The sequence below is a fragment of the Schistocerca gregaria genome, chromosome 3 (genome assembly GCF_023897955.1).
Source record: "Schistocerca gregaria isolate iqSchGreg1 chromosome 3, iqSchGreg1.2, whole genome shotgun sequence".
Lineage (NCBI taxonomy): Eukaryota > Metazoa > Arthropoda > Insecta > Orthoptera > Acrididae > Schistocerca > Schistocerca gregaria.
The window spans coordinates 499,518,027-499,590,115 of NC_064922.1; positions in this window are offsets into that span (position 1 = coordinate 499,518,027).

Here is a 72,089-nt window from a genome sequence, read left to right on the forward strand (position 1 = left end):
TGCTGTACAGTACTACACTTCTGAAAAATATCTTCACAGAGGACTTCTTATCGTTTATATTAGATGTAAACCAATATCTTCCTTTCAGGAATGTTTTGGTTGATATTGCGATTCTGCAAAATCTACCCTACTTAGTTAGGCCACCATTTGTTATTTTACTACTCAAATAGCAAACCTCATTTACTACTTTTTGTGTTTAATTCCGCATCGCCTGATTTAATTCTATCACATTCAATTACCTTTGTTTTACTTTCGCTGATGTCCTTCACATAATCTCTTTAAAAGTTGGTATTCATTCATCTGCTCGTCGAAGTCCTTTGTCCTCTCTGTCAGAATTACACTGTCATGGAGTAAGCTCAATTTTTTGTTGCGTTTACCTGAACTTAACTTTCTATTCCTAATTCCTCCAAAGTTTCCTTCACATCTTCTTCGTTATATATGGGGGACAAGCTACAACCCTGTCTTCCTTCCTTTCGCACTACTCTCTCCCTTTCGTTCCCTTTGACTTTTATAACTGCAGTCTGATTTCTGCACAGGTTTGTTCTTGCTACTTCTAAAATTTTAGAGTGTTCGCCGGACAACATTGTCAGACACCTTCTCTAAATCTACAAATACTACGGACATAGATTTGCTTCCTTCAACCTACATTCTAAGATAAAGCTTACAGTCAGTACTGCCTCACATATTACGACATTTTGCTCAAACTCAACCCGATCTTTCCCGCTGTCGGTTTCTACCAGTTTTTCCATGCTTTTGTAAATAGTTTGAACTTACGATACATGAAACGTACGGTTCGATACTGTTCTCTCTCCATCAGTCCCTACCATGTTTGGAAATGGAATTATTACACAAATCAAAAAACGTTTTTCATCACCCCAGTTCCCAGAACTGCTGAAGACAGACGTTGGTTGTGGATACGGTATCACAGACACAGCCGCTTTGACTATTCAGAGATGTCATTAAACCCTCCAAGAGATATAAATAACCATGCATGAGCAGCGCCTATTAGACTGACGCGGTCCGACAGCCGGTCAGTTCCAGTCATTCCACCAGGAAAGAGGTACACGGCTAGTGTTGTCTGTAGTTCAACCATGCCTACACGTTCAATACCGCGGTTCGATAGCAGCCGCATTGTCACTTTGTACCGGGACAGGCTCTCGACAAGAGAAGTGTTCAGGCGTCTCGGAGTGAAGCAAAGCGATGTTGTCCGGACATGGTGGATATACAGAGAGACAGGAACTGTCGATGACGTGCCTCGCTCAGCCCTCCCAAGGGCTACTACTGCAGTGCATGATCGCTACCTAGGGATTATGGCTTGGAGGAACCCTGACAGCAACGCCAACATGTTGAATAATGCTTTTCGTGCCGCCACAGGACGTCGTGCTACAACTAAAACTCTGCGCAATAGGCTGCATGATGCGCAACTTCACTCCCGGCGTCCATGGCGAAGTCCATCTTGCAGTCACGACACAATGCAGCGCAGTACAGATGAACCGCTCAGGATTGGCATGATGTTCTCCTCACCGATGAGCGTCACACATGCCTTCAACCAGACATTCGTCGGAGACGTGTTTGGAGGCAACCCGGTGTAACAAACCCAGAAACTCGAAAACCCAAATAAGAATGCCATGATTATTTAAAGTAGGGAACAGTGTTATCCTGAGAAGTATAACTTTCACAATAATATAATATCTTAAAGTTTTGATGAACACCAGTTTCAATAATTACGGAGTATGTCATGATATAAAGGTAGAAAGAAATTGAACTGTGTGATAGTTGATGATCAAAATTGATTAACTGTGAACATTTTAATTGAAAGTGTGACTTGATGAACATTGAGCATTGAAAGAAGTATTTTGCCGAAATAATATCACGACGCACGAAAGCAAGATAGCATTATAGATTATCTCTGGATTTGCATCGTGCCTTAGTGAACAATTCTGCCAGGCAACGTAACAACTATTGATACTAAACGTCACATGAATTTTTCCTCGCTTTAGTGATGTGAAACGACGCCGGTGATGAATGATTCACTCAATACTCCAATAACTAGCTAACCGGGCATAGCAAATCATCATAAAACCATAACAGACAATTAAAATCAGCAGTTCGCATCGCTGAGAAGGCTGTGCCGACTCGCAAACGGACTTTCATACATTACGTGAGGAACAATATTCTTTAGAGATTTTCAGGTGCTGTTCCACGTTATCCGACGGGGACAACCATCAGTGTGCGTCTCGCCTCCATTCCACCGACCGAGCTGTAGCAGCAGCGGCTCAACATCAACAGCGACAACAAAAAGGAGAGTGGGGACGTCACACCGGTCAGGCTGAAAGCCGTAAACACACAGTCCTGCAAGTGCAGCAAGACGCCGGCCGCGGTGGTCTCGCGGTTCTAGGCGCGCAGTCCGGAACCGCGGGACTGCTACGGTCGCAGGTTCGAATCCTGCCTCGGGCATGGATGTGTGTGATGTCCTTATGTTAGTTAGGTTTAAGTAGTTCTAAGTTCTAGGGGACTGATGACCACAGCAGTTGAGTCCCATAGTGCTCAGAGTCATTTGAACCATTTTTTTTGAGCAGCAAGGTGGAGGTTCACTGATATTTTGGGGTGGCATTATGTGGGGGCAACGTACGCCGCTGGTGGTCATGGAAGGCGCCGTAACGGCTGTTCGATACGTGAATGCCATTCTCCGACCGATAGTGCAACCTTGTCGGCAGAATATTGGCGAAGGATTCTTCTTCGTGGAGGAAAATTCACGCGCCCATCGTGCACATCTTGTGAATGATTTTCTTCAGGATAACGTCATCGCTCGTCTAGAGTGGCCAGCTTATTCTCCAGACATGAACCCTATCGAACACGCCTGGGATGGATTGAAAGGGCTGTTTATAGACGACGTGACCCACCAACCACTCTCATGGATCTACGCCTGATAGCCGTTGCGGAGTGGGACAATCTATACCAAAAGTGCCTTGATGAACTTATGGACAGTGCGTCACGATGAATACAGGCATGCACAAATACAAGAGGACGAGGTACTGGATATTAGAGGTACCGGGGTTTACAGCAGTCTGGACCACCACTTCTGAAGGTCTCGATGTATGGTGGTACAACATGCAATGTGTGGTTTTCATGAGCAACAAAAAGGGCTGAAATGATGTTTATGTCGATCTCTATTCAAATTATCTGTACAGGTTCCGGAACCCTCGAAACCGAGGTTATGGAAAACTGTTTTTGATACGTGTATATTCAGCTGCAAAATACTACTACTGGTCTATATATCTTGCAGACGGAGTGAAGCAAGGCTGTCTCTTCCAATGGTCAACTCTGAGGGAATTTCGTCTTTCAATGCCATGTCAAGTTCTCACGGTATCATGTCTCCTATCTCCTCTTCATCTACTTCCTCTTTTCTTTTTATAATATCGTCCTGAAGACTATTTCCCCTTGATCCCCCCTCTATACAGCTATTCCGCCTTTCAACTTTCCCTTCTTTTCTTAGTACCGGTTTGTCGTCTGAGCTTTTGATAATCGTACCAGTAGTTCTCTTATCCCAAAAGCCGTCTCTGCTGCCCACATATGTGGCATTTGTTTTTCTCATACTCATGCAGATTTCTACAGCCTTGCACTTACCGTTGACAATTGCTGTTCAGTTATTTTGCATTTTCTGTGATTTTCATTTTTCGGTGCCGCTTTTCACTTTAACCTGCTTTATTTTCTGTATTTTTATGTTTTCTCCTTTCGTCAGTTATGTTCAGTATCTTCTTTATTATCCTAGGCAACCTACCAGGTTTCGTCTTTTTATCTGTGTGATCCTCTGCTACCTTCACTATTTCATGTCTTAAAGCTAACCAATTGTCTTCTATTGCATTCGTTTCTCCTATTTCAGCACAACGTTCTATAACACTCGATTTGAAACTCTCAGGCAGCTCTGATTCTTTCGATTTATTTGGGCCTCATCTCTTTACAATCCTACTTTTTGTAGTTTTTATCATCAGCCCCAGGAAACGTCATATAATCGTCGTCAATGTTGTTTTGTTTAGGAATCCTGCCTACTCGGTTCGCTAGACAAACAATAAAGCAACTCGTATAGACCAATTTTATTACAGTTAGACAAGGTACAATATTTAACTTTGAAAGATGTCTCAAGGGCGAAATAAAAAATAATCAGTCTCCTGCAGAATAGATAAACACAAAAAATAATCCGTCTTCTTCAGAATAGATAAACACAAGTGTGTGCTTGATAGAGATTCCTAACGAAGTGACTATCATTGACGCTGCTATCGAAGTCGCTAACGTTGACTCTGTTATCGAAGTGGTTAATCTTGAAGTTGTTATTGAAGTGGGCCGCCAGCTGCTGGGCGCGGTGCTTACCTGGGGTCCTCTGCTGTAGAGATGTTGTCCTGGAAGGAAGTTCACTTGGCGTGCGGTTGGCTGACTTCTCACAGCCTTCTCTTCCCTTTCGATCGCGACCGACTTGCCGGCGCTTGACTTTACGCTGTAACAATTGTTCTCTTCCTATTCCTACTATCGAACAGCAGTCACCCATCGCAGTTACATTTTTGTCTCCCTCAACCATCTGAATAATTTCCTTTATCTCGTCATACTTTCTTTCAATCTCTCCATCATCTGCAAAGTGGGTGTTAGCTTCCTGTCTGTCTTGAATACGATTACGTATTCGCTATGATGTTCATTGTAAGCTACCCAAACTTGTGTTTTCTTACTCATTACAAGCTCTGCTCTTGCCCTGTCTCTATTTCATTTTGTGTTGATAACCCTATACTGACCAAACCAGTAGACATTCCTGCCACAGCATTCAATAATTTACTCTGCATCTAACTTCGTCCTTTCCATTTCCCCATTTAAATTTTCTAACTCATCTACCCCATTAACGGACCTGGCACTCCTTGCTCCAATTCATAAAATGCAAGATTTGAAAGACGACAGGAGACTCCTCTGTTGTCCCTGACCAAATGTCCGGAATACTTTACCGAACAGAATGCCGCCATCATTAAATTATACTGTAGAACTCATGTCCTCGGAAAATATAAAAGTTGTACTTTCCTCTTAGTTTCAACCTTTCGAACTACCAGCACAGCAGGGCCATGTTGTTTGAAGTAAGTCAGTCATCTAGACTATTCCTCCTGAAAATACGGAGCCCCTCTTCAGGTTAGTCTAGTCTCTCCAGGACACCCTCCATTGAGGTGCACAAGCCATCTCACCTCGTCATGTTTCTTGTGCATTGGTTATTGGTGACGGGAGAGAGAGGGGGGGTGGGGGGGAGGAGGAGGAGGAAAGTGTATATGACGTAAATACAACTGAAAAAGCAGCCTGTCATCACTGAAATACTATTTTACAGGTTATTCAAAACCTGGACGTACAGTACATGCGTGTCTTATTAACTGATACAAATTCGCTTGAATATGGAAAAGCAATCTTTCGTTGTAGAAACTGTAATAAATTTAGCTGCAATCGGTGTTACCCAAGTTTTTATTGATTGCACCAATTCGGGAAAATAGTTGCAGTGTCATCACATGGTAAAGACGAAGATACATTTGAGAAAGAGAAATTAGGGAGTTCTTAGTCCGTAGAGAGATGTCACTGATATCGACGCAGTTTAGTTTGGCTTATTTTTGGAGACGTTGTACATTGGCATTAACTAACAAGTTAGTCTGACAAGAGGGCCATCACACTTGTCATTCACAAACTTTGATGAGTCATAGATATGCTGTTGAGGGATCCGTCCTGAGTACCTGACTAAAGGCTTTTCATGCAGCGGCCCCTAGTTTAAGAGAAAGTCGATGCTGTCCTGTCTGTAGTGTAGTCATTTTAGGACCAAAGGAGCGTAGCTACTAAGCTGGCTGTAGGTATTCAAATCCGGTCAAGCTTCTTGCATTAAATAGCTTGTGTCATGCAAAATTGTTTAAAAATAGTAATCTTCGCAACAGTAATTTAATGAATATATCAATCCCTACATCAAACTTTTTTCAACCTTATATTCCGTTTATTACAGATTGGATTACAGAATCACCTTACGCTATTGTCTGTTATGCTACAGTAGAATCCAGGTGATAGTAGTCGCAGAAGCAACCGAATCACAAAATCGTAGAGCACCGCACACATTTAATTAAAGCCAATGGCTTGCAGGCACACGGATTTTTCAGAATCGATGCCGGAAGACGCAGTTCGTTGAAATTCAAGAAGATTGTTCTTTCGCTGATAAACTTCAAAGCGAATCAAACGTATTTGATCGTTTCTGTAAAAGCAGATGTACTAAATTTATGCAGAGTTAAGTAATGCGCTGTTATGGAATCTTCCCTAGAAGCGATGACATTGCAGAAAAACGGGTAACGGGCTGTATCGGCAGTGTTTGTACCCGTGTCGCCGGCTTATCAATCGTGAACCTTCGCCGCTGACTAAGCTCACTTGCTCGAAACACGATTAACTTAACTGTGTGTTAGATACGCCTAAAACTTCACCATCGATTCTCTCCTGAACTAAACACTAGCACTCCATCTTCAGGCCACAAGTGGCCCATCGAGACCATCTGACCGCCGTGTCATCCTCAGCTGAGGATGCGGATAAGAAGGGTGTGTGGTCAGCACACCGCTCTCCCGGCCGTTATTATGGTTTTCTTTCAAATCAAATGTTTCAAATGGCTCTGAGCACTATAGGACTTAACATCTGAGCCCATCACTCCCCTAGAACTTAGAAGTACTTAAACCTAACTAACCTAAGGACATCACACACATCCATGCCCGAGGCAGGATTGGAACCTGCGACCGTAGCAGTCGCGCGGTTCCGGACTGAAGCTCCTAGAACCACTCTGTCACCACGGCCGGAATTGTTTTCTTTGACCGGAGCCGGTCGAGTAGCTCCTCAGTTGGCATCACGAGGCTAAGTTCACCCCGAGAAATGGTAACAGCGCATGGCGGCCCGGATGGTCACCCATCCAGGTGCCGGCCACGCCCGACAGCTCTTAACTTCACTGATCAGACGAGAACCGGTGAATTCACTGCGGCAAAGCCGTTGCCACCTTCCTAAACTAAGGGTCGTCGCATGAAAATCCGCTAACCAGGTAGTCAGGATAGGTCCCTCTACAACATACACTAAGACTCACCAAACTCCGTAATTGTCTCATGGTCCCCTTTACAGTATTCATTGCGAGGTTGTTTCATTCACATATATTAGTTGGCAAACCTTATCCGCACACAATTCTATATCGACTTCACACATTCGTCTTGAACTCAATAACAGTTAAGACATGGATGAGTGAATTGAATGTGCTGCTTTTCCCATCCCCAACCCCACCGCCTCAGCGCCTTTTTGTGTCGAAGATTAACTGCGTTAAGCACGTCTCAACACAGAAACCACATCGAGAAGGAGCTCAAAAAGATATTAGACGATCGGTGATCAGAAGTGGAGCAAGTAACTGGCGCCTTAAGCACAGCAATAGAAGGGACACAGCTAATCAATGAACCTAGAAATTTCGTTACTCATTCGAGGAAAAGGAAACCAAGAAATGATTCACGTTAGTGCTCTACGTGAAGTCATCGAACTTTCGGAGGAATACCAGCCATACCTCCCACAAGCTAGCAAGAGCAGATAAACAGAATTGTCGCATACTCAGCTTACAGCCCATATATTTAAATTTCTGGCCAGAACAGTATACATAAGAATGGGAAATAAAATTATCCGTTAGATGATGATCAACTTGGCTTTATTAATAATAAAAGCAGCAGAGGGACTGTTCCGACTTGCCTTTGGTTGACGCCGCTTGCGAGCATTTTTTTGTGTTACATTCTAACATGAGAGTCCTTGTAGAAGTAAAAATTAGACAAATGCTTTATGGAATAATTTATTCGAAATTGTCTACTGTACCACCTTCTCACATACTAGCTTCTGAAACTCCCTGTATACAAGCACCCTCCAACTTTGCTATTTCCTGGTTTGGTGTAGATAACATGTTCAAGGTGCCATCCGGTTTGGCGACTGATGTTCGGATAAGATACCACAGCCAATGTTCGAACATCATTTGCTTTACAGTAGATTACTGCCGAAACCTAATTACAAGGCAAAAAAAAAAAATCGATTTCAACCAATACCTGAAATGTTGTGAGCTTGATATGGCAAACGTGAAATAATTTCTTATCCACCGTATGGAGCGTGTTGATGGAGGTTCCGGCAACTGTGGTATTGATTTTGAACTAAATACCAGCAACAGTTGCGCGCTTCTTTTTATTTTAAAAACAACGACTGGTTTTAGCATCTAAAACTGTTATCCAAGTGTATCAACGTAGCGTGAGACAACAAAGTACAACTGAATTAGTCAAATACAGAAGGACATAGCAGTAGGCATCGTCATCAATAAGGGAAACACATAAATGTCGCAAGAAAACTCGTCCAAGTACTTCTTGAAAGGAACAAACTGACGGAAATGTTAGAATTCGTCTACTGTTAAGAAATGAATGTATAATACATAAACTAAATAATGTTGGAAACCAGCTTGTCAACAAACGTGATAAAAACATCTCAATAACAAAAATATTCCATAAACTCATTTGTGCCATAATAAATCATACAACATGAACTTACATGTCAGATGCCGTGAGAGAGCACAGAACGACAGAAGAGATGTGCAGGAGACACTTAAAAAGGGGAGAGGCAAGTTACAGCAAGGGCCTATGAAGGCAATGAGGTAAGCACGGAGAAGCAAGCGATGAAACAAAAGTTGATAAAATGCTTTAAAGGTAAAATAAAAAACGTATGGTATTTAAAAGTATGCCGTAGACTCATAAAAAAATAGATGTAAAAAGAATTATAACGAAAAGAGAAAGGACAACGTAGGACGCTCACACACCCTAAGATGAACTAAAAGTCGATCTAGAAAACCAGCGATGTCAAACGAGTGCAAGCAGAAAAGGATTACATAGGAACACGATGTTTATACTACGTGCACCTGTGACGAACTGTGCTTGGTGTGCTGTTTACAACAATTAGGACTACCATATTATGTATCGAAACGTCACGGCTCTAATGTATGTTCACAAGTTCTTTTTCAACGTTATTTAATTTATATAAAACATACCTACTCGTATTTTTAATAGTAAACGAGTTCACACAAGATTACCCTGTACTGCGCTGTTTATATGAAGCACCCTGACGTATTGTTTTGTAATATTTATGTGTTACGGTTGTTGTTGATAATGCCTTTTACTATGTTCTTCTTGATTTGATTAATTATATTTCACTTTGTTGTTAGATAGTGTGTAGATGTAACTGTCTAATGGCCTTGAGGCCGAAAACGGTCGTGGTATTCAAAATAAAGAAAAGTTTAGCTACTGCCCCCGTTAGAATAATACAAAAACAACTCCCCCGTTTCGACTCCGCTAGTTGATAAGTCTAAGAAACAAAGTTGGACCTGGTTGTAATTTCAAAAATGCTCTAACCAAACAATTATTTATAAAAACCCATTACATGTCAGTTGTCTTGCTATTCGATTGCTACTCACACACTATATGAAAACGGAATCACTGGCAGTAGTCTTTAATCTGAAGTAAAGAGAAAGAGGACGGGTCACAAAAGCTGTTGCGCACACAGATAGGTCTTTAAGTCACTAAGGAGAGTCAGACATGAGAGAATATATGAGACAGCAGAAACATGGGTCCTAACGACGAACGAGGAACAACTGTTAGAGATAGAAAAGGAAAGCACTGCGACAAATATATAGACGCTAAATTTAAGTGCGCAAGGCACATGCCAAGTATACCAATGGAAAGAATAGTGAAGGAGATATTCCAGGGAGCAAGACCTCGAAAACAATGGATATAAGAGGCAGCAGAAGATTTACAGCCAACAGGGATCCTAAAATGGATAGCTGAGATTAGAAGACAATGGAAGAATATTTTATTGGACGTCCAAGTACCTCATGGGCTGTAGCATGGAGAACAGTCCAGTCCAATATATGATTTTCTAAGTTAGTTTTAAATATTGTTGAACTGGTTCAAATGAAAAAAATGTCATGGTGTGACTATGTTGTTTGTCCTAGTGTAATTAGTCGTTCTCTTCTTATGAGACTGATGTCAGAGATTGAATTCTACTTAAAACAACATTTCCTCAAACGGAACATAGTGCTGCAACATAAAAACTGATCTGGCAACTGAAACAGGCACAGGTTGAAGAAACAGTACGCTGAAGGCATGGAATCAATTTCATTTACCGCTAAATAGTGCTGTACGCACATTCATTGCCCACAAGAGCTATAAACTCAGACAAGAGTAACACCAGTACATCGCTATCAAGAAGAGCCGTTAAAACAGGTCGTTGTTCGATGCAATGCATGCTGAAATGAGATTCCGTGTATTGCCTAATGGAAAACTTCTATCTCTATTAAGAGTCATAGTTAAGTTAGTAACAACAGAGTCGTTCAGTAACAGAGAAGGGAATCAGGTGACTGTATCGACAGACACAAAGCAACTCCATGGTGGAATGAGAGAAATTCAGGAGCAATCAATAAGAAGAAGAAGAAGAAGACGAATAAGAAGAAGAAGAAGAATAACGCAAGGAGTGAATGGTTCAAAAACATAACCCAACATTATAGAGATAAATGGAAGCGGGCAAGCACAGCAGCAAGGATATCAATGACTATGTCTTGGGAGAAGTTCACAAAAGAAATAACAGATAATTTTAAAGGTATTATTACACCGCATATTATGTAGCATTGAAGAAGAAGTCTTGAACGTATGGAAAGAATACTTTCAAAAACTACATGAATGACACGATAAAAAAATTGACGTGATGAGACAGAGGGAGACAAATGAAATAACACCATCATAGAGAAAACTGAAAGAGAAGGCCTTCAGATGCTAAACGTCCAGAAAGTTATATTAGAAATGAAAAATGGCAATTCCCTTGGAGTAGAGAGAATCACAATGGAAACGATTAAAGCCGCAGGACTTATCGATTCCTGATGATTTGAACATTGCCATTATTTTATCCATTTTTAAAATGGGTAACAAGGAGCTCTTTGAATATTACTGAGGATCAGCAATACTGTGCTACTCCATGAATATCTATGAAAAGATTGTTTTACAGAAAACCAGGAATAAGATACATCACAATTAAGAGAAGAACAACAAGGATTTCGACCGGTGAGATCAGCTATAGAGACTATATTTACAGCCAGACATGTTACAGAAAAGAAATGGAAATTTGGGAAATGTATAAACTGATTATAACACTGGTAGAAGGAAAGAAATATGACAAGGTCTGAATAAACTGCAATTGTCAAAAAGAATGCAACTATGAATTAGAAACATACACAAAAAGTGCCTGAATTAAGTTATAATTCACGGCAAAAAATCAGACTGATTTGGAACGGACAGAGGGAGTGTGCAAGGAAGTGTACTCTCATCAGTCCTCCTTAACACACTCATGGACAACATCATACACAAAATTCGACAAGGATAAACTGCAGTCGATATGAAAATCATAGCATATGTAGACGATGTGATGGTTCTGGAAGAAAATGAACAGATATTGTAAAACAACAAAATACGCGGCGGAGAGTGATTGAAAAAGTATACATTGAGGTAAACTTAAAAAAAAGTGAAGTAGTGAAAACCAGCAGGAAAAATGAAAAGATGAATTATGTAAGTTGAAATGCAAAAATTATTGTAGAAATAGATGTTTTCATGTGTCTAGGAAGTAAAGAAAGCTAGAAAGGGAACGTCAGGGATGGAATTTCGGAGAGAATTTAAAATTGGTCAGAATTTTATTATTGTATATCTGCTGTAACAAGTAACTGGAAAATACCTAGAAAAGCAAAGGTCTTATGGTCTGCCAGTTTTGACCTGTGGATTAGAATGTTAGACTTGGACAAGAAAGATCTAGCGGATTCGCTTTCTACAACGGATCCTGGGTAAGACGAAATGGGACAAGATAAGGAATGAAACAATATGAAACATCCTTTAGATCAGTCCTTCAGATCAGTTCACTACTCTTTGTGGTACCAATATAAACCTGTCCACAATTACAAGGAATTGTTCCCCCCTCCCCCGTCCCGGCGAGTGATGGTCAGCGGTGCCCTCTGTTCTGCCTATATAATCAGCGCTTCCTCGAGTTCTCTTTGCAGTTCGCCACGTTACCTCGGAGGATGTCTCCCACAATCGGAGACGAAAAGCCAGGGGAGAGCTTCACATGTCGACCACGTCCTATCACCCCGAAAGTTTTAAGTGAAACCGTGTCTCTGTGTTATACGTAACTTACTTGTATCCTAAAATTGAGAACGTATGGTAATACTAGAGAATTACGCTCCTAATCGCACCACCATAAGAAATACTGAGACAAATTAGGAAATTAATATTTCATTAAGAACGTTGTAAGTGCCATACCAAGAAAATAATGGGTTCTTGGTGCCAACAGGAAAGTTTTTGCAAGTTGCCTCTTCAAAAGAAGAAAACAGCAAAAAGTCATAGTTAATAATTCTATTATCGCGCAGAGTGGCCGCATGGTTTGAAGCGTCCTGTCACGGGCTGCGAGGACACTCCCCCGGAGGTTCGAGTCCTCCCTCGGGCATGGGTGTGTGCGTTGTTCTTAGCATAAGTTAGTTTAAGTAGTATGTAAGTCTAGGGACCGATGACCTCAGCAGTTTGGTCACACACATTTGAACAATAAATCTATTTATTTACACAAGTAGCGCCGTTATCCGTTTAGAACCGACAGGTTCATTTCCAGACGATTGTTCACGTTTGTATTACATTTATTGATCTTTACTTCAGTTGTTGACTGGCTTTTCTAAGAACTAATATAAACATTACGAAATTTAATATGTTTTTACTGTAAAGAAATTCCTCAAAATAATATTAAAGAATCCCTTAATTTTTTAAAAATAAATGTAATATAAACATGGACATCCGTCTGCAGAAGAACCTGTCGGTTCGAAACTAGTAACTGCGCAATATGAGTAAGTAAACAGCATTATTAACAGTTCTGATTACGGTTTCTTCTTTGCAACGCGACTCAGTATTTTAATTGACATTTTTATGCAATTAAAATAAATGTAACTTTTCCTTGGCATTAAGAAGATTCGAACCAGCAACTGCACCCTTACAATCGGCATTCAGCTACCTATAAATTGTAAGAATGTATTGTGCTCAATGGCCTTGGAAAACGTTTGACCTTCAAAGACAATTTTTGAGTTTGTTGGAAAACTACGCCGTACTGCTTTAGAAATCTGACGTACTGGCACTGAGCTTCAAGATGAATGCACATAGTGTGAAAATCGAAGATTAACAGATAGGCAAGGCACTTCCAAAATAGGACAAGGACGACTGTTGTAATGGCTTCCTCAGCTTCCTTAGGATCAGGTATACCCTATTGTCCTGGTAATATATTTTTTTAAATTCATTTGTTTATTTATAGACGTAATCACATTTACAGACACAGTCATAAGCGGTTTCGGCCATACAATGACAATCTTGACATCGCATGAAACTGTGTTCAGTGTATGCCGCCTTTAGAACCTGAAGATGGTCATTGTATGGCCGAAACCGTTTATGACTGTGTCATAAGAATGTCACTGCGTCTATAAATAAACAAAACAAAACTTACAAAAGAATCAGTCACCCACTCCATGGACAAAATATTTTTTCCGAAGTCCTGGTAATAGCTAGTGCATATTCAGTAATACAATGTTCTTGACCCTAGTGGGCCGCAGCTGTGTGGAGAACTACATAGAGGTCATTTGTAGCGACGTGCCTCAGGGAAACCTGCACGGGTTTCGCAAGTGCGGTTGCGGGCTGCAGTTGGCAGCGGCGCGGCGTGAGGCCTACATGGAAGCGATGACGCGTACCTCCGTCGCTGTCAGCGCAGTGACCGCTTTCCGCTCTTCCCAGAGGCCGGGTCGCACAAAGACGCGAGCCAGCACACCACACCCGCGACCTGCACCGCGGTCTCCTCGCACTTCGCCAATAAACCTGTCGTGGTGCCGCGTAACGCGGCCTTAACAAGCACCGAGAATACGTGGAATTCTCAGAATAGTGTGCTATGCACTGAGACAACGAGCTTCGTTAAGACGTTTGCGAGTCGCCATATAGAGGATTATCTGCTCTTTTTATAACGGGATTAGTTTTCTGTTCAGCGTCTTGCTCTAACGTTAATCTGGAGCTTCAAAGGAAAATAAAAACACGTTTACCTAAACGAGCTATTGGCGCAGTCTATCATTCTGTTCCTGTGAAACGTGGCTGTAACGTTTCATTAGTTCAAGTATATACAGCAAGCTTGTAATAACAGTGCAGCTATTTACAGAGGTCCGATGTGAGCTGTTATTATCGTATGGCAGCGAATCTTGGTAAATATTAAAGTGCGTTTTATGCAGAACCGATTTACACTGGAAAAAAATAGTTCAGCTTTTGGCCACCATGTGCGAAACTGGCGCTGTGGATGCAATAAAGATGTACCTATACACGGCGGAGGTTCGAGTCCTCCCTCGGGCATGGGTGTGGGTGTTTGTCCTTGGGATAATTTAGTTTAAGTAGTGTGTAAGCTTAGGGACTGATGACCTTAGCAATTAAGTCCCAGAAGATTTCACACACATTTGAACATTTCTGTACCTATAGAAATGTTTCCGCATGGTATGGTTTAGGAACGAGACGTGGGTAGAAAATACCAAACAAGTGAGAAAGGCATAATACTGAATTTGCACTGAAGCTAGGGACCGATGACCTCAGCAGTTTGGTCTCATAAGACCTTACCACAAATTTTCAAATTACACTGAAGCGCCAAAAAAACTGGCATGCGCACTCAATCACAGAGATATATAAACACGCAGAATACGGCGCTGCGGTCGGGAACGCCTATGTAAGACAACAAGTGTCTGGGGCAACTTTTGGATCGGCTGCTACAATGGCAGGTTATCAGGATTTAAGTGAATTTGAACGTGGTGTTATGGTCGGGGCACGAACGATGGGATACAGCATCTCCGAGGTAGCGATGAAGTGGGGATCTTCCTGTACGACTATTTCACAAGTCTACCGCGAGTATCGGAATCCGGTAAAAACCCTTATCTCCCACATCGCTGTGGCCGGAAAAAGATACTGCAAGATCAGGACCATTGACGACTGAAAAGAATTCCTCACCGTGACAGAAGCGCAGCCGGCTGAAGTGGCCGTGCGGTTGTAGGCGCTACAGTCTGGATCCGAGCGACCGCTACGGTCGCAGCTTTGATTCCTGCCTCGGGCATGGATGTGTGTGATGTCCTTAGGTTAGTTATGTTTAATTATTTCTAACTTCTAGGTGACTGATGACCTCAGAAGTTAAGTCGCATAGTGCTCAGAGCCATTTGAAGCAACAGAAGTGCAAGCATTCCGCAAAATTGCTGCAGACTTCAGTGCTGGGCCATCAATAAGTAACAGTGTGCCGACCATTCAACGAAACATCGTCGATATGGGCTTTCGGAGCCGAAGGATCACTCGTGTATCCTGGTGAATGCACGGCACAAAGCTTTACCCCTTGCCTGGGCCCCTCAATACTGACAATGGACTGTTGATGAATAACATGTTGCCTGGTCGGAGGAGTCTCGTTTCAAATTGTATCGAGTGGATGGGCGTGTACGGATATGGAGATAACCTCATTAATCCATGGACCCTGCACGTCAGCTGGGGACTGTCAAGCTGCTCGAGTCTCTGTAACGGTGTGGGGCGTGTGCAGTTAGAGTGATATGGGTCCCCTCATCCGTCTAAATACGACTCTGACAGCTGACACGTATGTAAGCATCCTGTCTGATCACCAGCATCCATTCATGTCCATTGTGAATTCCGAAGTGTTAGGGCAATTCCTGCAGGACAATGCGACACCCCACACGTCCAGAATTGCTCCAGGAACACACTTCTGAGTTTAAACACTTCCGCTGGCCACTAAACTACCCAGACATGAACACTATTGAACATGTCTGGGGTGCCTTGCAACGTGCTGTTCAGAAGAGATCTCCAGCCTCTCGTACTCTTACAGATTTATGGACTGCCCTGCAGCATTTGAGGTGTCAGTTCCATCCAGCACTACTTCAGACATTAACTGCTCGAGCGATATGAGGTCCCATCTTGCATGAAAACAATAGTTTCCACGCTGTTGCGCTCCTTCAGAGCATGAATCACATGCTGTACGAGAAGATTTCGATAACGTGAAGATGTCACAGTATACATGACAGGCCCTCTGTGTGTATTCTCTTCAAAGAAAACTCACTGAAAGGAAAAGAGCTTATGACTGCACACCACAGAGTCACATACAGCGAGTGCAATTTTTCCTCATGCAGAATCTACGGTTTAACAGCACCACAATTCGGCAGTTTCGTGTATTCACTGAAAAAAATGTGTCTCGTCAGTCCACAGAATATTGCTTAGTTACATTTCATTAACTTCGAAAAGTGCCATAAACCAAAGACTAAATTCAGTAGATTTCTGGGGAACATGAAGTTTCAGTTGCCGCATCGTCTTCGATTTTCTACGGGTAACAGTGTAAAACTGACAGCAAAACCTTCCGTATCTTATACTATAGTATGGACAATTCTCGTTACACTGCACGAGCATTAATACGACCTGGGGCTCGCGGTCAGTTACAGCAACAGCAACCTCGCCAAAAGCTTCCCTGGGATAGGACGCCTGCCTCTTCCAGGTGTCACGCCAAGCTCACCCGGGTTTCGAATTTATCATCTTCTTCAATTTAATGACACCGGGCCTCTCCTCAGCGCAGCAATGCAGTTGCCACCATTCACTTGAAACTGTCTTATTAACAGTGACCGGTCTCTCTTCTCAATAACCAAACTGTTCACTCACACTATGGATGCAGTGCCGCCATGCAAGCAGTGTACAGCGCCACATTTGCACCTGCTGGCCACAATTGGAACTAATTTGCTTTCCAGCGTAAATCGGGCCACATTAACGCATTAGCATATCTACCAAGTTTCAATGTCATACGACAATTACGGTACACAGTGGACTTCGGTGAGTAGATTGCACGCGGAATAACGTGGCTAGTAGATGCGCAGTCGGCATGGCATGCGTTGGTGTAGAGTGGTGGTGGTGGCGGTCCAGGCAGGAGCTGTAGGGGTAATGCTGAGCGCTGGAGGTGAAGTGCCTTACTAAACTGAAGCCAACACTCAATTTTTTTTTCAGATATTAAGTGGGGACCTTCCACACCCACACTTGCGTGGTGATTATTCAAAAAGATCTGTCATCTCTGCTTTGCTTAGCTGAAAATGCAACAAAAGCACGATTTATTTTTGTCTGTCTTGTTAACCATTTGTATATTGCAGAGGACATCATGACTCTTGTATTTGGAAATTTGGAGCAAGATCTACACTTTTAAATTGTTGCTACCTCAAAATTTGCTTTTTTCACCAAAACGCAGTAGTGTTTACACAGTGTCACCTATCTAACATGTTATTCAGACACAGCTGCGAGAGAATTCTGAAGTTTATTGAGGAACTGAAAAAAGTCAAGTCAATTGCTTAGAAAAAGCATATCCTCGATACAAAAATAAACATCTAATGTTTTCACTTATGTTGTTCCAAAACTCATAAGAGTTCTCATTTCATCAGCTACTTATGTGCCTTAAAAATTACACTCTTTCCTCAAAAACGTCTGTAGTTTATGAAAAACCATCATAGATAATGAAGTTTTGCGTAATAAGCTTATGGCAAGGAACTCTCCCCTTTGCACGATACCATTTGCCACAATCTCATTTCGGTATATCAAACAGCTTATGAAATATGTGTTGTGGATATTTTACCCTGCCTTTGTCACTGGAGCTTGCAATAGCAAATAAGTGATTATGGCATCAAATCAATTTTCTCGAGATTGGTGACATACCCCAAGTCTAAAGAAAAATTCAGTATAGAAGCCAGATTTCATATACAACCAGATATCATGTAATATATACCAAACGCAAAATCACAGCGACCCATATATTTCATTGAAATTTTTTTCTAATTTAGAATGTGTGAATTCCTAGGGGACCAAACTGCAGAGATCATTGGTCCCTAGACTTGCACACTACTTAAACTAACTTATGCTATGAACAACACACACTCCTATGCCCTAGAGAGAACTCGAACCTCCGGCGAAAGCGGCCGCTCTAACCGCGCGGTTTCTCCGGTCAGCTTTTTCATATTTCGAGCAGTATCTTGCTTATATGCAAAAATCCCAATACCCATGTCTGTTAACGAAATGATGAAGCTAACATTTACGGTATAAATAGAGCCAAACTAAACTTTTTTCCGAATGGTTTCCGTAAAATTGTTGAAAAAAATTTCAGGACTTGCGTCTCGATTCTATCATCGCCAACCGGCTGGCAGGGGCTAACATCGTCGTCCCCTTCCGAACAATAGAATGAACTCACTCAGCACTTGGGACGAAAACTCGTCACTGCGCGTCGGCCACCGTACCCTGTACGGCCACACTTAAACTATAATCATCTGGTAATATTATATAAGCTTCAATGTTCTCTCTTTTTTCATGCTATGTAGTCAAAAGCTTTGTATAGTTATAAACAGAAGCAGTTGACTTCATCCAGTTGTATTAAATTTTCCTCGTGACCATTAAAGAAAGCATTTATTTCTAAATGTTCCTTTTCCTTTATAAATGACTCAGAAATGTGCACTGTCGGTGCATGCGACATCTGGTGCCAGAGAAAGATGGAAAAGATCTCGTGGATAGCGAAGCTCACAAACGACGATTTTTTTGGAAGAAAAGTGGAAGGAGATAATCACAATCAACAGTGCGTAAAAGAAGATCTTAGTTAATTGCTTGTATTTACCGTTAACGTGTTGGAAGGAATGATTCAGTCGAAGAAAGGAAGAGAAGGACTTACTCTACTACTCTGTTCAATTCACAAATCGATGATGAAATTGATGAGTTGTATGAGAGACCCTTATAATCATATGAAGTGAAATACAGTACTGGGAAGACAAGGCTATAGGAGAATATAGTTCGGAAAAAATGATTAGAAACGAGTACGGCTTCTAGAGGGCTTCGGTAAGTTCTAATCAGTTGTACCAACCACACTCGGCAAGAAAAGAATATCTAGTTGAGAAAGTCCAGTAGGAAAGATACGTCATCGAGCGACCACAATGTCGATCACCAAGTGGTTCGAAGTATATACAACAGCTGATACGGACATCTACCATAACCTACTACAAAGAATAGACGGAAATTCGAATGGTTAAAAATTTGAAGCACCGCAGCAGTAACTTGCGGTGTTGACGAAGTAGGAAAGGATTCAAAGCAGCCGAAATTTTACAAACTATATCTTACCAAGAGAAATTAGTAATGGACGAACAACTATAAATGCAAGGAAAAGCAAAAGTAATGGCCAGTAATAACTGAAGAAGTATTTAAAACTATTAACAAGAGAGAAAAGTATGAAAATACATGGAATACAAAATAAAGCTGTTTAAATAGTCATATAACATTAGAAAAAAGAGCAAAAATTTAACACCCGAGAAAAAAGTGAATAACTGAAAAAGGAAATTTCTACTTTCCTTACCAGAAAAGTGGCAAAACTATATAAGAGTGCAGATAGCAACACAGATGTGCAGACCTTAAATGGTGGATACATCTGAGTTCCCTTGGAATAAAGAAAATTGCAGTAGTGTAATGTTAGTGTTGACTTGATGTGGAAAGGTCTGAGACATTAGTACTGTGACTGGATTGTTTCAAAGCATTCACAAGTTTGAGATGCAAAATTGGAAGCAAAACTTTGCTGCGGAACTGATAATTCCAAACACAAGGACTACATCAGTGTGTTGTCCCTTATGTCCTAAACAGATAAGAAGTATGTAACCTGCTCGTATAGCTTAACATACAGCGCGCTAAGCTTGTAAGACTACGATAACACAGAGGACAAAGTTTACACTATTTACAGACGTGGTAAACATGACTTGTCTCTCTTACGTTAACTCACGGCTATGGCGACAGGAAGAATATAAAACACAAAAGTATTAAACTGGAAAATAAACTTGTCAAATAGTGAAAACTGCAGCGCTGTAGGACGGTGTGACCATTAGGAAAGAGAGAGAGGTAGCTTCTATGCAGCTGATTAGCATAAAGTACATCAGGATAGAAGAGTCTGTGGTCGATGAGCTATTCTCTTAGCGGTAGATAATGTAAGCGGTCGTTGTGTTTTTGCGGTATCGATGGTATTATCGTTGACTGCACCCGGCGTGCGCGGGCCGCTCAAAGCTGCGCGAGAGACAACGCATCAAGCAACTACAGTTCTAAGCTAGCCCAAGACTGAATGCATCTATAGATTGACCAGCACTAGCACAGAAGGCTGCAGTCAGGAACTTACATCCAAATATCACGACGCTACTAAGCATTACTGCGAGGAACGTTCAATAAGTAATGCAACACATTCTACTTCTCGTCACATTTCGGTTTACAAAATTCATAATTTGTTTAGTGACATCGTGGAACATTCACGTTCAAGCCCCTACAGTTTCATTACTTTCCGATCGGTGGCGGCGCTATATGTAGTGTTCAAACTGGCGTATGTAATGGATGTGCGTTGCAAGCAGAGAACTATAAGCCGCACACAGCTGTGACTCCTGCGATGTTGGAATGTGCGGAGACTCTCATTCGAGATGATCAACGGATCACAATAAAACACCTCGGTGCTCAAATCGACGTCTCTATTGGTGGTACTGACACATTTGTTTTCCTGTTGGGGTACTCAAAGGTGTCGGCCCGCTTGGTTCCTCACCGCCTAACAGGAGAGCATAAAGAGCCTAGAAGGACGGTTTGTGCTAAATTGCTTGGGCGTTACGAAGTTGACCATTACTATTTTTCCATAAAACATTGTCAGAGCCGATGAAACAAGAGTTCATTACTACGAACCGGAAATAAAACGGCAGTCAATGGAGTGGTGCAAGACCACTTTTTCTCTGAAGATGAAGTTCAAAGCCACACCCTCATCTGGTAAAATTATGGTGAGTGCTTTTTGGGATTCTGAAGGATGTTTGATGTCCTCCCCCGTAGTATAACGATAGACTCGGACCTCCTCCATGACAACGCAAGGCTTCACACAAGGCTGCTCATCCGGAAGGGGCTCAAAAAACTTCATGTGACTATTGTTCCTCATCCACCCTACAGCCCGGATCTGGAAGTTCCCATTTCTGTCTATTTGGTCCAAAAAAGCACGGACCTATGACCACGCTGTCTGGTCTCCTTTCCCAAGCAACCCAACCCTAACCCAATAAAGCACGTATTCCCTGTGGCGGAATTGGTTTATACTCGTAGTATTTCGTTACTTTAATTACTTGTAAATAATATTTCAGGTAGATCAAATAAATATAAAACCAGTTACCTATTGTCAGCGCAACAGTTCGTTTGATCTCAAAAATGATTATCCCGGCTAATATTTGTCACTCTGCCAAAGAAATCTCCACTTGACGTTGTGTAGAAATGTCTGTAAAGTCGTGTGAGTTGGCACTAAATTGCATATCGTTTATCAGATTTTACATAACTGTTACTTAACATGGAAGCACTTTTCTCTAGCAAAAGGAACATTTAGTCACAAAATACTACCCGAGCACAACACTGACGTATGTCTCCTATAAAAATATTTCATGTAAATCGTCATAAATAATTAGGCTTGATACATCAGCAATTAAGAAATTGATATTTGGTAACGAGCTGTGAACACTATTTTTAAAGATTCAATCTGAGTTGAATTCTGTCTTTTAAAGTAGATTCGCGACCACCGGTGCACATTTATTTCCATTCATTTACATCTAACAACATTTATGCTTGTTAAAATTCTCGATTCAAAACTGCCGCAGAAATATTTTTGCTAAGATGGCGGCAGACAGACGACAGTCAATTTGTCTATTGTTATCCTCGATTTAAGTTATCAAGGTAATATATTTAGATAAAACTCTTTAAGCCTTTTATATCTATTCTTTAGCATTTAAAATCATTTTCAATGATAAATACCGCTATAAACTACGTTGTAAGTTACAAGCGCTAACGGCTGTGATCCTAATTGCGATGCTGAAAATTATAACTTAAAAACATTAATTAGCTTGGATTATAATTGAAATAAATACAAATCCACGTCTAGATAATAGCCACTCTATTCTTCAAATGATAATTAACAATATATAATTACAGGTTTTCTCTTTACGGACCTCACACGTCTCACGTCCGAATAGTTCATCGGGTAGCACAGGAAGAACAACCGAACCACAATTATCACAGATAACAAAAAAAGATTATAATTGTCGTTGTCTATTAATGTAGTTGTCTGATAATAGTTTTAATTCGCACAGAAATTAAATTATTACAGAAATTATGAAATAATTATCGTCATTTTTACACGATACTGTCCTTTTATACGTAGTATCGCTAATATTTGTTGAAGTTTGTTCACTTAGTTCATTGTAACATCTTGTGGCTAGAACATAGTGTCGTGGATATTACACGTGGGAAACAGTACGTGAATGATTGTTGGTTACTGATACGGTGAACGTTAGCTCCGATGTCGATCAATAGATTGGTACCATGCGGGTATACAGCCCATCGCAGTAAGGTGGCGTAAGGACGTCGCATTGAACGGAGATTATGTTGAAAAATACAGTGGGGAACAATGTGGTTTACTGTAAGCCTGAATAAAACAAACCTCTCGGGAAAAAATGTGTTTCATTACTTATTGAAAGTTCCTCGTAATATTCAGAGATCCAGACAAGTGTTCAGATTCAAGGCTATTTGGTTCTATCAAGAACACTACTATAGTTACACATAACTCCGTACCACAGAAAAACCTATAGCGTTCAAAGTTGTGAATAATTATTAAGCGTAAATAGTGTAAGTAAACTTATTCATGCATCTTTTAGTGGATATCTGTTTGTAGTCGTTGGCTACCTCGCCTAATGACACAGACATTTTATGTTTAATCATTGAATGACGCATTTAAAAAATATAGAGACATTAGCGATAGCAGTAAATCCAAAGAGATTAATGAGTGACCCAAAATGAAATAATCCGAGGAGAACATGGATGTAACTACGTTAGTATGTGGCAATAAAATAATCAGAAAGCAATGGGAGTGGTACTCCTGTATATAAATCACAATAACGGCGAAATAGTTCAGTCGTGTTTCAAACGCAAGTATAGTTTTCCGAAAATTGAGGGTAGAAGCTCGTTGTTCTCTGCCACGTTTCTCTCATTGCCTAGCCACATACAGCAAGTTAATGAAGAGCTCAGACGCATACTGGAGGACGGATAATGAGATGCGGTGCAACTGTAGTGCACAGTGGGTCGAAAACGTACGACTAGTAATTAAACACAATTGAAAATGCAAATGATCGAACAGTAATAGGTAAAAATGAGTCGCTGTTACAGGGAATGGCTCGAGACTCTCAAGGCGAAGAGGCTGAGTGCGGAACAACCAACATAAACGTAGGGAAATCTGAAGTGGGGCTAATCACGAAACTCCTCGGGTATCCAGCAGAGCAGTGAAGGGAAACACCTGCAGCGAATGAGGCGTTCCGGCAGCCTAATAACAGGTGGCGCCAACAGCAGCGGGCTAACAATAGGCGTGATTACGTACGCGAAAACCGCTCGCTACGACAGCGGGGAAATACCCGCGTGTGATCAGTTGGCCGTCGGGAGAAAACCTTACGGGGATACGGGGTGTGCACAAGTGTTCATTGTTTGCCCTCCCTGTCGCTATGGCTGTGGCATAACTTCATACTGCCACATACTTCCGTGTGCAATATTGTTCCAGTTAGTAAAAATGTTATCATGCGGATTAAGAAAACGTTCACAGCTGTATTTAAATAATCGTACAACTGAAGCGGCTTCTTAGTCCCGGAGATTACCAGTCACAGCTATGCTAGCTCTTTCTGCAAGGCTACCTGAAGTACACATGTATTTGAAGCGCAACCTGTGCAATAAAGTCAGCACGTAACTGGGCTCCAATTTCACTGGCCGCACATGGTTGTGGAATGGGGTACACGCATGACGGGGCAGAGGAACATTTGGTTTCCAATATTACCTGACAAACCTTTGGATTTTTCTGTCTTTAGTTATCTTAGAAGTGTACAGAGCTCCCACCGATACGGTTTAGCAAATGCAGCAACAAATTTCACAGTTAAAAGACGATCACTGTTTTATTGACTAACCAAAACACTATGGTTTTTCTATCTCCATTCTTTTGATTGGTGTCCTGTGGGACTTCGTTGACCTTTCACTTGCATCATAAAATAAAACACCTGCAGCCGTCGTTTTGATTCTATATCTATATACTGCAATCAATTTCGGTAACTCCGTAAAGCCTGAAGATGGTTTACTGACTAAATTGATTGCAATATAACAATACCAAAACGACGTCTGCAGGGGTTTCATTTCATTACGTAAAACAGTATGATTATGCAAGGTTAAACTCTATTAATCGTCTTTATTCATTGAGGAGTAGGTTGGCTCAGGGAAGCAATATGAAAGCTCATGTGCTCACATGCAGTGACTCAAACATTCATATAGTAAACGAAGATAATATTCACCATTTTCTAGCGAAAGTTGAGTCGTCAAAGCTGGCCTGTGACTGGCAGCGAAATGAAACTCGAAACTCTGTTGGGATATCGATGAATAACGTGGATCGTAACTGGGTAGGGAACACGTTTGGCCCTTAATTGAATCTAGTTCATCGTCAGCAAAATTATCACTCTTCTGAACTGCTTCTAGCAGCTGACTTGAAATTACACAATATTCCTAACTTGAGAAATCTGAAATAACTCGCACCGAAAATCACCGTGCAAGTCAATAGAGAAACAGCTCGTCATACTCATCACATTCCAGCTCAGCGACACTCCGGCGACTAACTCTGTACAAAAACCAGCCTGCCTCTACTCCATGTCCACAGACTGAGAAAACGTGGAGTGGGATAACCGGCCAATCAACAAGATGAATTTGTGAGTGGTGCGAGGTCCCTCTTCCAATCAGAAGACGTCTGTTTCCTCTTCCTTAAATTTTTCCATTGTTTCAGTGTCTAAAATATAAAAAATCGCATCCTCTGCATTTAGGTCTGAGACAATCAATCGCGAGGCAGCCCGTTAAGCTGGCGTTCTCAGTCCTCTGCCACAAAACTAACCAAAAAAGACCACCTGAGTCCACCAAACTGCATTCATTTGCAATTGCACCCACATTCATTCAATCCAACGATCATCTATGTTTAAGACAGTGGTCACAGGTATGTAGTGTGGTGAATATAAAATTTAATAGAAATGAAAATTTCGGTTCCGAGCGGGATCTCCGTCCTTGGTATGGAAAAAAATATGAGAAAACATAGGCAGAGAAAAGGCACTCTCTGGACGCTAAAATCACAAAATTATGTGAAAGATGGATTGAGGGCGCCTTTCACAGTCTCGTCCTGCTTTACCAAATGATACGGGGATCTTTCCAAGAATTCGCAGCCACTGCGCAAATGAGTGCAGCAGTGCACCCAAAGGGGAGGACGACTCGTGCAACCTCTCCTTTCAAAGGTGAAAGTGCACAGTAACTTGTAAGATGTGATGTGCTGAAGTCGTATTTCTTGTTAGTGTAGGCCATGGGTGTAATTTTGAACCCATTTAGGTGGGAAGTTAATTGAGAAGCTTACATTATAAACACAGTTTTCAGAACGACTTATCGTTGCTGCTCTGGCCTGCACGTTCGTCAGATATATCTGTGATGTGGCCAGTCGACAACTTGTTTTTCCTAGTCCTCCTGCAGCTACTATCGATGCTTCATAGCCGTGCTTCCCAACTTCGCCCTACTGTGTTTCTCAGCAGCTTGTTTCCTTGTCAGGACGTCTAGAAGCTCTGATTGCAGCACATGGTGGCTCCATCCCATACTGAACTCTCACGGTCAAAGCGCATGTACAGTTCCGTAATTCTGACAATTTGTGTGTTCTTATGGTCTCAAACTGTGGAATAAATTTCATGGCTATCATATGTCTCCTCCTCGGTGAATCAATTTTCACATACAGTGTATTTCTCTAAGAACTAGTACTCAATTTAAGCCCCATTTTTTCACTTCAGTTTTCATCAGAACCGCTTCAAGACACAAGCGACACAAGCGGCTGCTTGAGGTGCCAGTCCGAGAGGGAGCAGGAGGCACCCAAGATCAAAATAACTGTTCTGTGCAATTTCTCAACTTACTGGGGAATGTGGCTACCAAACGACGACTCAGGTTGGCATCCACAGTCTATGAGACTGTACACATATCATCAAACTTGCGGAAAAATTTCAGCCACTGAATGCCGAGGATAGCAAGGACAGAAAAGTGCGAGGAGTATCGCTCAGTCAGCTCAACATCTCATGGGTCCAAGTTGCTGACAAGAATAACATATAATTTCAACCGGGTATTAGCATTAAGTTAATTGTAACTTATTCGTCTCCTAAATAGATAGATAGATATCCAGCGATCACAGGCCCTGCAGACCACGCGCTGCTTCCACAAACAGCCTCCATTCCTTCCTGTTTTGTGCCCGGTTCCTCCGTGTCTTCAATCCCCAGCGCTGCTAAGTCCTTCGCCAGGTCGTCCATCCAGCACTGTATTGGCAGTCCAATGCGGCGTTTGGTGTTTGGTTTCCCCTCTAGGGCCATATTCTCCTGTCTTCCATCCAACATACGGGCTACATGGCCCACCCGTTGCATTCTTTTGCTCTTTATCTTCTATATGATAGTTGGTTGTCGCATCAGAAGGTAGATTTCCTTGTTTTTCCTCCTCCATTCTTCGTTATCTAAAACTGATCCCTATATCTTACCCATTACTCTTCTTTCAAATATTAATAGTTTTTCTTTTTCTTGCTTAGTACTTCTTTACAGCTGGGCATATCACTGTGTTATAGATTTCCATCTTAGTGTTCACTGAGCTCGATTTAGAGCCGAGCGTCTCTGTGAGGTAATGCAGTGCATTTCAGTCACACTTCTATTCTTTCCTTGAAGTCCATTTTTATGTTATTGTCCCTGGTAAACCAAGATCCCAAGTATTTGAACCAGTGCACTCTCTTGAACCTCTTGCCATCTATCTCAAGAAATTCTTCCTGCCCTTGGCTTCTTCCTAATTGCATGAACTCTGTTTTGTCTTGATTCACTTTGAGCCCTGCCTTCGGTGCAAAATTGTCATCTGTATATGCGAGACAATTGATGTTACCATCCATCTGTACTCCTGCCAACTCCTGTTGCCTACATTCATGAGATAGCATCCCTCCTTGTCTGAGGCCTGTCTCAGTCTCGAATGTTTCTAATGTGGCTCATCGGAAAGTATGCTTCCTTTGACCCTTCCATACAAGCTTGCACCATTCTCACTAGCTTCTCAGGGATTCTGAAGTCACGCATTGCATTGTATAGGCTATTCCTGTGGTTGCTGTCATATGCACGTTGCACGTTTATCAGATTTCCTGTGTTTTTCAAACTATTGTCTTAGCATGAATATGTGATCTATTGTCGATCGATTTGGCCGAAAACCAGATTGGTACTCCTGTATGTTGTTGCCTATGAATGGTTGCCGTTTTCTGAGGACAATGATGGACTGTACAACATACGTTACATTCAACAAGCTGATTCCTCTGTAGTTACCATCTTCAATTTCCCCCCCCCCCCTTCTTGTATATTTTGCATATTATAACCAATTACTATTCTTCTGGCAGTGTCTCCGTCTCCCATATCAAATGGATCGGTTTATATATCTCTAAGTGTAAGGTCTCACTCCCACCTTGATTAATTCTGATGTTATTTTGTCCTCCCCTGGGGCTTCGTTGTTTCTGAGTTCTTTCATTCCGATCTTCACTTCTTCTTCACTAACTTCCCATTCTTCTTCATCTTTCGTTTCCTCTGTAGTGTCTGCAGGTAACATCTTATCTGAGTCTGCACGATCCAACAGTTCTGAGAAGTATTCCTTACATCTTTCTACAATTCTTTCCTCGTAATTTATCAAGTTGCCGTTCTCATCCCTAATTTAAAAAAAAGTTGTGCTCTGAAATCCACGTTTCTGATTTTGTTTGAAGAGGAAATGGTTCAACGAGACATGCCAGAAGGCTACAGGAAAGAGAAGGAAGGTGAGGGAGAACTGGCTAGCTGACAGTGAGAATAAGCAGAAAAGGGAACATTTTATCAACGTCTTAGACAACGCGAATCTTAAGAGCAGAGAAGAGAATATATCCAACCAGTTTGCTAAAACAAGTTGAGGCAGAGAGCCAAAACAAGAAGTCAAGGCAATTTTTCCAATACAAAAAAAATCGTTTACGTAATTCAGTGTGTATCAGCCACCGGGCATTGTCGACGATGTATAATACCTTGAGCCTGATAAACACTGAATGGAACGATTAACTTTTATTGGTCTGAAGATGGATCGTCAATGAGTTGAAACTAGTTCTCGATAATGACAGTTCTGCTACATCGTTTTAACATAATAGGTCGCCTGTCTCCCTCTATGAGAATGTTAAGTAACAACGAAAAGAACATTACTCAATTCAATAGTAAAAAACAAATATCCACGATTTTAATAACGAGTACAACCTTCAGCTAGCTGAATTAATCACCATTCTTTAGCTCATATGTCAGGAAGGTTACTGAACAAGGAAAACAACAGAAAGACATTTGACTATCTGTATTAATCAATCACTCTTGTTTCAAAACAATAAATACAGTATTCTTCTGGTTCACTGTCGTTGGCATAAGCTGCCGACTGGCATCTTGGGATGGTAATAACAAGTGAACAGGATAGCAAATAACGGAATATTATAATAGACAGGAAGCCACAGAATTAAAAATTGTATTTAGACCCTTAAAAACAACAATTTGAACACATATCAAATCTTGTCGCTAAAAGCTCAGGGGATGCATAACATACTTCGCCAAAACCCTATAGCATTCTAATCTACAGCAGAATGCTAACGAAATAATTATGGTTGACTGCTGTTGACTATACTGTACGTTGGCAGTCCATAAATCAAAGTAGCTTAAAGACAACAAACAATAATTATGTTAAAAGGCCTCCATAGCTGAGGTAATAATAGAAAAAGAAACATCATTCAACCGTTATGGTACGACTCAGAGAGATATCTGTTCTCACTCGGAATGAATGACAGAAGTGAACATAAACAAAAAGTATGCACCATGGCTGATGATAATAAGTTAAAGCTCAGTGCCAGTCTCTCTTGAGATCTGAAAGGACAATGTTAAACGTAAGATTCTTAATAAAATAATTTTCATCTGTGACCCTTCTGGAATAATGACTTCTTAGGCATCGGTGTCGGGTGCCAATTTTAATGACTCATCCTCACTTCCTTCTTAATGAGCTTCACGACGTCAACAGCCTGCTTTGGACTGCAGGAAATGCACCGCGAACAAACGCAGAAATGGAAGTCTCCCGCAAGTAGCACAACTAAACCATTAGCGGAGACACCATCCACATTTCCCTCAGCACACGCCCCCACCACTTAAGTCGGCATGACAATTTCTACTCGTATAACCGAGTTAATAATTCGTTGCAAATTATCGTCTTGTCGAGGACGATAAGCCATTATCTTTCCTAGGAAAACGAAAAATCAGCGAATGACCCGAAGGCTGGTTTGAACACCACATGGTGTTCGGGTCAATCCTGTTGGAGCTGGTACAACGTTTCCTTCCTCGGACCTTCGAAATTACTAACCCACCCAAATACACGGAAATTTGAGGTTTGACGTCGATGCTGAATCACGGTACTACACAAAATTATTCACACTAACGTTGTCGTAGGTGGAAGAGTTCATAAATGAGAGACACAAGCCCTAGATCTAACTAGGGAACGAACTCGAGACCTGTGAATCAGTAGTCTGGAGCTTGGTCACTGAACGAACTAGGCACACCTTTGCAGGTACGGGTTTATAACATAGTAATGTGGTTTCAGATCTGATGAATCGCAAGTTATGTAAAGTACGGTTACAAATTTTAGACGTGCTCTTTCATCGATGTTTAAATAAAACCTGATGTGGTATTTTCCATGAGCGTTTTATAATAGTTTCTGTCCGGAAAAATGAGAACGGAAGAAGAAAGAATTGTTTAGCTTAAGAGCCGTCCTTTTCTGGGATGAGTGTGTTCATTACCAAAAAAAGTCAAGATTTGTAGAAACATCCTGATTTATGCTGTCAGTGGCTTTCCTAACAAGACCAGGGCCGCTACCCAAAGACTTCGATCGTAGGTGCGACTTTCAACTTTTTGCTCTTATTCACCAACTTTCCCCTGCAAAAGTTTTTACAGAACCCGCTTATTAATCTTAGATCAATAAACCTTCGACTAACTTACTACTGCAGTAGGGTATAAAACAGGACTTTTGTACTTAATTTGGTGTGTAACACTTCACTGGAGCTCTAATAATTGTAATTAAGTAACGCATAATCTGTAAATTATTTGAATAAATGCAATGACTTAGTAGCAATGAAACATTTCACTCTCTTTAGTGTCCTAGGGTTAAATAAATTTTACAAATACTAGTACTTTCAACATTGCAGATCAGTCAGCAATCGTGATAATCTAATATATAAGAAAATATCAGCCTTCATTGAGGTACTGAAACAAACATTTACCTAGGTTTCAGCCCAGAATCAGGTGTATCTTCTGAAGATGGCTCAGTTACCTGGACTGAAACCTAGAGAAAGGTTGGTTTCACTACCGCAACCGGGGTGGATAGACAATAAGATCGTTTGCAATGAAGTATTAACTCGGCTATACGAGTAAAAATTGGCCCCAGTATTGCTGAAGAAGCCGTCTTGGCAGCTGTAGTAATTTATAGACACCATGCGATAACTCAAACCGGATAACTGGACAAGAAGTGCAACTACGCTTCTAAATCCTTAGTTTGGATACAAGGAGCACTTGATGTAAGATGTATGAGAATATGTATAAGAACATGTATAAGAACATGTACACGAACCAAAAAGTCAGACGGAAGGCGATGCACACTCGTTATTCCCTGTGTGTACTGTAGATTTCAAGTGCGAAAGACGATGAAAATAAAGATCGTACTCTGATGTATTCAAGGCTTGTCTATCACATTGTTTCCGAATAGCTTTCAGAGATAATTTAGGTGGCTCCCTTATGTGCTATTGAGAGAGTATTGTTGTAGTCTCTGGTCAATTCAGGGTTTCAGAGTTAGATATTTTACATATATAGTTTTAAAGTTACTAGACGTCAAGTACACGACAATATATGTGATATTGTTTCGTAAGATTGCATTGATGTTGTAAATTGTTGTAGACCCATCACATGACTGTAATAGTTCGTTAGCAGAAACTTTTCAATGTTAACTGTAATGGATAGATGAATTGTGACGTAATTAAATTAAATTTTACAATGGTCCAGTATTTAACAACTTGTGGAATCCAAAGCATGATTTGGTTGGAAATTATTTCATTATTTTGCTACCGATTTGGATCCGTTCGATCGTCATTAGATGCTACTAGAAGAGACGAAACGATCTAAGATGCGTAAATTTACCAGTGAAAGCATCATGATGGAATTTGACAGCGCTGATAGGAACGTTAAAGTAAGTAACCTCAAAAGCGACTGAAAACCAACATATCCGTCTTCCAAAACTAGTAAACAAAACGTGACGACATTTTAGTGAAGATAGGCACCGTCAAAGGATATACAAGTATGAAAATACTGCGATAACCGAAAAGGATCCGTAGCGTAGGATCAATGTCATGACAGTGTGGTTACTGTTGCAGCACTAATAACTGAAGAGGCTTTGACACTGGATGTCGCTTCTTACACTCACAGTTGACAGTTGCGTGTTACTGAACAGTGATAAGGATTCTAAAATTTCATTCTTCTGTCAATGATGCAATAAAAATGGGCTCTGATAATATCGGATGTCCATGGTAAAATATTAGTTGTAATTTAAAAACTCTATCTTTCATTAACACTATTACAGGAGCTTATACACTATGTGATCAAAAGTATCCGGACACCCCCAAAAACATACGTTTCTCATATTAGGTGCATTGTGCTGCCACATATCGTCAATTACTCCATACCAGCGACCTTAGTAGGCATTAGACACGGTGAGAGAGCAGAATTCGAACGTGTTCAGATGATTGGGTGTCACGTCACAAACATTCCCGCCAGATGAAAAATTCTGATCAGTCTGTATGCATTTCATTTTCGTTTTGAGGCTGACAACAATTATTGCACGTAACTGTCGTGGTTGAATGTCGTAGACAGACGTTTCTTCCACATTCACCGCATTCTCGCTTTGTTTTTATATTCTTTTTTGAGCCACACAAATAACATATTCCTCCCCTTGTAGGCGTTTATACAGCTGGATCAACTACGTCACTCTCTCTGTAATTCTGTAAAAATACTAACAAATCTTTTGGTAAATGCTTCAATTTAGCTCTTTCAGGTTTTCGCTCATCAGTTCCAAAGATAACGCATGTAAGAATTGTCTTCTCGTTTTTTCTTTCATATTACCTGTGTTGAATTGAATTGCCAAGTCAGGTAAGCGGAAAAATATACATGCAGGCTACGTTTGTGTTCTGCTTGATGTTGAAATTCTGGAGCACATGCACATTCACTAGAGAATCGGAAAAGTCTATAAAATTGAGGAATTATAGGGGAATTAAAAAAAGAAATACTTACATTCCGAAGTAGACAAAGTTTCGTAAGCGCTCGCAAGGCGGTAACTGACCGTTTTTGTAAGTGCCGTAAGCGCTCGCAAGGCGGTAACCTGACCGCCGAACGTGTTCGCACCTATTTGAAGTTGTCATGAAAGGCAGAGAGGTGCGACTTGGACGAACTTTGAGCAGCATCTGTCGGAAAAAGGTGCAACTAGAGAATACATGTCCCTCCCGCCGCCTCGTTACCTTTGTGGAATAAGTATGGCGCGAAATTGCAAAAAGGCGTTCACTTCACCGCCCGCGCGAGCGCGTGAAGGTTAAACAAACTCGAGACGACTATCGGCGCAGATATACCGTACAAAGGCGTTCCTCACCGGATCTAGTCTTTCCGCAATATCTTCCAGTCCCACGCCAGCAGATATCGCAATTGCTGTCACAGTTTTATGATAATTACCGCGATCCTAAATCGCAACACTTAATTTCTGCTGCTTCATTTTCACGACGCAGCCTGCCAAGTGTCACAGATGTGCTGACAGTCTTTCACCGAACTTATTCTGCAATGGCTTCCTTGTCAGTCAAAGATATTGCATCACAATTTTAATGAAATTCCTAACCGACAAAACACAGGGGTAATGTCGCTCCATGACCTATACGCCATTACGTTACTCACTATGATTGATAGCAACTCTCGCTCCTTGTAAACGAGCGTCTTATTCATGTGACTACAGTTAAAGACGTTTACACTTTAATTGCTACAGCTCTATGGATTTCGCCACTGACGTGAATTTGTCTACAATAATTTGACTTAAACAAACGTAGCGTATAGTACATAAAAAGACGAAATGGTCTGTTATTGTTTTATTACACAATTGTCGAACAACTAATGGGAACAATAACATTCATTGCATATGTCTGATTATGCGTTCAGTGCAAGTGAAAGTGGAAAGACTGCATAGAACTAATTGCAAAAAGATATATGTACCACTGATATTCATTGGAAGAATCTTCAAGAAGTGTTGATGCCTCACGAATCACGTAGCTTACAAAACTCTCGCCCGGCCGATACCTGAGTATTGCTCCTCAATATGTGATCCGTGAGAGTAAGAATTGATGGAATAAAGAAAACCCAAAGAATAGCAGAGTGGTTTTTCACGTTTTCGTTTAGTATATACGACAGAGTCACCGAGATTCCCGCCCATTTCCAGTGGCACACCTTACATGGGAGGCGTTGTGCACCACGATGTGATCTACTGTTAGAATTATGAGAGCGAGTTAGAGAAGAGTTGGAACTAGTAACTGAGAGCGAAGTGGGAGTTGTTCGGAAAACAGTCTAATAACTACAATTTTGATCCTGTCAGTAGTTTTATAATTTCCGTTGCACAAGTCTTGTAGTACAGCAAACATGTCTTATAGTTGTTAGAATTGCACTCGTTGCTTTTTATAACGTTTTATAGTAAACTGTTAAAGTAACTGTTGTGCCTCGTTCAACCAGAACCCCTTTTTTCTTTCAAACGACGATGACCAAATTTGTATGAAGCTAACATCAATCGATTGTTTTCGGAAAACAAGAACATGCCCTCACAATTTATGGATTTTTGCCGGCCGTTCTGCCCAAGCGGTTCTAGGCGTTTCAGTCCGCAACCGCGCTTCTGCTACGGTCGCAGGTTCGAATCCTGCCTCGGGTATGGATGTGTGTGATGTCCTTAGGTTAGTTAGGTTTAAGTACTTCTAAGTCTAGAGGACTGATGACCTCAGATGTTAAGTCCCATAGTGGTCATAGCCATTTTAACCATTTTATGGTTTTTTTTTTTTCGTCAACGTGAACATGCGCAACCCTAATTTCATGATCTGTATTAATGTGATCAAGAAATTCGTGTCTTTCACCTGCGTAACCTAACAAGAACACGAGATCAGACACATTCTATGCATGGCACAGTCATTTAAAAAAAGTAATAAAATAACAACTGAAAAATAAAAGTATTCGTGATTCGGCGACCCTTGTGAAAAACTTTTTGGTCCTGTCATCTGATACCACGCTTGCACATAACTGCGTTACTTCTGTCTCCACGACAAAATATCTCGCTACATTCCCTTCACGCACAAATGTCATGTAAAATTCTGTAGGTTTTTCTTTCTCGCCCACAGAAAAAGAATCACTGCTATCACTTCATAGTCGCTGGGATTTCCGATCGCAGCTGTCATTCCAGACGTTTGCCTTCGTCTCGGGCGTTACCTAACGTAGCAGACGGAACTTACTTCTCGAACTGCCTATGTTTGTCGCTAGCAGCAGTCCTTGCTTGAGAAATAGATGATGGTTTCATAAAACGACATCGCTGTACCTTGCAGGACTCGCCTTAGGATTAGTAATTTCAGCAGTAAATAACTTTAATCCAATGCGTAGCCAGTACTGTCCCTCGAACCCTACAGGAAATTATTGACATTCTGGCTACAACCGTATTGCTGCTAACAGTCCTCCTTCGCAGACCGCATTCACACTGAGCGCAGCTTTGCAAGAAGATTGAGGCGCGATCCCAGTGGAGTTTGTCGACATAGTCATCCATAACATTGTACACACATGTGTTGTGTCACCGTCGAGCTAGTTGCTCGTCTCAGTGACTCAACTTGTAGTACACAAAATTGTAACGTCCGTTTAAAACTTTTAAAATACGAGTATGTAATGTATTCTAATAGAAATTCTGTACCTACTGTACTTATTGGGTCCATATTTTGCCTATGATACGTTACACTTGTAACATTAAATCATTCACTAACCGAGCAGCCGCTCGGCAACAGCTGCAGTTAGCAAATAATGTTGCGAGAATGTAAAAGGTGAACGACCTGTGACGTAACTTGTTTATTGTCGAAGTGCCGTCTGAGATGCAGTGAGTTACTGACTTTGAAAACCGCGGCGCGAAAAACGGTCAGAAGAAGAACACTTTTACACTTTTTTTTTGTACGAGATGTATTCTCGATGAACAGATACTCATTCTTCTCTTGTCTCTTGTAACTTGTGTCGGACGCGCATGTCTTGCCGCCGTATTATTATCGTTAAAAATAATATTATTTTAGTGTAAAGTAAAAGTGCAATACTAAAAGTGCAATACTGCATAGCAGTAGATTTATTGTGCGACGTATATGTGAAAACGTCAAAGGAATTATTTCCATTACGAGAAGTGCCAGTCAAAACTGCATCCATGTTAAATTCTTCAGTGTAGTGTAAGTTCATCTATTAATTGCCATAAATTCAGAATTAAATGGATCTAGTGTATGGACTATTTATTTAGTGTAGAATCTATGTCCCTCTCCTTCATAAAGTTATTTAATTTTCTTTATGTTTCTGTCGAACAGAGAGTCCACAGTCACGAATTCTTTCGTCGAGTTCGGACGGAAGTTACATGCGGCGAAATATTTTCTCCGCGCCACATTCTACTGGTGAATGCATGGTAAACTACGGTCCCTTAGGAAATTCATGTTGAGCTATCCAAAAATAATTATATTTTGAATAGGCATTTACTCTCCTCTGCAATGCAACTTCCGACTGATCAGACGATCCAACAAGAAACAGCCGCACACGGTCGGCGTTCGCAAATATATTTCCACCGCTGATTGCAGCTATATGTAACAGCACAAAAGTAAACATATTGTTATAATTACCGACTACGAATGGGGAAATTTATAACTGTATGTTTATGTATACACATTACGTAAACATACCGTTATACACTACAGAAGGAAATTTGCTGTTTTTCATGACTTCTCTTTGAATTTGGAATAATATGTTCAAATTTCAAATGCTTATAGCAAGACGTAATTACTGATCTTTCTAAATTATCAGTTTGATACCCGAAACGTATCTGAAGTTCGTTACAGTAACTGCAGGCGTATTATACCTAGTTCTGACATTTCTGTGAACAATTAAAATCCTTTCACTAACGAAGTCATCAGAAACGAGTACCTTCTAGATTATGTGTGTCAGATAACCAGCCTTGTTACCTCCATATATGGCGTACGAAGGTGAAGACATTCTTGTCAGATGTGCTGTTTACTGGAGGTGGGAGAAAACCGATTAGGATCAGTGCGCTCATCGATGTTAGGCGTGCAGTTCATCTACACAATAAGTTCAGTTTGATCAGCATGTAGCCGATCTGTGTAATGGATTCATATAGTGAATATAGACTTTCCCAGCGTATACTAGTGAGGAGGAGCCCTCGGGCCCAGCATTCCGACACTTTGGAAAGTAGCGATGTTTTAACACTGCCACCCGAATGGAAAAAAGCAAGAGTTTTTGATCAGGATTCATGTAGAGTTAGAAAACTTACAAAAACTGGGTATCACTGATTAATTAGTGGGTAAAAAAATTGCGTCCTCATATGATAACGTATAATCCACGGTAATTATTAGTGTTCTCTCGTAATTTTAATTTTGTGAAAACTTAACACATACACACACACTTTCACTGTCAATTCCTAGCAACTTCTTTACTTCTCATTCTCAATACTTGCCTCCTTAATCTCCAACCATAGTGCACGGTTACCACTACACAACTAGCACGCTACAATTAAAATGTAAGATATACAACAGCTGAAAGCCACAGGGAAACCAAAAACATCGCCATACAACTGAACGTCTGGCGAATTTCACGACTGAGTGTTAAAAAACCGACATAGGTGCATACTTGAGATGACATCTTTTACTGTAACACTAACTACTGTAATTCACTTACGTGTAAGAACATAGAAATAGGGAAACTAAAGAAAAGTACACGACAAACACATGCAAACTTACAAGACGTATGAACTGTTCCTAACCTTCAAAACTATTGCCAAATATAACATAGAGAGCTATCTATAACGTGGTGTCAGGACAGTGCTGATATCTTTGGAGACGTGTAGTGGGGAGAAAATTCCGCACATAGCACGTAACATTTTTCAGTTACATAGGGAACGATACGAATAACGCAATAATTAAATTTCGTATCTTGTTTCTCATTCTTCTGCCTGAACACAAGAAACGGAGGAAGGTAATTAACAGGGGGCATAGATGCTGCCAGCGATTGTGTTCATGTAAATCCGAAGAACGCTGAAAGTACTCGTATGAAGCGGGCAATTTAGGATTAGCAGAAGAGAAGGAAGTGAGAGCATTCTAAATGTACTATTGCAGAAAAACGGCTCGTATTAAGTGAATAACATGAAAAGAGGATTTTCCGACTCGAAGATCATATACAGGGTGTAAATTTTAAGTTGTCAGACCAGAATAACTCGAAAAATAAGCTTCACACGAGTTTTAATATTAGTGAATCAAAATTTACAAAGTAAATAAGTATTTTTTATTTATCCGTAACCATTTTCCACGCGAAAATGAGACCATGAATTTTCTTGAATTACAGCCCCAGGTATCAAAAATCAAAACAAATGTTTAAGACGAAATGTACGTAGTTTTTATGTAGAATCTGATGTGCAATAAAAAATGGGAGTTCTCCCACCCTCAGGGGGCTGTGGTGGTGGGCTAATTTTAGCACCAGCAGATGCCCCCCTCGCAAATAATCAACTTTGGATTCTACGCATTTTTTCGTGTGATGCTTATTTTTCGAGTTATTCTGGTTTGTCAACTTAAAATTTACACCCTGTATAATAGATTACTAAGGTATTGGTGAACTGCAGGAGCACCTAAGTAGAGGTTCCAGTGTTAGTACCTCTTATTGAAGATGGTAATGCACGGGTAGTGTTAGGAACAGAGAATTTGCTGTAACTGGAAGTGAACAGCAACTAAGTTCTAAGTTAAGATTGGAATCCAGAATGAGATTTTCACTCTGCAGCGGAGTGTGCGCTGATATGAAACTTCCTGGCAGATTAAAACTGTGTGCCCGACCGAGGCTCGAACTCGGGACCTTTGCCTTTCGCGGGCAAGTCCTCTACCAACTGAGCTACCGAAGCACGACTCACGTCCGGTACTCACAGCTTTACTTCTGCCAGTATCCGTCTCCTACCTTCGAAACTTTACAGAAGCTCTTCTGCGAACCTTGCAGAACTAGCACTCCTCAAAGAAAGGATACTGCTATGACATGGCTTAGCCACAGCCTGGGGGATGTTTCCAGAATGAGATTTTCACTCTGCAGCGGAGTGTGCGCTGATGTGAAACTTCCTGGCAGATTAAAACTGTGTGCCCGACCGAGACTCGAACTCGGGACCTTTGCCTTTCGCGGGCAAGTGCTCTACCACTTGCCCGCTACTGCGGAGACATGGCTTAGCCACAGCCACAGCGAAAGGCAAAGGTCCCGAGTTCGAGTCTCGGTCGGGCACACAGTTTTAATCTGCCAGGAAGTTTCAAGATTGGAATATTTGTCGTAAGGATAGGTTAGTCGCCATGGTTGGAGCTTAAGGGCGCTCAAACCCGACGCTATCGCCGGTCAACAGTGGTGGCGGCGTATTTACTGTAGAATAGAATTCGGTGGTATCTAGCGAGGTTATGACGGATTACGAATATGAATTAATCGGGGTGACGTGAAGCGTCAAAAGCCAGTCAAAAATGGCAATCGGATGCCTTTATAGATCGCATGCGTCATGAGATATAGTGATAGCTCGTTTCAGAGAGAACTTGCGGAAGATCATCAATAACTTTCCTCATCACGCCGTTGCATTAGGGGATGACTTCAACTTGCCAGACATACATTGGGAGAGTTATGCTATCAAAACTGGTGCCAGAGACAGGGATTCGTCTAACATTTTTCTGGATGTCTTGTCCGAAAACTACTTCGAGCAGATAATTTGAGGACGAACTCGTGAATTTAATGTCTTTGACCTCCTAGCAGCACACAGATCTGAACTTACCGAATCACTTAACGTAAAGTAAGGTATTAGCGATAGCAATTCTGTGACAGCATCTTTAATTATGGATATGACAAGGTATGTTCAGAAATTAAGGCAAATATTTCTGCTTAGGAAGAGTGATAGGATACGATATACAGAGTATCTCAGTAGTCAACATCAAACACTCAGTGCTGAGAACAATGATATGGAGTACAAATGGAAAAAATTCAGAAGCTTCGTTCAATATCCATTAGAGAGGTCTTAAGGAACGGGGAAAAGCCCACTGTACTTTACTAATCATGTTAGAAAATTTCTACGTTAAGAAACAGAGCTTTGGGACAGATTAAAGAGAAGTATAAACCTAACTGACAAACAAATGCTGAACAAAGCGATAGTGAGCCTAAGGAGAGCAATGAGAGAAGTGTTCAGGGGCTTTGAAAATAATATTTTCTAAACTGATCTGAATAAAAAGCCTTAGAGATTATGGTCTTATGCCAAACCAATAAGCGGTTCGAAATCATCTACTCAGTCAGTCAGTGACCATATAGGCACAGAAACCGCAAGATAACACAGAGAAAGTCAAAATACTGAATTCAGTCTTCCGAAACATTTTTACCACAGAAGATCGCAATACGGCCCCTCCTTGCAGTTACTGAAATAAACGATCTTGGAACAGAAAATAAACTACAGTCGCTTAATAGTGGAAACGTATTTGGACTCGTAAGATTCTACAAAAGATGACTCTGAGCACTATGGGACTTAACATCTATGGTCATCAGTCCCCTAGAACTTAGAACTACTTAAACCTAACTAACCTAAGGACAGCACACAACACCCAGTCATCACGAGGCAAAGAAAATCCCTGACCCCTCCGGGAATCGAACCCGGGAACCCGGGCGTGAGAAGCGAGAAGGCATGACCACGAGCTCCGGACCTAAGATTCTGCAAAGATCATGCGAAAGAACTTGCTCCCCTCCTAGGAGCAGTTTATCGTAATTCGCGTCGGCTCCCACTAGCTGAGTGGTGCCGGCACGGTAGCTCAGCGGATTCACTCAGAGGGCTGCTCATCCTCTGTAATAAAAAACTGAGTAAAGGAATCAACGATCAACTTGAACGGATGTCTTGTGACTTCCCCGCAGACCAAACGCAACGAACAATACCGAACAAAATGGGAAAAATGTGGCCAGTCCTACAGAACGTCAATTCTAAGGGCCCGGGTTGGATTCTTGGCTGTGTCGGGGATTTTCTCCGTCCAGGGACTGGGTGTTGTGTTGTCCTAATCACCACCGTTTCATCCCCATCGACACGCAAGTCACCGAAGTGGCGTCAAATTGAAAGACTTGCTTCCAGCAAACAGTCTGCCCGACGGTAGGCCCTAGTTACACGACATATACATTTTATCGTAATTCGCTGGGGCAACGAAGCATACGTAGCGATTGTAAAAAGCGCAGGTCATTCCACATTTTCAGAGAGGGTCGTGGCTTCTCTGTATGAAGTTCTTGTTTTCCTCTGTCGGAGCTTGAGGAAAGGATCCAGTCTCCCCATCACTGTGGACCGGCACACACGACCTCTGGCCAAACTGCTGCAGCGCTCTCTGAAACCAGTCTCGACATTCTTTCCCATCTGACCGATATAAAACTTGACACAGTCTTTGCAGTTGATGTTATACATTATAAATATTTGTTTCTATGTCATATATGGTACATTTTCTGACAGAACTGCACAAGCATTCAGAAAAACGGAAGTTAAAATTGGATTTAAAACCAAAGGTACAACTGGTTCTAGGCCATGCCACAAAGTTGTAATCAACATATTCCTTCCTCCCACATACACCGAAGCGCCAAAGAAACTGGTATAGGCATGTGTATTCAAATACAGAGATAAATAAACAGGCAGAATACGGCGCTGCGCTCAGCAAAGCCAGTCTATGTAAGACGACTACTGTCTGGCGCAGTTGTTAGACCGCTTACGGTGGCTACAATGACAGCTTGTCAATATTAAAGTGAGTCTGATCGTGGCACGAGCAATGGGACAAAGCATCTCTAAGGTAGCGATCAAGTGGTGATTTTTCCATACGACCATTTCACGAATGTACCGTGAATATCAGGAATCCGGGAAAACATCAAATCTCCGACATCGCTGCTACCGGAAAGAGATCTTACCAGAGCGGGACCAACGACGACTAAAGAGAATCGTTCAACGTGACAAAACTGCAACCCTTCAGCAGACTGTTGCAGATTTCAGTGTCGGGCCATCAAAAAATATCAGAGTGAGATCCATTCAACAAAATATCATCGATACGAGCTTTCGGAGCCGAAGGCCCATTCGTGTACCCTTGATGACTGCACGACATAAAGTTTCACGCCACGCCTGGGCCCGTCAACACCAACATTGGACTGTTGATAAGTGGAAACATGTTGCGTGGTCGGACAAGTCTCGTTTCAAATTGTTTCGAGCGGGTGGACGTTTACGGGTGTGGAGACAACCTCATAACTCCATGACCCTGCATGTCAGCAGGAGACTGTACAACCTGGTAGAGGCTCTGTAGTGGTGTGAGGCATGTGCAGTTGGAGTGATATGGAACCCCTGGTACGTCTAGATACGACTCTGACAGTTGACACGTACGGAACCATCCTGTCTGATCACCTGCATCCATTCATGTCCATTGCGCACTCCCACGGAGTTCGGCAGTCCCATCAGGACAATGCGACACCCCACACGTCCAAAACTGCTACAGAGTGGCTCCAAGAAAACTCTTCCGAGTTTAAACACTTCCGCCGGCCACCAAACTCCCCTGACATGAACATTATTGAGCATATCTGGGATACCTTGCAACATGCTTTTCAGAAGAGATCTTCATCCCCTCGTACTCTTACGGATTTATGGACAGCTCTGCAGGATCCATAGTGTCAGTTCCCTCAAGCACTAGTTCAGAGATTAATCGAGTCTATGGCAGGTCATGTTGTGGCACTTATGCGTTCTCGCCGAGGCCCTACACAATATAAGTGTACCAGTGTCTTTCGCTCTTCAGTGTACATCTCGCCAAGTGACGGCGATGAGAGAGTTCGAGAAACTACAACAAGTACAGAGGCTTACCGACAATCGTTCTTCTCTCACGATATTCGTGAGTGGAACAGGGAAGAATTGATAAGTTGGTGGTACCAGGAGCACTCCCCCTCCTCTCCCCCCGACACACAGCGTGAAGTGGCTCGCGAGGTATTAATGTAGGCGTGGATGAGAAACTGAAACAATCTACCTTATTGAGACTCGAATACGCACGTGAATTTCGTAACTGAACCACATTATTTTTAACTTCAAGGCATTTCTGCTACTGTCTAAAAGCTTTGGCAGTAACATTCTTCATTCGAGCCAGAGTCTCCATTATGTCGAAAAGTGAGCGGTCTGTCACCTCACCAGATAGCCATTCCAATGTGATTCTAGGCGCTGTCGACCGCACTGGTCACTGTGTCTAGCACAGACACGAGGTAGTCAGGGTGTGTCGGCAGTAGAGGAAGTAACTAGACGGTATCGAACCTTAACGTAAATTGCGTTATCCCGAAGGTAGTCATGTTTCTACTAATTCATTGTTGCAATACAGTTAGAACACTGGACTCCATACGTCACAGGGCAGTGACATGTGCGGTGGTACATTAAGAGTACTTCTGTGGCCTGTAGGATGAACGCCACGACTCTGTCGTTGGTTTCACAGGCAGCAGCTAGTTGTTCCTCAACCACCACCACTCATCCTAGTTGTGTTGGTTGTCATCCACGTTAAATTTGTAATCAATATACTATATAAATAATTGCATGCTACTGGATATGTACGTTATTCTGTCCATGTGTCATTAGTATACTGTTGGCATTAGACATGGATTTTTATATGCTATTTAAATTGTGTGTAACTATCTATTTAGTGTGTTTTACAAGCAGTGCCAATTTGTGTCACTAAAACATGATAATGCGTTCAGTAATAAGAGTGACGTATTCGATGTCTAGAGTGGATCCCCGATATTAGAAAGAAAAGTTTGCCACAAGGTTCAACAGACAGAACGGAAGGCTCAACCAAATTATATCACAAGTTGCATGTTCAAGAGCATCACTGGCGGACACCACTAAGCTTGTTGCCTAATGATGTGTCAGGTTGAGAAGGTACCAGACCACGTTCCCCAAACTGAAATTCTACAATGCACCTGTGTACAAGCAGCGGTAAAACTGCTGCCCAGTTAAGGTAAATACTCTCAGTAGTGTTCAAGAAGAGCTTGGTAACATTGTGAAAGATGTAGACAACGAAGTTAAACAAGGAATTTGTGTAGGCAATCTGTGGAATACAATACATTCTGAGGATTTTTGTTTTACTATAGTAGTTTTGTAAAATGCCACGTGAACGGAAAACTATGCCCCAAAAAGATTCTCAATAATTTCGAAGGCGACTTACGCAAATGTTGGACTCAACCAAAGAAAATGGCTTTTGTAAGAGGTAAGCAGGGTGAAGAAGCTTAGGACTTGCCACAACGGTAGGCACAGAATACGAAACGCATGAGAAGTTTCAGAAAGCGGTTGTAGGCAAATACTGATGAACTAAGCGTAAAAATGAGAACGGTAGTAGTATCTACAATGCTGCTATGTTTCTGAGTGGGAAAGAATAATAAAATGAAATAAATATTTTGAAAGTTATTACAGAATAAATAAAACGTAGGATACAGCATTGTCAGACCAGTCGTCTATCGTATTAATGACATCAAATTTACATCTGTAATTCAAGGAAAACTAACTGGAGTGTCTTGAACGGCCATCCAGATGTTCAAAAATGTGTTAAGTGATGCAGAAGTTAGAAGTCAAATTATGTCACGAGGAAAAAAAAACGGAAATGATGAGTTATTAAATGACTATCAGAATGACGGCAATAAAAGCGCCACTAACCAGTGAGGTAGAGGAGCATTTTATAATGGAAATGGTAGCCATCATCCTGGATAACGCAATGAACAAATGGCACGAAACAGAGATAAATACAAGTGTGAGTAGCTAGAGAGTGGGTTTAGACCAAAAGTAAATCGAACACATTCAGGAATCATTCAAAATTTGCTGATGTGATTCTGTCAGAAACAACGTCTCTGGCATCACCAACTCAGAAGTTTCAAATAATGGCTGTTAATTAAGACGGAGAAGAAGAACTACTGCAAGAGGAAAATACAAAATTAGGAAAACGAATATTTCTTTTATAGTATTCGAGGGATAGGGAAACAATATCGATGCTTTAATAGACACAGGTAGTTCAGTCAATGCTGCCTTCAGCACCTACATTAAAAAAAAAAATGGTTCAAATGGCTCTGAGCACTATGTTACTCAATATCTGAGGTCATCAGTCCGCTAGAACGTAGAACTACTTAAAACTAACTAACCTAAGGACATCAAACACATCCATGCCCGAGGCAGGATTTGAACCTGGTTTCATATATAGAGTTGTTCAAAAAGATGTTACCAAACATATGGTAGCGGTCGCGCTGTTCCAGACTGAAGCGCCAAGAATCGCTCGGTCACAACGCTCATTAGATTTGTTTAGTTTAACTTCGGGTGTTGCTTCGCGTTTCCATTCACAATCACACAATTAACAATCGAGTGAGCATCTTTAGAAACGTTGAAAGTCCGTGACGGATTTGTTATTCAGGCGACATCCAATGACCACTCCAAGTTAGAAATCACTGAGCCCTTTTGACCGACCTGTTGTGCCATTACTGCACCTGTACTGACCACGATACCTGTCGCCTCCATTTACACTGTCGGGTCCACCTCTCGTGATATCTGGCGGTCAATTTCGCATTACATGTGAGTGCCAGTAGCATTTTGACCAGTTAGTGTACTTTTGTTACTGCGCCACGCGCCCGTATTTATTCAGGCGCCATTGAATCTTGAGTAAGGCAATGGTCATAATGCTTCTGCTTATTAATGTATATCGACACAAGAAGGTGCGCCATACAGCGAATTTCTCTCCTTACGTTGCTGCTGGTGTTCACAAATTCCGTCTCTTTGGTTTCATATATAGAGTTGTCCAAAAAGATGTTACCAAACATATGGTAACATATAATTGTAAACTTTGTTTTGTGAACGACTCGAGATGGAAGAGAGAAGGATGATAGCAGCTTGGATGTAAATGTTTGGGTCACCCTCAATGGTAAAAAAATTTCAGTAACGGTTTCATAACGACCCTACAAGCCGTTTAACGGTCCGTCGACTACATGAGAAATCTGTGTGCAATGACTGCAAAGGAAACGGTGAATGTCCGAGAAGTATTCGAACGGAAGGTAACACAGTGAATAGGAGCCTAGGAAAGTCAAGTACGAGATTAACACTGGATAGGGGAATCGCACGGAGAAGCGTCTTAAGAATTCTCCACCTCCACCACATTCGCCGACCTCAGTGTCCGAGCGGTTCTAGGCGCTTCAGTCTGGAACCGCGCGACCGCTATGGTCGCAGGTTCGAATCTGCCTCGGGCGGGATGGATGTGTGTGATGTCCTTAGGTTAGTCAGGTTTAAGTAGATCTAAGTTTTAGGGAACTGATGACCTCAGATGTTAAGTCCCATAGCGCTCAGAGCCATTTGAACCATTTGAACCATACCACATTCGAATGATACAGCCGCAATCTGATACTGATAAAATACCTTGAATGCGAGTTGCAGAAGTGTTGTTATCAAATACGCCCATAGACTCTAGAGTTATGTTCTTTGTGTTGGATGAAGCCACATTTGATGTCGGTGGCACGTTAGTAAGCACACTTACGTCATTTGAAATAGAAGCAATACCCACAAACTAAGAGAGTGCATTTGATCCTATCCGAAAATTAATGTATGGTGCGGTATTTCAAAGTCTGGAATACTTTGAACACGTAATTTTAGTGATCAGACTGAAAGGGGAGATTCTTACGTAGATATGCTGCAGAATTTTGTTGTTTCTGAGCTTCAGCTCCGTGGCATGACATCAGGTTACTTCCCCAGAGATAGTGTTTCGCCACATTATTCCTTAGTGTTTCGATATTATCTGGATGAAGCATTTTGTAGACGCTGGACTGAAAGAGGTAGTCCTCCGACGTGGTCACCTCGGTCATCCGATTTGACTCTGTGTGGTTTCTGGCTATGAGGAATGGTGAAATAACGCGTGCATGCTACAATACCTACTCTGCCCTTTCGCTGTTGTGGGCGTTTATACACATCCTGTTACGCCGTTCCCAAGCGCTTTGGGCTTGTATACAAGCCCTGCCTGGGTTCCCCCACAATGCTATGAACGTCTGAATGCATCCTTCGCCGCCGACCTCTCACTGCTGAAGACGAGTTCCCGCCATATCTTGGTGAATAAAGAAGTTTCTAGTACTTATCATACAAAACATGTGTCTTATTGCATGCTATCATTTTCAAAAAACCTCATTTCGATATCTTGAATCGTTTACGAGATGTGACGACTGCTCTGACCAACTGACTCGCGGTGCGCGTGGGAGTAAATCAGCGCTTCGCGCACCACCGTCATTCCGATATAAAACCCAATAACTGGAGAACAAAATGAGATACTATTCTGGTCTCAACTTTAAACAAAATTTCTTTAGCTTATCTATATTTCATTCACTGCACACGCTGTAAAACTTTGTTCAATGTATTACTGTATTTGATGCAGCGCAGTAAGTATGACGGATAACGAAAAGAAATTCAGTTCTTTATCGAGTGAAGATACCAGACTGTATAATGGGTAAAAACAAATTCCCATTATAGTTTCCGAAAAATGGGTGATAAGTATTTCATATCGGGTGGAACTCCGTCTCTCAGCTCAGGCAGTAGCATGTACGAGGGTCACACGAAAAGAAACACACTTTTTCTTTTTAAATCCATCTTTTATTCTACATGTTTGAAAGTTTTACAGTGTGTAGATGGATCCTTTAGGAACAATATTTTCATTTCTCCACATAATTTCCATCCCTCTCAACTGCCTTACGCCTGTATACCCGCATGGTAAAATTCTGGACCAACCTCTTGGAGCCACTGTTTGGCAGCGTGCACAAGGGAGTCATCATCTTCAAACTTTGTTCTACGAAGAGAGTCTTTCAGTTTCCCAAAGAGATGGTAGTCACATGGAGCCAGGTCAGGACTGTAAGGTGGGTGTTCCAGTATTGTCCATGCGAGTTTTGTGATCGTTTCCATGGTTATTTGACTAACATGTGGCCGTGCATTGCCGTGCAACAGAAAAACATCCTGCTTTTGCCGATGTGGTCCAACACGACTCAGTCGAGCTTGCATTTTCTTCAGTGGCGTCACATATGTATCACAATCTATGGTGGTTCCACTTGGCATGATGTCCACAAGCAAGAGTCCTTCGGAATCCGAAAACACCGTAGCCATAACTTTTCCAGCAGAAGGCATGGTTTTGATTTTTTTTTTTTTTTTTGTGAATTTGCATGATGCCACTCCATTGATTGCCTCTTCGTCTCTGGTGAAAAATGATGGAGCCATGTTTCATCACCTGTCACAATTCTTCCAAGAAATTCATCTCAACCATTCTCGTACTGTTCCAAACGTTCGCTGCATACCGTTTTTCTTGTTTCTTGGTGTGCCACTGTCAACATCCTGGGAACCCACCTGGCACAAACCTTTTTTTAACGCCAACACTTTGAGTATTCTGCAAACACTTCCTTTCCCTATTCCAACGTACCGTGACAATTCGTTCACTGTGATGCGTCTGTCAGCAGTCACCAATTCGTTACCTTTCTGCACATTGTCTGGAGTGTGTGCAGTACGAGGCCTGCCGCTGCGAACACAATCCTCAATATTGCCGTGCCCACTTTCATCATGCAACCTAGCGAACCAGTGGGTGTGTTGGACCTTCCATCGAACTACGGACCCCCTTGAAGATATCTCCCGCAGTCGGAGACGAAACGTTGGGAATTGAGACAAATTTCATCAACCGACCACGGCACAACAGCCCGGATAATTATAATGGACAGGAATCCTATGACAGGACGTTGCTTCTGATTATCTTCAAGTGTAGCAGCCACCTTGAAGACGTGCTGCGACGGCACCACTCACGGGAACAGGCTGAACTAAGTTTGAAAACAAGCGGGAGGCATGTATCTACACACTGTAAAACTTTCACACATGCAGAATGAAAACTGTATTTTTACAAAAATAGTGTGCATTTCTTTTGGAGTGATCCGCGTAGAAAGCGATATCAAAATTCGCCTCAACATGAAATCAAATTTACTCGTTTGTAACAACGAAAGGATTAATCACTCTAAAGAACGCATAAGACAAGGTGTCCACTTTATACCTTCGGAAATGTATGATACAGCTATGGCCTGTGTAGTCAAAAGACTTTGCTCATGCAATGAGAACAAAGAAGTAGAGTTTGAAGATGTGCACAAGTTTCATTTGGACTTCAGTACATAATGTGTCTCTATATTAAAATACACTACTGGTCATTAAAGTTGCTACACCACGAAGATGACGTGCTACAGACGCGAAATTTAACCCAGAGGAAAAAGATGCTGTGATATGCAAATGATTGGCGTTTCAGAGCATTCACACAAGGTTGGCGCCGGTGGCGAAACCTACAACGTGCTAACATGGGGAAAGTTTACAACCGATTTCTCATACACAAACAGCAGTTGACCGGCGTTGCCTGGTGAAACGTTATTGTATGCCTCGTGTAAGGAGGAGAAATGCGTACCGTCACGTTTCCGACTTTGATAAAGGTCGAATTATAGCCTGTCGTGATTGCGGTTTGTCGTATCGCGACATCGGTGTTCGCGTTGCTCAAGATCCAATGATTGTTAGCAGAATATGGAAACGATGGGTTCAGAAGGGTTATACGGAACGCCGTGCTGGATCGCAATGGCCTCTTATATCTGTCGAGATGACAGGCATCTTATCCGCATGGCTGTAACGGATCGTGCAGCCACGTCTCGATCCCTGAGTCAACAGATGGGGACGTTTGCAAGATAACAACCATCTGCACAAACAGCTCGACGACGTTTGCAGCAACATGGACTATCAGCTCGGAGACCATGGCTGCGGTTACCCTTGACGCTGCATCACAGACAGGAGCGCCTGCGATGGTGCACTCAACGAGGAACCTGGGTGCACGAATGGCACAACGTCATTTTTAGGATGAATCCAGGCTCTGTTTACAGCATCATGATGGTCGCATCTGTGTCTGGCGACATCGCGGTGAACGCACATTTGAAGCGTGTATTTGTCACCGCCATACTGGCTTATCACCCGCCTTTATGGAATGGGGTGTTATTGGTTACACATCTCGGTGACCTCTTGTTCGAATTGACTGCACGTTTATCAGTGGACGTTACATTTCAGATGTGTTACGACCCGTGGCTCTACCCTTCATTCGATCCCTGCGAAACCCTACATTTCAGCAGGATAATGCACCACCCCATGTCGCAGGTCCTGTACGGGCCTTTCTGGATACAGAAAATGTTCGACTGCTGACATGGCCAGCACATTCTCCAGATCTCTCACCAACTGAAAACGTCTGGTCAGCGGTGGCCGAGCAACGGGCTCGTCACAATACTCCAGTCACTACTCTTGATGAACTGTGTGTTGAAGGTGCATGGACAGCTGTACCTGTACACTGAATACCCAGCCGTATCAAGGCCGTTATTACGACCAGAGGTGGTTGTTCTGGGTACTGATTTCTCAGGATCTATGCACACAAATTCCTTGAAAATGTAATCACATGTTAGCTCTAGTATAATATATTTGTCCAATGAATACCCGTTTATCACCTGCATTTCTTCTCGGTGTAGCAATTTTAATGGCCGGTAGTGTAAATAAAATAAAACGAAATAATGTTATAATAATGATAAATAATAAAATAAAAGTCAGTGCCATATAAGTTGCAACATCATTTTAGCCAACCCTGTGTGTTCAGTTTACGCTTCTTATCCTGGCGGTATGCTACGAAAACTCCACGGACACCACTTTCATGTCGTACAATAGCCACGGATGCTCCAGAGCAGTAAAAATGACCACACCGAGGAAGGAGGAAAGCACAAATATACGAGCAGGGGGTGCGACGCTGAGGGGGAACACTGATCTTAACAGAACGAGGCCGCCTGGAACAAGGGACACGTGAGGCCGGCCGCGTGAGTTAGTGGCGGGGTGCACGCGGTCGGTCGGCCGCCCGTGATTTGCGGTGAGGCTGCGCTGCGCTGCGGTGCAGCGCGCAGGCGCGGCGCGGTCCGCTCCGTCCCGCGTCTCCGCGGGGCAGACAAGCGTAACGAGATGCCAAAACAGAAATAACGCGTGCGCCGTCGCCCTTATTTATGTCGAATTTGAAACAATGGCTGCAGGCTGTGGCATAAAGCGGGCGCCGAGGAGCGCCGGCCGGTAGCGTGCGCTCGCGCGCGGCGCCCTTGTCCTACAGGTCGCGGGTTCGCCTCCCGCGACCCCGCACGGGCGACGGGCGCTGTCGCCGCGGAGGAAGGCAGGAGGCGGCGGCGGAGGGAGTAGGCGGCATGCGGCGGCTGATGGATGACGTCCGCGGCCGGGGCGGCTGCCTACGCGCTTGTAGGCCACTGCCGCGGAGCGCCAGCCGTCAACCATTCGTCACTCCGAGCGACGCGCCGCAAAACTCGTGAAACGGAAAATTACAGCGGCCGCGGCTCGCCGAGCAGCATGTAGCACGAGCGGTCGCTGACGGGAAGTCCTGGGTGAGCAGTCGTTAACGAGCCGGTAACATGCGGCGTTCGGTTCGAGTGGCTGCTACGAGCGCCAACGAGAGCCAACAAGTGATTGTCCGCCGGCGTGCGGGCCATTTCCAGAGGCAGTGCGGTGCGCTCAAATTGCGTGCTGTAAAACGACACAGTGAGACTACAGAAAACGTGATGCAGGTTGATGAACAGAAGGAAGGAAAGCTCAAGCTTTAAATTTCTCCTTTAAGAAATCGCTCACGTAGGACTGTCGTACAAACACAGCATCGTTCGATCGTTGCACAGACTCTCGTATGGACTGTTTGGAAACTAAAGGCGTCGTCGAACGACACACAGGCGGGATAACTGACGTCACGAGAGACAGCTATGCCGGCACCCGGGACGAGCTGGTTAACGTGGTTTTGCGCTCTCAGCGCTCTACAGCGCAAGTCGTCGCTTAATCTGATTCGCAAGCCGTACTGTTTATTCAGAAAAATGAATTCGCCTGAAATTCCTTATTAAATGAAATCTCTTATTAAAAACCACATTTCGTCTCTTGTCCGTATAGTATTCACGTTCTTCAGTCTGGCATCTACAGAAATAAATACTTCAACATCCGTGAACATGTAATAAGATAAAAAGGAAAGATACATGTCCAGGCACTAAGGACACCAGCGCACAAAACTTAAGCGACGAGAACAAACACAACGAGCAAGGTTTCTAGGTGGCACAGTGACCAGCACACTGGACTCACATTCGGGAGGGCGACTCTCAGGCCATCCTGACTTAGGTTTTGCGTTATTTCCCTAAATCGCTTCTGTCCTTCTCCATCCTTCCCTAATCCAAGTTCGTGCTCCGTCTCTAATGACCTCGTTGTCGAAGGGACGTTAGCCACTAATCTCCTCCTCCGAACAAACTCACTCCTATTTTCTATTAATTTCATCAGAAAGTTCCACAACCTTTTAGAAATCACGAAGATGAAAAAAAAAAAAATTACACGAACCCTCTGCCAGTTCGACCTCTATTCTACAAGGTGACGTCTCTTCTGAGTACGCTACACTAAAGTGCCTAAAGTGCTACTGGCGGCGATCTTTTATTTAATTCTAAGATTTTTTGAAGGCTTTAATCGCCAACATGTTATTAACTGGCGTTTAATTATAACAAATCTTAAGAAAAACGACAAGTTTTTCATGAATCTTCAGTGTGCCGCTATCTTAAAACGGCTTACTTTAATAACACGGGAGTTATACAGCGAAAATTGTGGTATCAACATTCGATACCACACTTGTTAGGGGTTGCAGATACCGACCGCGGTTCGTAATAGATATCGCTGGACCCCCCCTCCCCCTACCCCACGGCTTGTGACAAGTATCTACCAATTTCTCGTCCACTCTTGCTCGGGACGTCAACTAGAAATGTAGCTTCGTCTTCAGCTGATAGGAAGCAACCTCTAACAAGGCGCTTAGTCAAGTATGGCATAATTAATGCCTCTCTAGATATCTGTTTATAATTCTATGTATGCAGCATATGAAGAAGCCTGTAACATAAGTACAATATATATTATTTTTTACCTACGACTACTAATTATCTCAGCTGTTACAGACACAGATTATGCAGCCAGTTCCTTACCGACTTCACTGCCAAAGCTGCAATGTATGTTTCTATTTAGCATTGGACATCTGTCATCATAACAACTGACGACGACAATCATTACAAAAATAACTAAGTACGGAAGACGTTTAACCCCCCGCATGACATTTCCCGTCTCATTACAACAACTTGTAGAGTCTTGTACCACAAGCAAACAAGGGAGAGGATGTTGTTATGGGTGGCTACTATCCTCTTTCTACAGCAATAGTGCACACGTAATTAATACAGTTCTTTACTTACATAACTGCAAGTACTTGTTTAACTGGAATAGAGTCCATGCGTTGTGGTATAAGCTCATCAGCAGTAGTCCTGTTGCAGGCACTATCGGAAATCCTGTTATTCCAAACTTCAGTCTCACTGCTGATCCCGCTAAAGGCACTAATCTAGAAGATATGCACTGTCGTAGCCTGTGGTGAACTGAGTCCCGCTCTGCAAGTGAATGACAGGTGCCAAACTGGAGTGTGAGTTAGTGAGGCCCTCCGGTCAGCGACGGCGGCCTAAATACATGCTGTCGAGAGGGCGTTGGCGGTTCGTTGTTTGTCGGTATGTCTCTGGCCTCTTTCGTGACAGGCGCGCTTGATCCAGCGCCTACTTACCGATTTTTACGTTTCATCTTTGCTAACCGGCGTGCTGGTGACAGCTTATGCCACCAAACAAATCGTACCGATAACATTTGTCCCTCGAGACTTTCAATGTGCGTAGAAACAGCATATATTCTTAGGGTGTAAGGTATAAAATAAAACCCACCGAATATGGGCTTCTATTGATCACGACAGATACAATACGGCGTCTAACTTTCTGCTTCAGACGTAGGGAGCATTTTTACTGCCTACCGGTTTGCGTGGGTCGTTGGCGTAATATCGCAGAACTCACTTCGTGTTTCACGTGACGAAATGGTAGACGAATGGTAGAGCACTTACACGCTAAATCCAAAGGTCTCGCGTTCGGTTGCCGTTATGGCATACAATTTTAATCTCACACGAAGTTTCATATGAGAACACACTCCCCTTCAGAGTGAAAATTCACTCTGGAAATAATTACTTATCTGTCTACACCAACTGCTGAACTGATGTCATGTCTGTAATGTGATATCTGGAAACAATAAATTAGAAAAACAGCTGATTTTTCTCTGGAACAGTAAATTAGATAAATAGTTGTTTTTCTCTTCCACTTTATACCTGCAGTGCTCCTGAAATAGTTTCAAACAATAATATTTTATAAAACAACAATATGTCCTTTGCGTCCAGCAGCACTATAGATGTTGAGACCTGTTGTTAAGTCAAAATACTGGTCTGGTGTGGCTCTCCACGCTTGGCCATCCCGTGCAGGCCGCCTCAGCTCATTGTAACTTCTACAGTCTACACCAGCTTGCACCTGCTTACTGTACTTAAAGCTTGGTCTCCCTCTATAATTTTCACCTACCATTAGGATACTGACAAAGCCTCGATGCCTCCGCATGTGTTCTGTCAAACAATCTCTTCCTTTAGTCATATCGTAACCCCTCGTTAGTTGGCCTATCAACCCGTCTCGTCTGTAACGTTCTTCTGTAGCATCTCCATTGGAAAGGCTTGTATTGTGTTTGCCTGTACTGTTTATCGTCCACAGTTCATTTCCATCTAAGGGTAAACCCCAGATAAAGACTTTGTGCAAAGGTTTATTAAAAGCTCGATACTGAGTCATCCACAATCGTTATGTAAACTGTTCTTAAGTCAAACTTCCGCTACAGTTCTATAAAATTTTCATTTCTGAAGTCTTACACATTCTAGTCCAGCGCCCTCTCTAAAGAAGTGAAAATATGCTGAAGACGTGAATCTTGTATTAGAGAGTGCGCTGGATTAGAGTACGTACAACTGTAAATTAAAAATGAAACCGTATATCCGAACAGGCCCTTGAGAAACCTATCAGTATTACAAAACCAAACAAAGGAAAAAACTATATGTAGCTGCAATGAACATACCTAAAATCAGTATAAAGTGTACATGTCCAAGCCAACTTAAAAGATAGCACACATGAAGTGCAATGCTGAACAGGGGGAGTACGGTAATGTGATCACGCTAAAACCGCATTTAAAACGTGCCTGACTTAAGTCAACCGTATGTTGCAATCGCTGGCGAGGACCTAGATTCTAAATTAACCCAAATATCTTCTCTGGTTGCGGTTCTTGAGGAATAATAGTTGCTGTTAATCCACAGACATTCAGACACCTCAATAAAAGTGTCCCCAGCTGAATTCAAGCCGTCATAAAGGCGCCGAGTGGACACATCCTACATTAATGTCAGCTAATAAGCGTCCGGATACTTTTCATCAATTAGTGTAGCTGTAGAAAGCAACAAGAAATTGAACGAAGAGATGAAACCAGTAACAAGAAATGTAAGAGGAAATTTTTTCGTCAGAACTCAGAGGAAGTACAGTGTATACTAGTAAGCTAAGAACAGCTTTATTGTGACCGTTTCCAGAGTTCCGCTTCCCGCGTTTTATAATCAGGTTGGACAATCGACAGACGTTGCAGGAATACAGAGCCTCACTAGAAGAACCAAATGTATATCAGAGAGTCATCGCAGAGAAAGTTAAGTATCTGTTGTAATACCTTTTTGTGCTTAGCAGAGCTGATGTATAGTTACTAACATCTACATCTACAGCTACATCTTCATAGATACTCTGCAAGCTACCATAAGGTGCATGGCGCCATTACTTGTCATTTCACCTCCTGTGCCCTTCCTAAAAAATTACTATCTGCACGCCTCCGTATGAGGTCCAGATTCTCTTATCTGGTCTTCCTGGTCCTTACGCTCGATGTATGTTGCCGACAGCTGAGTCGTTCGGCAGTCAGATTCAAAATCCCGCTGTCTAAATTGTCTCAGTAGTGTTTCCCGGAAAGAACGCCGCCTTCCCTCCAGGAATTCCTATTTGAGCTCTCGAAGCATCCCCGTAACACTTAAGTTTTGTTCGAACTTACCAGTAACAAATCTAGCAGTCCTCCTCTGAAGTTCTTCGATGTCTTTCTGCAATCCGACGTGGTTAGGATCCGAAACACTGGAGCAGTACTCGAGAATAGGTGGCGCCAGCGCTCTATAAACGGTCTCCTTTACAGACGAACCACCCTTTCCTAAAACTTTCTTAACAAAGCGAAGTCGACCATTCGCCTCCCCTACCACAGTTTTCACATGCTCGTTCCACCTCATATCGCTATGAACGTCACGTCCAGATATTTAAACGACTTGACTATGTCAAGTTGGACACTAGTAATACAGTAACCGAACATTACTGGTTTGTTCTTCCTACTCATCCGCATTAACTTACATTTTTCCACATTTAGGGCTGGCTGCCATTTATCACACCAACTGCAAATGTTGTCAAAGTCGTATCTCCCTACAGTCACTCAACTTCGACACCTTACCGTACATCACGGCTTCATCAGAAAACAACCGCAGATTGCTGCCCAACGTGTCCGCCTAATCATTTATGTATACAGAGAAAAACAGCGGTCCTGTCACACTTCCCTGGGACACTCCTGGCGATACCCTTGTCTCTGATGAACGCTCGCCATCGAGCACAACATCCTGGGTTCTATTATTTAAAAAATCTTCGAGCCAATCACATATCTGTGAAATTATTCCATATGGTCGTACCTTCGTTAATAGCCTGCAATGGGGCACCGTGTTAGATGCTTTCCTAAAATCTAGAAATATGGAATCTGCCTGTTGCCCTTCACCCATAGTTCTCAGTATATCAAGTGAAAAAAGAACAAGCTGAGTTTCGCACGATTGATGCTTTCTAAAACCACGCTGATTCCTGTTCATAAGCTACTTACCCTCAAGAAAATTTATTGTATTCGAACTGAAAATGTGATGAAGCATTCTGTACTGATTGGTCTGTAATTTGGCGGGTCCGTTCTTTTACCTTTCTTACGTACTGGAGCCACCTGCGCTTTTTTCCAGTCGCTTGGGTCTTTGTGCTGGGCGAGATAGGTAAGTGGCCAATGCCTTGGAGTTTGTAAAATCATCCTGAGATTCCAGCCACACCTGGTGATTTCTTTGTTTTCAAACCTTTAAGTGGCTTCTCTGCGCCAGGTATGCTTATTTCAGTGTCGTCCATATGAGAGTCACTCCCATGGTCAAATGACGGTATGATAGTACGGTTCTCCTGCGTGAACTATTTCTTAATGTGAAATATAAAATTGCTTCACCAGACTGATGAACAAGGGACTGAAAGGAAGCCTTAGACCCACTTAGATATTTTACATACGTCCAGAATTTCCTCGGTTACTCTGCCAGATCTTTTGCTAAGGCGTGAGGTGTTAGTTGCTGTATGCTTCGCCATAGATCTTTTCACAGACTTGCGAATCTCTACTAACATTGCTTGTCGTTATTTGTGCGTCCCCTTATGAACCTAGAGTGCAGCAGCCTCCGCTTCTCCAGCATCTTACTCATTTCGTTATTAAACCATGGTGGGTCTTTTCTATCCTTTATCCGTTTACTCCGGACCACGATTTACAGTCTTCTTGAAAGTTTGCCCATAATTCCTCTACGTGAATTTTACTGGGATTAAGAAATACCAATTCACTGTTGGTTGGTTGGTTGGTAGATTTGGGGGAGGGGACCAAACAGTCGGGTCATTGGTCCCATCGGATTACGGAAGGAAGTCTGCTGTGCCCTTTCAAAGAAACCATTCCGTCATTTGCCTGAAACGATTTAGGAAAAATCATGAAAAAATGGCTCTGAGCACTATGGGACTTAACATCTGTGGTCATCAGTCCCCTAGAACTTAGAACTACTTAAACCTAACTAACCTAAGTACAACACACACATCCGTTCCCGAGGCAGGATTCGAACCTGCGACAGTAGTGGTCACGTGGCTCCAGACTGAAGGGCCTAGAACCGCTCGGCCACACTGGACGGAGAAATCACGGAAACCCAAATCATAATGGCCAGACGAGGGTTTGAACCGTCGTTCTCCCTAGTGTGAGTCCAGTGCCCTTACCACTGCGCCACCTCGCTCGGTAAATTCACTGTCTCATTAAGATGTTCATAACTACTTATCTGCTCTATGTAGCACAAACACCCTCCTAGCCTTCTTTACTTGTTTATTAACTTTCGCAATCACAGTTGCTATAATGACACGATGGTTGCTAATCCCTGTTTGCATACTGACATTGTCTATAAGGTCTGGCCTATTTGTAGCTACAAGGTCTAAGATATCATTACCGACCGGTGTCGCAGGCTCGAATCCTGCCTCGGGCATGGATGTGTGTAATGTCTTTAGGTTAGTTAGGTTTAAGTAGTTCTAAGTTCTAGGGGACTGATGACCTCAAATGTTAAGTCCCATAGTGCTCAGAGCCATTTGAACCATTTTTTATGCTTCTCAAGCTATCATTATCAAGGTCTAAGATAACATCCTGTGAGACACACGAACTGAAATCATTTAGATCAAATCTAAGAAAAGTATACGATTGATGATTAAAACGTCGTTAATCACTATCTAGGTAAATACATTTTAAGTACATCAACAGAAGATTACAAAGAGCAACTTTATTTTATTCGGGAGACTTCAGACAGAGACTGCTGGATCGTCGCTGAAAAAGGGAACCAAGGAATACTGATACAGAAAATTTAGTGAAAAGGTCTGCATCCGTAAGAGTGGCTGCAAGTGAAACAAAGAAGTACTTCTACATACGAATCATTATGAAAGATTTATCAGAAAATCACTTGATCTGGTACTACGTAAAGTACATAGCCGAATCTGAGTTTTGTGTGCAGTCACTCGAGTATTACCCCAACATTCAACTTGGACAGAACAGGCAGAGGTCACACATATTATTCTCCGCATTTAAAAATGATTTGATAAATGAGAATCCTACTACCGCAACAGTGTTTGACATAAGCGCAAAGTAACAAATGAGAGAAACTCAACTCTGAACAAAGCAACAGCTCGAATTAATTTAGTATTAAGTTACACATTGAATACTCTAAAAATATATCCTCTTTTTGCAGTTCATATTCACCGAGATACTCGCGCCTACCGTACAGTCATAGGAGATGTAAAAGATCGCTAGTCATTCCGCTCATAAGAGGATCAACAAACGTATGTACAGAATTAGAAGTACATATCAACAATACTGACATGCATCCACCGCATAGTCTACCGTCGAACATCAGACGTTCCTGGAGGGAAAGGAATAATCACTGGTGTGGAACACTTTACCATGTTTTCAGACAATTAAATCAACAAACTGAAGACGGATGTGAATAGGCAAATTCTCTTCACCTAGATTTTCGAAATGATTTCAACACTGTACCATAATGTCAAATGTTAACCAAGAAACTAGTTCACAAATATATGATTAGCTCAAAAAATAATTTACAAGTAATATATTCGTTGGTGAATATTGAAAATAAGCAAAATTACGTTCGCAAGAAAGCACAAAACGGCCGTTGATACCCTCAACACACGTAAGGAATGCGTTATCAACATTTTCAAACTGATGTCTTATGATATTGGTGTCGACAAATAGGTGTCATTACTGTGTGATGGTCAAACGACTAAGGTAGTATTCATGCTTGGCTTGAGTGGCAGCTCTGGAAATGACATTATGAGAAGACCAAGTCACCGCGATTTGTGATTTGCAAATGGCATGAGATTGTTCTTACTAACATGTGTGGTTACCATGGCCGGCAGCGCAAGCTCGGTTACGTAATCCAATGCTGGCGACGAGGTTGGTAACTTGTTGCTGTGGCAGGGCGTTCCATTCCTCCGGAAGAGCGTTTGGCGACTCCTGGAAGGTCGTAGTATATTTTGACGTGCTGCAGTACATCTCGTCAAAGTATTCGAATCGTGCTCCATGAGATTTAAGTAGGGGGAACTGAGGGGGAGGAGGAGTAGGAGGAGGAGATTAGAGATGGTCGGGGGAACGGTGAGGCCAGTCCATTCACCTAACATCCTGTCGTTCCAGGAACTCCTCCAACAGCACCCGTTGTCATCCTTAGACTGAGGAACCAAATTCCCACGCAACATTATGCTTCCTCACAGCCTAACACCTGGACCATGAAAACAGTCGACAATGTTCCTGGGTGCTTTACGTGTTCTCACCTTTGACATAAGAGATTACAACTAGCATTGTAAACACTTGCCGTGGTCCACGTGTTGCGGGAAGGCACATTGTAGGGAGCAGTGTGGAGACTATCGTAATATGTCCACATATAACAGCGACTTCCAGCAGTTAAAACCACGCTGGTAATTCCCTACCACAGGAACTAATTGGCGACCTTGTGGACAGCAAGGAAGCAAGTTGCTGATCATGAATGGAGTCTGTGGTGATCACACACCTATTAAGAACCATTCCCGCTGTTTTTAATGTCCAGGAGACTACTGAGAATAGGCGTTGACTTCATTAGAATTCTTGTCTTCGAATAAACATGCAATTTCTGTTAGTCTCGATGCCTGTTTCTTTCAGTTGCTTTCTGTACTGTACTGCAGCAGTTCTATCTAAGTTTTACCGAGTTTTGTTACGTGGCAGTGACGCATCATACGAAAGTTACTTTCGTTCCTAAATTTGGCGCAGCAGCGTAGTACGGATACCGTAGTATCGTCCAGAGACGTTACCGCCTTCTGTCTGCAATCTGGAACGACGAATGGGTGTCGCTTCTGAACACCACGCCTCCCTTCTCAGCATAGCAGCGTCCTCGCGCTGGAGGTCAACATAGAGCTTAGCATGGAAGTGCTCTGGCCCCGTTCGTGATCTCGTCTGAAAGAGTCGGCATCATAGAATAGGACGAAAGAGTTGCCAAAGTTTTAGATGGACTTGTACTTTAGTACATGGTGAACATTTCACCTCACAAGAACAGTTTGTTAATTAGTATATCAAGACACGCTTTGCTGCTGAATGACAGTTGTAAATCACTCAGCACTCTCCTGGAAAAGAAGTGTGTCAAAGTTAATTAAGTCTTTTACCCATTCTTGTAATAATATTTCATGAGTGCTAGATCCTATGTGCCACCTCACTGAGCAATCATAAAACACAGTGTTACGGGCGAACGATTGTGATTTTGTCTCCACGTTCAAAGCATGCATGACAGTGGGCACTTGCCATATTCAGAGACGTGCTGCTAGAATCATAAAAGGTTTCTAGAGTTTATTTTTTTTATTTTTTTTTTTGTGAAACGGAATGTGTGCTACTTTGGAAACTTCCAGATAGGTTAAAACTGTGTGGTGGATTTGCACCCGAACCCAGGACCTTGCCAACCGCGGGCAATGCTCTTACCAACACAGCTATTGAGACGCGATACACGACCCTCTTTCACGGATCAACCTTCATCGGAAAGCGAAATAACGGTTCCAAGCTCGAGTCCAAGTTTTAATCTGCCAGTCTGTGTCACTGTAACAGGTTGGTGCAGGTCATATATCTGAGATTACCAAAAAAGCAGTTAACATTGGTGCGAATTAGCCCGACTGTGAACTGTACCGCAGCTTATGGAGTACGTAGTAAACTATGGATGAAGTCGTGCAGGAAAGCTGCTACTGCCGCTACTAGAAACGTCGTTCAGTGACCTTTAACTAGCACGAGACAATTGTGAAGCTGGCAGTCAAGGCTATATGGGAAGTGGGGATATACTCATCTCGAACGCAGGCCTTGTCACTTTCACCACTTAGGTACTTTCCTCCGGAACCTGTCAAGCAGCAGCTGCAGGATGGTAGGGGAAGGTCGACAGGGAGGGGGAGCCGTCCCTGCCACTCAGTGCACCTCAGGCGCTGAGCCGCAGGCGCCACAGGCTCGTGCGTATGTTGGTGGATGCTGCAGCCGGTCTCCGGTAGAGAAAGCCCCCGGGTGGAAAGCCGGCAGAGGTCGAGGGCGGTAAAAGCGCGCGCCGCGTCCCAGCGCGGCCGGGCCACCGGAGCGCCTCGCCTTCCTGCTCTGGCCCGCGCACACGCTCGCCGAGTACTTTCTAGCGCCCTTCGCCCGTAGGGGCCTCCTGACTCGCCCCGGTTCACGGCAGAGGCTCCCTCCTAATTTCCAATTTTCTGGTCGTCTCGGGACGGTTCTGCGGAGTGCGCTCGCTGCGGCAGAGGTCGCCCGGAGCGCGGCCCGCGCGGCGCCGGCTTCCGGCTGCTGTTTTGAGTGTCTGACTGCGGGCGCCGCGAGAACGGCGAACGGCGCCGCCGCGAATAAAGCTGCCAGTAGCTCAAACACCTCAAACACCTCTGCAGACGATGGACTAACGTGGTTTCGGAAAGGAAAACAAATTGGACAATAAAACAGTGACGTCCTTTTCTTTGCGTCATCAGTCCTCTGACGTGTTTGAAGTGGCCCGCCACAAATTTATCTCCTTCTCATTCCTAAGTATTTCAGCCTACGTCCTCAATTATATTGCTGTGAAAAAAATGATAATTAGTTGAAACGCTTAGCTGCCGACAGATCTTGTTGATGTAACTCAATGGGGACAGCTGAAAATGTATGCCTCAACCGGGACTCGAACCCGGGATCTCCTACTTACATGGCAGACACTCTAACTATTTTTTTTTTTTTAAGGAACCGCTGCAGGAGCAAGACGACGGGTAGGGCAGGGGTGGACACCCGAAGCCTGGCCATCCCGCCGCCACGACCAAGCAACGTGTTCGACGATCGAAGGTTCAGGAAGAGAATGTAGTGGGTTGGTCTACGTTGTTTTATTTATTTATTTATTTAATTTATTATAACATTTTTATTTCATTATTTTTTATGGATTTAGTTTTGTTTCATTACAAAAAGATCCTGCAACCGCCGTAGTCGAGCGTCCGAGTCGTCTTCTCGTCTATTCTGGGGGGTTCTCCCCTACTCCGTTCTTAGAGGAGCAATATGCTCGAGGATTCTTGGTTCAAATGGCTCTCAGCACTATGGGACGTAACTTCTAAGGTCATCAGTCCCCTAGAACTTAGAACTACTTAAACCTAACTAACCTAAGGACATCGCACACATCCATGCCCGAGGCAGGATTCGAACCTGCGACCGTAGCGGTCACGCGGTTCCAGACTGTAGCTCGAGGATTCTTCTTCATATTCAACGTCTCATTACCGGAACTCCCCAGTGAGCAGGAGGATCCGCAAATAATGAACTTAAATAATTTGCGAAACGGGTTCTGTACTTCGGGTGGCGGCTGAAAGCTGCATGCGTCGTCAGCAGTAGGGACCAGAAGTCGAGTGTGCCTTTGGCAGCATCGCAAAATATATAGTGAAGGGCCATGCTTTTTAGCCAGTTAACGGCTTTCGTCCTGGTCGGTGGAAGGTATACGCCGTCGGGACGCAATATATCATCAGGGGAGACAGACTCCGGCAATCACCGCAAGAGTAATGCCAGCATACGCTGCGCCAGTGGCCAACACTCGCTCGTCGCGGCACAAGCCAGGCGGTGTGCATCCGAGTCAGCGACTGAGCATGTCGGACACAAGGGGTCGTCTGGCAGATGAATCGAATGTAGCATCTGAGCAACCGAGGACACAGACGAATAGTGCGACTGCAGGGACTGTCCCTTACACTCTTTCCGTGAGACCCACATTCCCAACTGTCCACAATTCTACATATGTAATGTACCTAATAGATATTTGCCCAACCACTCATTACTCGCGCACGCATTGCCGATTCCCGTAAGAGTTCGGGCAACCTGTGCACATTGGCACAGACGAAGGTAAATGGTTGGGTAGCCTTTAACTGTATATATGAAGACAGTAGCTATTTTCGAAAGAACAGATACTATTGATGAACGTGCAGGTTTCTCTAGAATGCATGATAATTAATTTAAACCCTCAGCTGCCGACAAATGTTGTTGATATACCTCGATGTGGTCAGCTGAAAATGTGTGCCCCGACCGGGACTCGAACCCGGGATCTCCTGCTTACATGGCAGACGCTCTATCCATCTGAGCAACCGAGGACACAGATGAATAGCGCGACTGCAGCGACTTATCCCTTGCACGCTTCCCGTGAGACCCACATTCCCAACTGTTCACAATTCTACATATGTAAAGTACCTAATAGATATTTGCCCATCCACTCATTACTCACGCACACTTTGGCCATTCCCGTAATTGTTCGGGCTACCTGTGCGCATTCGCCGTCGATTTATATCAACAACATCTGTCGGCAGCTGAGGGTTTCAATTAATTATCATTTATTCTAGAGAAAGCTCCACGGTCCTCAGTAGTATCTGTTCTTTCGAGAACAGTTACTGTCTTCATACGAAATGACAGAAGTCATCGGATAGCGATATGCACACACAGATGTGGGTACGATGGCCAACATGACGGATAAAAAGGCGGTGAATGGGCTGAGCTGTCGTTTGTACTCGGGTGATTCATGCGAAAATGTTTCCGAACTGATTATTGCAGCCCGATGGGGATTAAAAGACTTTAAACGCCGAATGGTTGTTGGAGCTAGGTGCTTGGAACATTCCATACCAGAAATTGTTAGGAAATTCAATATTCCCGGACCCCACAGCGCAATCAGTGTGCCGAGAATACCAAAATTCAGGCATTACGTCTCACCACAGACAACGCAGTGGTCGACAGTATTCACTTAACGACCGAGAGCAGCGGCGTTTGCGTAGAGTTGTCATTGTTAGCAGACAAGCAACACTGCTTAAAATAACTGCTTAAATAAATGTTGGGCATACGACGAACGTATCCGTTCGGACAACGCGGCGAAATTTCGAATTAATGGGCTATGGCAGCAGACGACAGACGCGAGCGCCTTTGGTAACAGCACAATATCGTCTGCAACGCCTCTCCTGGGTTCGTGATCATTTCGGTTGGACCCTAGGTGACTGGAAAACCGTGGCCCTGCCAGGTGAGTATCGACTTCAGTTAGTAAGAGCTGAAGGTCGGGCTCGAAAGTGGCGCGGTCCCCGCGAAGCCATGGATCCACGTTGTCAAAAAGGCAATGTGCAAGCTGGTGGTGGTTCCACATTGGTGTGGGCTGTGTTCCCATAGAGTGGACTGGGTCCTCTGGTCCAACTGAACTGATCATTCTTTGGAAATATTCATGATATACACGTTTCCAAACAAAGAGGTAATTTTTGTGGATGAAAATGCACCTTGTCACTGGTCCACAATTGTTCGTGAATTGTCTGAAGAACTTTCTGAACAAATCGAACGAAACATTTGGACACATATATCACCAAAAATGAGTCCCATCGAACATTTATGGGGCGTAACCAAGAGGTCAAACCGCGCACAAAGTCCTGCACCAGCAACATTTACACGATTATAGACGGCTGTAGAGGTAGCATGGCTCAGTAATTCAGCAGGGTCCTCCAGCGACTTGTTGAGTCCATGCCCCATCGTGTTGATGCAGTAGGCCGGGAAAAGGAGGTCCGATACGATATTAGGATGCATCTGATAACTTTTGGCACCTCTGCTTATTTTGTGGATGTATTCCATTTCTGTCTTCCTCTATAGCTTTCAGACTCTGCAGCTCCCTGTAGTACCATGGAGGCTGTTCCATTTTGTCTTAACACATGTCCTATTTTCCTGTCCATTCTTCTCTTCAGCGTTTCCCATATATTCCTTTCCACGTCGATTCTGCGGAGAACCTCCTCATTCCTTACTTTACCAGTCTACTTCATTTTCAGCAGCTCTCTGTTGCACCACATCTCAAACGCCTCGATTCTCTTCTGTTCTTCTGGTCAGCCTTTCCCACACTCAGATCGCGGGGAGACCGCAGGGGGGAGGAAGAGTAAAACGAAGAAAGTAATAAAAAGTAAGAGAAACGATAAAAACAAACAGCTCAACATCAGACTTGGGTTTATATGGACGAAATTAAGTAATCCTCCTACCACGACAGCAAAATCACCTTTGATGGACGGAGCAACGAGGGTATAAAAAGCAGACTAACGCTGGCAAAAAAAGGGCATTCTGGGCCAATAGAAGTTGTCTTGTATCAAACATAGGCCTTAATTTGAGGAAGAAATTTCATAGAATGTAGGTCCGGAGCAGAGCATTGTATGATGATGGAACATTTCTAATCCGAACATTTCGTTCTTGGTCATCCACTCTTGTTGTTTCCTATTGGTTCTTTCGCTATAGCTTACTACTATTTTTCCTTGAACTTCGAACATCTGCGCCATTTTACATTGTCGGTAAGTCCTCTAAACATACCTTGAGTTTTTTTCAGTCTTGTTTCCATTACAATGGCCAACAATGAAAATATTTCGGGCTCAAAAATAGTTAATTCTTATGTATTTCCATCTGCTGAATTAAAAAGTCACCATAAAAATGACAGATTAGCTCTTACTTTGGAGATAAAGTAATTTTTAATTATTATCATTTACATTTCCCGTATGGGGGAAATTTTCTTTAAGGAATTGGCATAAGCGTCCAATAACAATCTCAAATGCTCTTAAGCTGTTTGTAAGTCATAAACGTACATACTGTTGCTGTGACTAAGTTTCGTTTAGTTTCTGCTGCAATTAAAGCAGAATTTCTGGTTTTAGAGTGCATTTGTAGCTTAAAATTCGTAAAAACGCCAAGAAAATGTGTAAATAAGGTGAATGTTCCATTTGTGGTGAAATAACATTTTTATCACATAAACGGAATGTAACGCCTCTTGTGGAAACTGCTTATCAGCTTTATTTTAGTATGAAAGTAAGGGACCAGGATAGGTTTTGGGCTCCACACATACGTTTCAACACATGTTCATTTACACTGCGAGAATGGCTGGAAAGTAAGAACTTTTGCTGTGCCCACGGTTTGGCTGGATCCTACAAATCATACGGATGACTGCTATTTCTGCTTGACTCCAATCTATAAAGGAAGGACTGTCTGCGAACAAAAAGAAGTTCAGTACCCGACTCTTCAATCTGCTAATCGACCCATTCCGCATTTTGATAGTTTACCAGTTTCTAATCCACCCGAAAATTGTGTGTTTGGAGCAGAAAATAAAGACAGTCTGAAACAAGAAGAAGAACAAGAACAAGAAGAACTAAACAAGACTTCCACATCCCGTGACCCTGATTTTGAGGGGAAATATGTTCAACCGTACAAACTGGGTCAAGCGAAATTGAGTGATCTTATTAGAAACCTTGACCTGTCAGAGGAGGAGCCACAAATTCTAGGGTCTCGACTACAGCAATGGAATCTGCTCGAAAGTGGTATCACAGTCTCACAGTACAGAAGACGTCGTGTGGAACTGCTTTCCTTTTTGGAAAAGAAAAACATTCTTGACATTAATGGCTTGATGAAATCTCTGAATTTGAACCACGCTCCTGCTTGATGCAGGCTGTTCATAGACTTCTCCAAGCATAGTCTGAAAGCTGTGTTACTCCACAGTGACAATCGTCTTCCTTCTATTCCTGCTGTTCACACAGTTCACATGTAAATATGACAGTCCTTTGGGACTCGATCAAATATCATGAACACAGATGGAAAAACTGTGGTGATTTAAAAGTCATTGCCTTACACTTAGGAATTTATTTATTGCCAAATTATAGACTTGTTAACTGATGTTTTAAAACAGGTGGTACATCTTATAATTTTCGTTTTTTCATCTTTTAGCAGTTTTTTCTTTTGTTTTCAAAATGATTCAAATGGCTCTAAGCATTGTGGGACTTAACAGCTGAATCCCTTAGAACTTCGAACTACTTAAACCTAAGTAACCTAAGGAAATCACACACATCCATGCCCGAGGCAGGATTCGACCTGCGACCATAGCTGGCGCGCGGTTCCAGACTGAAGTGACTAGAACCGCTCGGTCACCCCGGCCGGCTCTTTTGTTTTCTCTACAAAATTCACAAAGAAAAACAGTTTTCAAAATTACTGTCATTTAAGGTTCAAATACAAAAAAATTTGTTGTTTTTTAAGAAGAATACAAAAAGATGATAGGGTAGAGGAGAGATCATCGAATGTGATCATCATCGCCGAATGTGACTGACGGTGAATGCCTCGGAATGGTTTTTTCGAGCCGTTGACCGCCAGTCTCACACACGCACACACACACACACACACACACACACACACACACACACACACACACATTAGTAGAGAACTAATATTGCTTATCCTGTTTATTACTAATTCTAAGTATTAACTTTAGTTGCCCACCCGTGTACAGCATTTTGTGATTTCTTGGCTAGAGCGCCAGCACGTTATGCTCATTTACTGTCACATCTCGGCTTCCTCCACCTGTTCCTCCTCATTGTCACTGATTTCGCTGTCATTGTGGGTATAGCTGTCCACCCTCTGGAGATTGTTGTTACTTCGCTCATAGGCGTGTCTGTTATGTCGTGTCCGCATGTACTCTTCATGTGTTATTTTTTAAATACTCTTTATCAATGTGTTTAATTGTGCCCATTATTTTTCGTCTCTTATTGTTATGTACATAGCTATCTCTGTTTCTGTGTAGTCTAAGTGTAGTGTTTGTGTATTGTTCGTGTATTGCCCGCAGAAAAAGACAGTGTGTTCTGGAGAACCTTCTTCCCCGCATGTGCATGTGGGTGTCTGCTTCAGACTCGCGCGGTTTAACGTTGGATAAGGTCGGTGTCCTGCTAAGAAATGTGCCATACCGCGGGTGGGATAGATATGTTCCACTCTCGACCTCTTCCTTATGTCAGGTGAGGAAGTCGTGCAGTCTACGACCCTTATCACGTACATCCCACTCACCTTGTTATGTATCCAAACGTCAACTTTTAAGGTGACGTATCGTCTCTATCGGCCCACCGGTTATTGTGTGTACCTCATCTAATCTCCCTAACTTTAACCAGAACCTTGCAGCGTGATATTTGATCGTGATATCTATGTGGCATATTCGGAGCACTACGAACAGTGCATCCGCTGAGATGGTGCCGAAGGCTGCAGATAGTCTAAGTAGGACGCTTCTCTGCCTAGTCTTACCGACGCGCACATCGAAGAGCGCACAGTTGTACGTCCGTATGACTGGTAGAGGTACTCTGTTTTGTTTTGTGTTTAGCCTCACTTGCTTCTGTAGTATTTTTTCTGCCTTACCTGTTGTTAGCCTCATGTGTTCGTGGAAATTCAATTTTTCGTCTATGTGTACCCCAAGATAGCTCGTAATGTGTGCTCGTTTGATGTTTGTGTCCCCAGTTTTAACGGTCCTTCGAAGTGACCTTTTCAGTAATGTGAATGCTGCTTTGTTTTCGGCTATCCTGAATTTATTGTTGTGACACCATTGTGTAATTGTTTGTAGTGTTCCACTGGCTTTCTCTCCTAACTAAGCTCTGTTGTTTGCAGTGACTACAACTAATAGGTCATTTGCGTAGGCGACATTCCCGTCTAACCTGTCATCCCTATTAGAAGATGTGGGAGCGGTTCGATTGTTATGTTCCAGACCATGGAGCCGCAGAACGAACCTTGAGGACAGCCTTTGGTAATTCTTCTAATTCCTTTCCTGCTGTCCAAGTACCATTCACCTGGTCGGTCTCTACAGTAGTCTAGTAAATTGTTGTACAGGGATTGCTGTACCTCCAGATGTCTTAACCTTTGAAGCAGTGCAGGCACCAGAGATTATCGAATGCTCCGGCAATGTCAATCGTTATTACCATGGCGGTTTTCTGTGTTGTAGTATTAACTATGTGTAGAGCCTGGTTGATTGGAACATCTATCTATTGATTGCCAGCTCACACCCCTGAGAGCTCTGTGTGCCTGCAAGCGCTTACACAGTAGCTTCTCCTGAATCTGTGCTAGGGTGTTTATTACGCATATTGGCCCGTAAGTCTTTACATCTGAAGGATCCCTGTCCGCTGATTTATTAATAACGCCTGCTTTGGTGGTTTCCAATACTGTAGGTACCCTGCCCAGCCGCAGGGCATCGTTCAGTAACGTTGTTAGAAACGGGGTGATCTGCGGCGCATTTTTTCAGTGTTTACGAGTGGATACCGTCTGGTCCAGGTGCTTTCTTGTTTTTGAGCTCTGAGATTGCTAGCGCAACCACTTCTTTCGCAAGAGTACAAGTGACAGTTGCAGTGTTTCATGGTGTGTGTAGGTTTTCTGGTGTTGTATGATATCGTGTGTCTGTATCGATGACGTCGTCAGGGAGCAGTTTATACAGCAGAAACTCCGCTACATTCCTCTACCCCTCGTCATCGTGCCTTCATCCTGCCTTAGCACACTCAGAACTAGTAGGGTTTTTATCTTCTCTGTCAATATTTTGTATGTTTCTTCCCATATACTTTGCTCTGTTTGTGTTGTTATAAACAGCTCGCATTGTTGTCTACGTGTATTGTAAAGGGTCGTCTGTATAAGTGTTGTGCATGCCTATATGCTTCAAGTCTTCTGCGTCTGTCCCTACCTGCTATAGTCCTTTGATATAATTTTCATTTGCGCCTGGCATCTTGTTTGAGTCCCGTGAGTTCGTTGGTCCGTGGTACTAGTGAGCGTTTTGTGTTCTTTGCTGTCGGTATTCATGTGTTTTGTGTATGTCGTATTACCTGTGTTAGCTTGTGTGCTCTATAATCGATACCGCCATTAATGTTTTCTATATCGTGTTGTTGGATAATTTCCATTAATTTATTCCAGTCTGCCTGGCGTGCGATTGGGCCGTTGTGTTCTGAGTGAGAGTTAGTGTGTAGGTTATGACACTGTGATCACTACAGTCCCGTTGCTTTCGTGTGCCGTTGCTGCAATTTTTGCTAGCGTAAGTTCGACATTACTGCTCGTACTATCGAACCCTATATATGTTTGTATAGGTCCTTCCGCGTTCATTACATGTAATGGTGTTTCTTGTACTAGGTCGGTGATTATGCGTCCTCTGTCATCTGCTCTGTCTGAGATCCAGAGAGTCGATCTGGAATTAATGTCAACACTTACTACTAATTTTGTGCCGCTGGCATACATTACTAGGTCTCTAATTTAGTCTGTGTACGGCTGTATTTGATGGCTGTATTGAGTGTACATGGATGCAGTCACCGATGTAACGTTCCCATTAGTTATCTTTATGGTAACTAAGTGTTGGTTGCCTAACTGTGTTACCTTAATTATGTTATATGTTCTATTTAAAATTACTATTGCAGTATTACAGTCATTGCTGTTTTGCATGGTTTGGTAGACATATTAGTTGCCCATTTCTATTATGAGGTTTTTGTAACCACCTGATGTCTGCCTGCAAATCTTGTGCTATTTTACGGATTTCCGCGCTGGCTTACGTACTGTTTTTGTATTATGTTGTACGATATTCATTTTTTGTCTGTGTTCTGGGTGTTTCATGTGTACAAATCATTTACTGCCTGTCTGTGAGTTATCGAAAAATGTTCGTCCGTGTGCTCTGACATGATCTATATATATTTTGTCCAAGTCGAATGATTCTGACCTGCGCAGGCAGACACGTAGCACGATGCCGAGGAGCGGCTCTGCTGATTTAGGAATATTCTCTGTCCTTAAGACGATGTTGTCTGTCTGCTCAGCTACTGGGAAACAGAGAATCTCCCTTTGGGTGGCACAATCTATGTAGCATCCACTGCGCTGCCTGCAGTATCTCTTTTTTTCTGTAGCCTACGTAAAATTAAGTTAAATTCTTAAATGTCATAATTTGGTGTAGCTGGCTTGCGGTTGATGCTGGTTTCTGTTGCGATTTCTGGGGTGGTACTAGAATGATTGTGGCTTGGTGTTGGCCGCTGATTGGGGGACATTTTAAGATCTCTTTGGGATGTCACACAGTTACACTTCATTTTGTCACACGCTTCTTCAATGCATTTTTGCCTGATTTTTGTCGTGATTGCTGATGTGGTGTCGGCGATGGTGGTGATTTGTGTGTGACTGACTATATATGTTATGCTGCCTTTGTTGATGTTTGGAGTGGTGGTTGTTTCTAGACGCACTTTCACATCGTTGCAAATGTCACATGTGTCTCCCTCTGATTTGTCCTCATCTAATTTGTCTACTTTTATAAGCCTGAGTCCGGTAGTTCTATGTTTTGTAATGGTTTGTGGCCTCATTGTTTCGGAGTGTATTGAGTCAGCCTCAACGTATCTGTCTATTCCTTGCTCCTGTTGCCCGCGTGAAGAGTGCCTCCCGAGAGAAATTTCACTGTTCATCCTGTGTATGTGTGATGTAATGTACTTCGGTTGGCAGAAATTGTGAATGAGTAAGTCGGTTTTGTTTGTACATTTTATTGTGCACAATATATGTAAGCCCATCTTCCAACCCATCCATCCTCTGCGTTAATGTTATTTGGAAGTTTATCCAGTGGTGTAATTGTCTTTTAATTTGTTTTGCCACCTCTTAGTGGATGGAGCCACCGATTATCATGTCATCTATATAATCCACCGTATTAATGCAGCTTTCCTGTAACGTCGTCAAGCGTGTTAGGGGCGGGGTAAGTTCATTAGCGTCGTAATTCTTCGGCAGAAGATTCAT